Raw genomic sequence first — 72,089 nt, 5'->3', positions numbered from 1 at the left:
TTCATTTTTCGTCGTTATATTTTGCGATTAATATCATGGTTATTCTAAAGTATTTTCAAACATTATCATCGGCATTTTCGATTATAAATTTATTGAAAGAATTACGTTTTAAAATATCAAATTATATACTTTTATTTTATATTTGGTAATTTTATAAATTTATAATTTATATTTTTGTATTTTATAATTATATATACATACATATATATATATATATATATATTATATTTTATAAATTTTAATTTTAATTAGTTTTAAGAATAATTTTGTTAAATATAACAAATCCTTTATAGAGATTGTCGTTTAAAATTTTGCGAACTTAGGTCTCGCAAAACTTCTTATCCAACTTACATTGTGCAGAGTAATTGAGTTTATATATTTTTTTACAATTATCAAATTAGATATTTATAAATATATATAGGATTAAATATTATTTTGGTCATTATTTTCGTTAATTTTATTTAATGTGAGATTTTTAGATGTTAAATATGGTACCAGTTTTTATAATTTATGTTATTATTCTGACATAATCTAAATTATTAACGGAAATTTGTACAGTGTTTTATATGAACTGTCCAACACAATATGGGCTGGAATTAATTGATTTTTTATTGTATTTTGAAATTAAAATTAGGTTTTTTTTTATGGATGAAAAGTAATTTTGCAAACTCCTCCCCTAAAAGAAATCTTTTTGCAATAGTTAGGGGAGCCAATTTTTCCAATCGCTCAAGAACTTACCTTCTTCAACAATAGTTGTCTCCTTCAAATGCTCAAAATCAAAATAGTACCTGAAAATAAAAATCAAAGGAGCATTTAAGTCATACATATACTAGTACAGCCTCTAGAAATTGCATCCTAAATATTTATTTTTTGATACCTAAATCAAATACTATACGTAATACCAACTAGATGAAAATTACACAATATCAATCGCCAATTATAATAGAAGATGATGAGTCTTTTCAAGTCATTTACACTTCATATTCTTCGATTCATATCATAATAATTTTGGCTTAAAAGTAAACTATTATTATTATTTTTTAATAAAGGAGCCAGCTTTTGACTTATAGTTATGGAGTCGTTAATAGGGTGACCAACATGCTTTCGTGGAAAGTCGTTCTACCAGGTTCTTTTTAAATTTATTTTCTATTTTATATATATATATATATATATATATATATATATATATATATATATAATTTAAATTTATTTTCTATTATACATATCATTGTTCTTATGAGCCTTAGAACACACATGTAACTACAATTTTTTTAAATAATAACTAATTTTAATGGCTAAAAATAATTAGGCATTCACCAATTTAAATATTAATTTAAAAACTAAAAGTTATTGATAAATGTATTGTACCCAGTGGAGGCTGAACGGTTAACATTCAGCATCGTTCGGTCCATCCACTCAAGTCAAAGATTGGGCCGCAATTGGGCCAGCGCTTAAGCTATTGTTAGGCCAACAATCTAGTAAATGATAAAATAATTAAAGAATATCTAATTAAAGATATTGATAAGCAAGTTATAAACAATCAATCGGATTTTCAGGTAATCTGTTTATATCTTACTTTGTTTATATTTTATTGGGTTTGCATCAGCTCAGGATCCATGAGGTAAATTATAAATACAAAGCTAGGGCCGAAAGTCAGGTACGTTCCACTTAGGCATTATTCACTATACGCTACTCTCAAATACTCAAAACTGATAACCATTCACTAAATATTCAACCAAGAGCCGAGACTCTTCAAATCACATGTCTAACTTGAGCATCGGAGTATCTTTTGCAGGTACCTCCCCCCTGGAGCACAAAGGAAACCGATCGGTCAAGGCTGACGTGACCGAACGGCTCAGAAGGAAGAAAGGCGAACGACTCAAGCGACCCATCAAAGGACGAGCGTTCGGTCTATAATGCAGGAGAGCGAGCGGCAGAGTCATCCAGAAGCGGCAAAGTCACGTGTCTCGGTCCCACAACAAAATCTAGCGCCCACCGTGGGGCCGAGAGCAAGCAAAAGACACCTAGATGGTGACCATGAGGAGCATGGACGGACAACAGAATACCAGAGATTTGATAGCGTAGATACAAGCATAGACAAGAACCATAAAGGCGTAGGCGCAAGCACAGCAATAGATGCAACGAAAGCACGCAGAGGAGATTACGGCGCTAAGGGCGAAACGAGTCCATACCGAGCAGTCCGCCTCAACCATGAGAATGGAAACAAGGGAAGTAGTAATCGGCAACCATCCCAGCACACCAACCCGAACGGTCGAAGAAGGAGAGGACCTTCGCCCATCCAAACCGTTCGGCAAACCAGCTTAGTCCCTTTTACGGCAACTATCATGCAACTCCAATGCCAGAGAAGAATCCACTGGTATTAGAGAAGTATGATGGCTCAACGGATCCCGACAATCACCTTAGGATCTTCACCAATGCAATGGCGTTCTACACGGACAACGATCCGGTTATATGCAGAGCCTTCTCCTTATCGCTCAAGGACAAAGCATTGGAGCGGTATAACATTCTTCCCCCAAACACAGTGGATTGTTTCGTCACTGTAGAAACCCTCTTTAGAACGCCTTCAATCATAAACAGGAGATAACACTAGTGGAATTGGTAAATACTAAACAGGTGAAAGGGGAAACTTTGAAAGCCTTTATGAAAAGGTATAATGAAACCACACGGCGAGGTAAAGATGTTAATCAAACTTTTATCATCAGCAACCTGCCTTCATGTCTAAGGCCAAGATATATTGCTGAAAAACTATATGCGCGACCACCAAAAACAATTGATGAACTTCAGGAAAGGATAACTGAGTTTGTTCGTATGGAGGACATGAGGAGCTCACAATGAAAGCAACAAAAGGAAGCTGATCTAAGCGGAAAGAGAAAGGACAACAAACAAACGTTCGACAACTACGACAAGGGAGGGGGTTCTCGACCAAAGGACTTCCCCCGAATGCCAAAGTTTGATCATTACACATCTATCAATGTACCTAGGGTAAAAATCCTTAATGAAGCCCTTAGTGCGGAACTTCTTTCGGTCAGGAAGCTTCATTCACCTAATAATGCTGATGGAAGAAAGCACTGCCAATACCATAAAAAACTAGGACATACTACCGAAGAGTCTGTGACACTCAAAGATAAAATCGAAGAGCTCATTCGTGCCGGCCATCTCCATAAGTACATAAAGACGGATCGATCACGAATAAAAAGCTCATCAAGGTCTCCACAAAGAAATAGCGAACGACCTCATAGAAAGGAGGAGCGAAAACATAGGCGGAGTCGCAGCCGCAACCCTAGCTCTAACCGCACAATCCTGAGGCGCATCAACTAGAAGATATGATAAAAAGTCCTTCCTAACACTAAGAATGTGACTCATCTCAAGTTTACATTAGTTAAATTTTAATGTCATGTTTTATTTCAATTAAACTATTTCGACAAGGCATACATGTTTACACTCTTGGTATGAATAAAGTCAGAAAGTTCCTTTCAATTACATATGTTCAATCGTTCGGCTTTAGAAGTGTTGGCCATTCGGCTTCACGGTGCAGGTGACAAGACCATGCAGACCACTCGGCCAAGAGGAGTGCAAGATCTGAAGGTAAAATCCCTCTCGTTGGAGAAAAGACCGAGAGGTAAATCCCTCTCGCCAGAAAGTTGAAGTCAAAGACCGAGAGGTAAATTCCTCTCGCAAGAAAGTCAAAGTCAAAGACCGAGAGGTAAATTCCTTTCGGCCGAGAGGTAAATCCCTCTCGTTGAATACGAAGACCGAAGAGGTAAATCCCTCTTAGAAGTAAGCCATCATTGGCATCAACAAAACCCAAGGAACGCTCTCCGAGAATCCCTGGTCCTAAACCGAGCGGTGAGGTTCTATACGGCCTTACTCTCGTCCTAAACCGAGCGGTGAGGTTCTATACGACCTCACTCTCGTCCTAAACCGAGCGGTGAGGTTCTATACGGCCTCACTCTCATCCTAAACCGAGCGGTGAGGTTCTATACGGCCTCACTCTCATAATAAACCGAGTGGTGGGGAACGTTCTAAGTGAACGCTCACTCTCGTCCAGGCCGAACGGTAAAGTCCGTTCCCTAGGAAGAACTCCTAGGACAAAGTCAAAGCAAAGAGGTAAATCCCTCTCGCTAGAAAGTTCTCCAGGAACTCCTAGTGTAAAGCCGAACGACAAAGCTCGTCCTCTAGGAAGTTCCAAAACGAACTCCTACGCTGAAAAACCGAGCAGTGTTGAACGTCCCCAAGGACTAACTCTCTCGTCCTAAACCAAGCGGTGGGGAACGTTCTCAATGAACGCTCACTCTCGTCCACAGATGTTCGGCCACTCGGCTTCAGGTATTCGGCCTACACTTCTCGGCCTTCCATGGCCTCAGGTGGTAAGTTCATTTCACATCCATTACTTAAACCGTCTGACCCAAAGAAGAAGCAACGATGTGAAGCACATGGAAAGCAAGCTCCTCACTACAAGAAAAACAGCCTCCCTCAAACTCATAAGTCCTATAGTTAACCACGGTTAAAGTCAAACACTTAACTCGGACTTGGGGGGGCATAATGTATCGTACCCAGTGGAGACTGAACGGTTAACATTCAGCACCGTTCGGTCCATCCACTCAGGTCAAAGATTGGGCCATAATCGGGTCAACGCTTAAGCTATTGTTGGGCCAACAGCCGAGCAGATGATAAAATAATCAAAGAATATCTAATTAAAGATATTGATAACCAGGTTATAAACAACCAACTGGATTTTCAGGTAATTTGTTTATATCTTATTCTATTTATATTTTATTGGGCTTGTATCAGCTCAGGATCCTTGAGGTAAATTATAAATACAAAGACAGGGCCGAAAGCTAGGTACGTTCCACTTAGGCATTATTCACTCTACGGTACTCTCAGATACTCAATAGTGATAACCATTCACTAAATATTCAACCAAGAGCCGAGGCTCTTCAAATCACATGCCTAACTTGAGCGTCAGAGTATCTTTTGCAGGTACCTCCCCCCCTAGAGCACAAAGGCAACTGATCGGCCAAGGTTGACGTGACCGAATGGCCCAGAAGGAAGAAAAGCGAATGACTCAGGCGACCCATCAAAGGACGAGCGTTCGTTCTATATGGCAAGAGAGCGAACGATAGAGTCATCCAAAAGCGGCAAAGTCACGTGTCTCAATCCCAAAAAAAATCTACCGAAACAATAAGTAAAATAAATTTTATTATGAATAAAAAATTATAATTATATTTTAAATTAGTAATTAAAATAGTTTCTTTTATAAATTGGTATCTAAATTGATCACTAATTTAAGTACCAAGTTTTGGTGATCAAATAAATTAGTTACTAAATTAGTTTCTAATTAAAAAATTGGTCTCTAAATATATTTTTTGCCACTAAAATGGATTATTATTTAGGATTTTTTTTTGTAGTTTGTTTCTGTTTCTCTTCGATCACTATGTCATTAATGGATTGATCTAAATAAGTTTGATCTCATGACCTTTTAACAAAAAAACATGTAAAGTCACTCGAACATTCAAGTGAGCATCAATATGTAATAAATAATAGGTTTAATCATTCGGTTTCATTTTTGGGTGGAAATCTCAAATTGGTCCACTTCTTTTTCGAAGTCTCAATTAGATCCTTGTTTTATGAAAATTGCAACAATTAGACTCTTGCTGTTAAATTGGGTCCAACAATGTTAATTTATGGTTGACGTGACATGATCTTTATTTTTCAATGGTGTGCTCGTGTTATTTAGTAATAGGAAAGTCGGACATGGAATTTTATTTTTTTAAAATTGGAAAAATTGGAAAAAGTTAATTACACAGACTTGGAAATCAAGAGAAATAGCAAATTTGGTTTTAGGGTTCATTCAGATATCGCGATTTGGTTTCATTTTGATGGAGAAATTTGGTTTTATTTTGATGGAGGACATCCCGATAAAGGATTTTGAAATTTCAGGGTTTCTGTTTTTTGCGAATTTAGGGGGTTTTCCTGCTTCTTATTTGGGATTCTTTTTCTCTACAGGTTGCGATTATTGTTTGAAAGGGAACATTGAGGGTTGCAATTTTGGTTTGAACGTTTGCGAGGAAGGAGGTCGCGCGACATCACAATTCAAATGTGATTATTGGCCATGGAGAGCTCGAACGCGATTTAGGGTTTGGAAGGGTTTTTCGAATTGGGAACTTTTTAGGATTAGAGCTCCTCTACGTTTGATTTTGTAGGTGTAAAATGAAGTGCGAGGATGGTGGCGACGCGCGAACTAGTTTAGCGTGGAGGTTGCAACGGTGGTGGTCTAACAATCCTTTGCATGACTAGGGTTAGATGTTGGCTTTGGATGGTCTCTACAACGGCTGATGGTTGTCCGGTAAGGATGGTGGCGCTATTGTGCTACGCAAGGAGCCATGATTCTACGGCGGCGACAATTTGGCTAACGATGCTTGGTACCCTAAAATAAACTAAAACATATCTCCATCAAATATCCTTTTGATAAAGAGAAATGTAACACTACAACAATGCATATGGTGACCAGGGCAAAAAGTGTCTTTCCTTATATCTTCTTTAAGAAAATAATCTCAAAGACAGTTCCAACTGTTACGATTTTGTTGTATGTGTTAATTCCTTCAACCTTGTATTATGATTTCAGATACAATTCCTACATCATCTTCCTCTGAAGAAGAAAATAAAAAGATGATATTATCTGAACCAACATTAGAAGCTAAGTTGAAGGCAGAAACATCAATGAGACCAATTTCTGAAATTAATTCCCAATTTGTATGAACCCTAAAATCAAACTTGCTTTTTCCCAATCCCTAATTCGAACAAAGTATGCAGTTTAATATTTAATTCATTTTTACCAATTTCTTTTATTAGAAAAAAAATCAACAGACACATCAGAATCACATACATCAAATAAGATACACCACGTCATTTAAAAATGAAAATCAGCATGTCACGTCAATCATAGATTAACGTCGTTGGACTCAATTTAATGGCATGGGTCTAATTGCTACAATTTTTACAAAATAAGAACCCGAGACGCAGAAAAAGAAAATGACTAATTTGAGATTCCACCATGGTGGGACATGTTGAATGATTAAACCTAAACAATAAATATTGTAATTATTAAAACTTATAGACTTTTATCATCATGAATCTAAGTTTTGTAGGTGTCTCTTGTTTTGTGATTTCATTAATTACCTTTTTATTAGTTATTCTTAATGGGTTCTTCTACGTGAAAATTAATAAAGTAAAATTATTACTATATTTACACGTTAAATTATTCAATTATAATTAATATTTAAAAATTAATTTGCATATATTAATTTAAGTTAGAATATTATTTCATATTTACATCACTAAAATAATATAATAAAAAAGTAATTGAGGGATTAAAAACAATAATCCAACTTGTCAAATTGTGATGTACCAGCCCAAAAATCCATACTTAGTCATGCTTACTAGATAATGTTAATTAAATGATTTTGAATTTAAGAGAAAGAAAAGATATATAATGAAAAGTGACATTAAAATTTGGTTTAATACCTCTTTTGATCCTTCGAAAGTGGGATTCAAAGTGGTCCTATCTTTTCTAAAAAGTTTGAAGCGGTCACAACTTGTGAAAAACTGGGTCAAGTTAATCTTTTTTTGTTACAGCGTCAAACTTTTAACGGTGCAGTTGCCTCCTTGACCAAAACTTAATGAGTTGTCCTCTTTTTCTCATATGTGGCACACTGAGCCAATATAACGTGGCAATTTTGAATTTTAAAAAAATAAATTGCTTGCCACATCAGCTTCATCTTCTACCTCCAGAAATGTTAGAGCCATAAATCGTCGTCATCAACACCTCAGACCACCGCTAAGGCTACCAACTTCTTCCCAACAACCAGATCACATTTTCCTCCTTCATGTGCCACTTTAATCAAACCAAAAAACCATCATCATCTTCTCTGCCAGACTTTCGAAAAAACTCAGAAACAAAAAGGTGAAACCCAAATCGTAGAGACCTAAAGAAACCCAAGTCGCAGAGACCTAAAGAAACCCAAATCTCCTCCTTCGAAACCTGCAAGAAACCGCAGAGACCTAAAAAAACTCAAATCGAGCCTCATCCATAGTCATTGAAAACCTCCGAAAACCAAATTCGAGAAAACTTTAAACAAAACTTTGGATGACTTACCTAAGCACACATTTTCCTATTTTCTACGCTCCCCAAAGACTACTTCTAATGAACCACGAATGTGGCTGTTATTTGCTACAGTATATGCATTGTGAATTAATTATAAAATTAACAAGGCCATAAGAAATGTTATCGATACAGTAAGGATGGTCAATAAATGGCAATCACGACCAATTTAAGTGTCTTGTTGCATCCTCACTCAAGTTCCAAGCTCTTTCTGCCATCTCATCATATAATTGTTTCCGTTTCCAACTTGAATATCCCAAGAAAAACCAGTAATCCCCAACTGGTTTATTTGTCGACTTCAACTCTTCGATTTTACGAATTGTCGTTACTTGATCAAGTAAGTAAATTTCAGGCATGATTGCAGGTAAATGATTTCCGAAAACCGTTCTAGTTAAGGATAAAAGAGGCATTCCAGTTTCCATTACTAGACCTCCCAGGGAGAGAGGAGCCTCTTTCAATTTTTCCAATTCTTCTTCCAACCCTAATCGCAGGACAAGAAACCCCAAATTAGGAACCTTAATCCCTCTCTTTTTTAACCTCTCTCATAGTTCATTGCCACGTAGTCAATTTATTTTCTTCCAACTTTAATTTTACACATCAATAAACCTATTACTGCCACGCAATCACATAACATTGACACGTCATTAAGTTTTATCCAGAGGTGCAGCTACACCGTTTAATTTTTAACGTCGTAAGCAAAGAGGATTAACTTGAACCATTTTTTCAAAAGTTGGGATCAATTGTTACATTTTAATAAAGGTAGGACTATTTTGAATACAATCCCTCTTTCTAGGGACCAAAAGAGGTATTAAGCCTTAAAATTTTATCAATTTCTAATTTCAAAAACTAAATTGAGATTCAGTAACAAAATTTAAACTCTAATAAATATAAGAATATGAGCCAAGAGTCATCTCTATTCCTCCTTCCTTTCCTTTATTCTTCTTTCATAAAAAATAAAGTATCTATGCATGCTTTTCTTTTTGAGTTTCTCTTCATGAATTTCTTCTTTCAATTTCGTTTCAGTTTCTATGTTTTCTTTTCACAATCAGATCACATAATTTAGACCACTAAAGAATAAAGGGTATTTTTATTCTATTAGATTTGATATTAAATAAGTTAATATCGTTTTATAATTTCACTCTGCCTGTAATCAATTCAAATTTTGTTGGTTCTCTTAAATATAGAATTTTGATTATCTCAACCGATTTTTCTTTTAATTTGTGTATTGGATGTTTTTATATTATAGAACTCATTGAAAACTAGATTTTTGAAGTTTTCAGATAGTTTTGTGTAATATATAGTAATATATGCAACAAGATAAGCACATAAAATAAGCACCGAGACCGAATGCACCAGGAAAACCATTGGTTAAGGGTTTGTGCTTGCCTTTTAATTGAAAATAGCACAAGGTACAACGTGTTTCCTCTGCAAATAGTCAGCAACAGAAAGAATACATCGAGAGAAAGAGAGAAGACTATTCAATCATTGCCTACCTCTCTCCTACCCCACCTTCTGCTATATAACTAATTTCATTCCCAAAGATACCATTTCAAACGTTCATTTGGTTGCCTCACACGTTTCCCCTTTCCTTCAATGTCATCTTCATGAGGTGGTGCCACTTGTCCTTGGTTGTGTCTGTTGGCCTCAATATTTTCTTCAGTTTCTTGACTCTTTTGTCCTTGCATTTTTCCCTTAAATTTCCTCGTATGACCCTCCTCATCATTTGCTATTGTTACAATCCCCCCCCCCCCACCCTTTTAAAACAAACCTTGTCCGGTTAAACTCTGGATAACCTGCAACTATGTCTACCTTGTCTTCCCAAGTTGCTTCATGTTCCCCTAAGCCTTCCCACTAGACCAGTATTTGAGGGATTGTGGCTGCACCTCTCATAATTTCCCTCTGCTTGAGCACTTTGAATGGTGTTAAAATAAGACCTTCTATAGTTGTCGTTAGAGGCAAGGGAATATAAACAACATCAGTCGCTCCCTTAAATAGGATGTATTTTTGATTGATGAGGCAAAAGAAATTTGTAAGCAATTGTGCCAATTTTCTGCATAATAGGAAAATGTCCAAAATATCGGAGGCCTAACTTCTGATTCTTGTGCAAAGCCACCGAGTGTTGTCTATATAGTTGTAACTTAACCAACACCGAATCACCAACCTCAAATTCCCGATGAACTCTTTTCTGATCTGCATATTTCTTCATCCTTTCTTAGGCCTTAAGCAAATTCAACTTTAATTAAGCCAAAACATTATCTCTTTGATGCAGCATTTCTTTGATTGAAGGGGGATTTATTTATGAGTACTAATACTTAAGAAGTGCTGGTGGATCTCTACCATAAACTATCCTGAAAGGTGTCATTTGAGTACTGTGATGATATGAGGTATTGTACCAAAATTTCGCCCAAGGTAGAAATTTGAGCCAAGCTTTGGGATTTTCATAAGTAAAACATCTCAAGTACATTTCTAAGCATTTGTTTACCACCTCATATTGGCCATCAGATTAAGAGTGGTAAGTAGTGCTAAGGTTCAATTTGGTTCCACTAAGCTTAAGAAGATGTTTCCAAAAGGAGCTAGTGAAGACCTTGTCTCTATCGGACACAATTGAATTTGGAAACCCATGAAGTTTGACCACTACAGAGAGAAACACTTCTGCTACTCTTTTTGCTATTGAAATCAGACTTGAGTGGTGCAAAATATGCATACTTAGATAATCTATCGACAATCACAAGGATGACTGTAAATCCCTTAGATGGTGACAACCCAACTATGAAGTCCATGATGATGTCTTCCCAAATTTGGTAAGGGCTCCAATAATCCCGCAGGTAAGGTTGTTGAAGTTTTGGCTTGATGGTAGACCATGCACTGTTGGACAAAAGCAGTAATGTCTTTCTGCATATTCTTCTAAAAGAATTGAGCTGAAACTCTCGTCATTGTTCTCGCAATACTAGAGTGACCGCCAATTGGAGATGAGTGGTATTCATTGAGAATTTGGTCTTTGATTGCTGGCTCATTTGGAACTACAATTCGTTATTTCCAATATAATACTCCACCTAGCCAAGAGTAATGAGGATGAACCAGTTGCCCTTGAGAACAAACAGCAATAATGGAGTGCAGCTTTGGATCTGAAGGCAAGGCAACTTTAATCTTTGGTATTAGATCATTATTGAACTAAGAACAAGCCATGAAGAATGATCTTGAAAGTGCATCAGCAACTAAATTTTTCTTCCTTAGTTTGTATTCAATAGTGAAGTCATATCCTAGAAATTTATGCAACCAAGCCTGTTGCTCGAGGGTCTGTAAGGATTGGTCCATGAGTGATTTCAAACTCTTTTGATCAGTTCGAATTATGAACTTGTGACCCAACAGATAATGCCTAAACTTAGCAATGGCTTCGATTATAGCATAAAATTCACGTGTATAGGCTGACTGTGTGGATAATCTGGTGGACAATTTCTTTGAAAAGAAAGCAATAGGGTGTTTGTCTTGGCTCAAGACTGCACCAACTCCTGACCCGGATGCGTCAGTCTCAAGCACAAATGGTTTAGAAAAGTCAGGCAAGGACAACATTGGTGCGGTGATAATGGCCTGTTTCAAGGACAAAAAAGCATTAGATGATTCATTTGACCATTTAAAGTTATCCTTCTTTAATAAGTTTGTTAAAGGATTATCAATGGTTGTAGATCCTCTAATAAACCGTCTATAATATCCTATGAGACCTAAGAACCCTCTGAGTTGTTTAATAGTTTTTGGCACAGGCCACTGCAACACAGCTTGAACCTTGTTGGCTTCCATTTGCACTCCACTGCTAGAAACAATATGTCCCAAATAGTCTATTTGTTCTAGCCCAAATGAACACTTTGACAGTTTTGCATACAACACATGATCCTAAAGAATCTGCAAGACCTGTTGTAAATGATGTAAGTGGGTTGACCAAGATGGACTATAGACCAATATATCATCAAAGAACACCAAAACTGATTTCCTCAATAGCCCTTGGAATATGTCATTCATTAGGTTCTGAAATGTTGCAGGATCTTTTATTAACCCGAATGACATAACTAACCATTCATAATGGCCTTGATGAGTTCTAAAGGTTAATCAAGCATAGAAAAATACGTAGCTTTGAACAATTCATCAAAAAGCTCTTCTATAATGGGAATTGGGAAGTTATCCTTCACTGTGATGGCACTCAAGGCCTTATAATCAGTACAAAATCTCCATGTCGCATCTTTTTTCTTAACCAAAATTATTGGAGAAAAAAAAGGACTTGAACTTGGAACAATTATCCCTTCATCAAGCATCTCTTTCACCATGATTTTTATTTGTTGTTTCTAACTGTGTGGGTATTTATAGGTTTGACTTTCACTGCATCACTACCATGGATTAAGGGAATTTTATGATCTTGAGATCTTGGAGATGGCAATCCAATAGGTTTAGCAAATATTTCTCTATAAGTATATAGTAAGAGTGCTATCTCCGGATCCATATCCTGAAGACAGTTTGGCCACTGGTCTTGGACAATAAAAGTGGAGCATAGTTGCAGAGTAAATATCTCAGCAATACTCTGAGTGTGGCTCAAGCGCTTCAACTGATTGAACTGTGTTAACCCAATAGGTTTTTGTGTTTCACCAACTAATGTCACCATCTTTTTATCTTTGTAAAATTTAATGGTCAATGAGATATAATCAACAATGTGTGGCCCCAAGGTAGCGAGCCAGGCTTCCCCTAAAACCAAATTAGCAGCAGAAACTAATAGTAAATACATAGGTAGGCTGAGAATTTGACCCTGCACCTGTACTTGCAGCTCGGAAATCTTACCCTCCGTTGATAAGGTGTTTCCATTACCAACTAACACTTGAAGACCTGAAGCAGGTTCCACCGATAACTTAAGAAACTTGACTAGTTTAGGTTGCAAGAAATTATCACTATTGCCACTGTTAAGCAGTATCTGAACCTCCTTTCCTGCAATCCTTCTAGTGAACATCATTGTACCCTCACTAGTTGATCCTTTTAAGGAATTAAAAGATAAATGGTGTGTCAATTCTGCTTCCAAGTTAACCATATCCTCCTCAAGTCCTTATTCGTCCTTCTCATCCTCCTCCTCATCAAGCTGCATAAGCAAGTACTATCTATTTGGACAACGATGTGTGGTAGAGAATTTTTCATCGCATGTGAAGCATAAGCCTCTTTCTCTTCGATATTGCATTTCAGTATGATACATTTTCTTAATAGTAATGTTTCTAAATGGTGCAGCATTTGTTTTGGTGTTTGGTGTGGGCAAAATGGGTTGTTGCACAGGATTAATGTATGATTGATTGAAGGTATTTGTATGAGTCTATCTATTGTAACTCCCAAACGGATATCGGTTTTTGACAATATATTTTTCTTCAAATAAGCGAGCTAAGGAGATGGCTTTTAATATAGAGTTAGGTGCTTGTGCAATAACCTCACGCTTAATGTCAGGTTTAAGACCACTTACAAAACAGTCCAAGAGAGCTTCTGCGCTGACACTATAAATATGATTAGCAATGCTAGTAAATTCTACTTAATAATCATTTACTGAGCCTGTTTGTATGTGTTTAAAAAGTGTTGATCAAGGTGAATCAAAAGAAGAAGGACCAAATTCCAGTTCGAGTGACTTGACCAGAGTGTTCCAAGAAATGATTGGACTGGTTCTCTGCATCATTTGGTACCACGACACTACATTCTTCTCAAAGTGGACTGTTGAAATCACAATGTGTTGTTCATCCGGGGTGTTATAATACTCAAAGAATTGCTCCGCACGGAAAATCCATTGAAGGACCTCCGAGCCGTCGAATTTAGGGAAATCAAGCTTCACATTTCGCACTTGTAAGGATGTGTAAAACCTCTTGAGTTCTGCCCCCAACCTTGAAGATTTTCTTTGAAATCTTCAATTTCATTTCTCAGCTCTGACATCTCACGGGCATGGTCATGATCGTGTTTCTCAAGGATTTCTAGGATTTGGGCAAGCTTAGGTGAAGAAGTACTCGCAGCCATAGTGGAGGTAATGAAAGCACCAATATAATATATATAAATATATGCAATAGGATAAGCACAAAAAATAAGCACTGAGACCGAATGCACCAGGAAAACCATCGGCTAAGGGTCGGTGCTTGCCTTTTAATTGAAAATAGAACAAGGTACAATGTGTTACCTCTGCCAATAGTCAGCAACAAAAAGAATACATCCAGAGAAAGAGAGAAGATTATTCAATCATTGCCTACCTCTCTCCTACCCCACCCTCTGCTATATAACTAATTTTATTCCCAAAGATACCATTTCAAACGTGCATTTGGTTGCCTCACACGTTTCCCCTTTCCTTCAACGTCATCTTCATGAGGTGGTGCCACCTGTCCTTGGTTGTGTCTGCTGGCCTCAATATTTTCTTCAGCTTCTTGACTCTTTTGTCCTTGCATTCTGCCTTTAAATTTCCTCATATGACCCTCCTCATCATCTGTTATTGTTACACTTTGGATGTTGTTTGAACTCCAAGTAAATTTCAAGGAAGGACAAATATTTTAAAACATTTGTGAAATGACAAATCTATTATGAATTAGGGATTATGTAAATGGAACGATATTTTTTTTATAGTTGAAATATATGTTTAAATATTTTTTAATCTTAATATTGATAAGTTCAATTATCAGTATTGGATGATGAAATTTGATTTGAGTTGATATATTTTATTTGGTTAGCTTAAATTTTGGTAGAAGGTTTAAAAATGGTTGTTTTAAGAATTTGTGAGATTGATTTTGAAGTATTAATTTTACACTAAATTTGGACTTTGTATGTGCAAATAAAAAATATTGTCACATTAAAATTAAAAATTTCTAAAAATTTGTAATAAACAATGTAATATAATTATATTAGTTGCAAATTAAATAAATAATTTATTATTTCTTTAAAATATTTTAATATGTTAATTTATGAGTTCTTGAAGTTGAGCACTAACATTGTGTAGAACTAAATATATACCTAAATTTTACAATATTTTATCATAAATTTTATTAGCGAACATAATTGAAACACATGTATTTAATAAATATTCATTTCCGTTATAGAAAAGTTACATTAAATACTAATATACTTATTTTATAATGTTGTCTTGCATTGATTTCAATGAAATCCTTAAAAAAGAAATAATTTTAGAAGAATTAGATGTGTTAAACGGAAACTAAATTAAATTAATATTAAATGTGTAAGAAGCATGAAAAATATTTACCTGTAGTAATAAATTTCTTTGTGAATTGAAAATATAATTAATAAGCTTATATAAATAAAATGTGATAAGTTAAACAAAAATTTACAGTAGCTCAGATGGTAAACATTTTGTAAACACTTGGGACATGGGTTCAAACCTAGTAAAATAGATTTCTCCAACAAAATAGCTTTAGGTGAATAAAATTCAAATTGAACAAATTAAGTATTGTTAAACTATTATGCAATATACTCAATTGATATAAAATATATGATGGATTCATTTTTCTGGAAGGATAAGAAGATGTTTAACCGGCTATGCCAAATTCAACTTCCAGAACGTTTATATTAAGGTTATATTTGTGATGGTAGGATAGAGGAATCTATCTTAAAAACCGGAGTTGGTACATCCCTGTTTATATTAAGGTTATATTTGTGATGGTAGGATAGAGGAATCTTAAAAACCGGAGTTGGTACATCCCTGATCATAGAGCAGTCCTGGTCAAATCCATTAAGTTGTGACAAGTCATATGTACTCGCGTTTATAGTGAGTTTGATTCGTCAAACATTTGATTCTTTTCCGGTGACCATTTATAGTGATATTTTAGTATTGTTAATTTATTTTGTGATATATTCATTTTGTATGATTTCTGTGATGATTGTATTTTATTATATTGGATTTGAATTTATGCATCTGAACATGATATGAGTATTATGGGGAGATTTTGTAAGGGTATACTGTGAGTTGAGGAATATGAGTATGGTATGAGTCTCGCGGAGAGATTCAGTAATGATATGGTATTCGTGTATATGTTGATGTTGAGGGTCCTGTAGTTGGAGGTTATCCTGATACTCTAATAATCATCCAGTCTCAAGTAGAGTATGATGAATTATGTGGTGAGAGGGGCAAGAGGTCCTGGTCTATGTGCCGGTTTTGGACATAGTGTTGAGGACTAACCTTGTGAATGGTATGGAGTATTTTGAAAGTGTATTTGTAAGAGGAAGTAGAAGGCATCACAAGTGCATAACCTCCCGTGACCGCTCATCAACATATCATCAGAATGAGTGTCTATTGGGTATTGTGGAATGAGTGTCTATTGGGTATTGTGGAATGAGTGTCTATTGAGTATTGTGGGATGAGTGTTTATTGGGTATTGTGGGATGATTGTCTATTAGGAATTGTGGTATGATGGGATGAGTATCTATGGTGCGATTGTTGTATGATGGTATGAAGGAATGTCGTCTGATTCAGTGCCAATGAAGAAAGAGATAGAAGAATAAATTAGAAGAATTCAAGTTATATTTATAAGTTTGTAGTTAAAATCTGAGTTTAAAACATATATACATATCAACTATGAATTATCAAGTATAAATTTAAACTTCACAATAAATAAAAATAATAAAACTCATAAATTTACTGTTTTATTGGATTAAAAACTATATAATTCATTAATTCCTTATATATGTTAGACTAATGTGATATCTATATAATTTATTTTTACTAAACTTTTAGAAAAAATAAATTCATCCATAATAATAGAGTCAAAATTCGTTTTGATGATTGACAATTATAACAAGAATAATAACATAGAAAAAAATATCACAATCACAATAATAATATTGATATAAGTAACAAAACAATATCGCAATCACAAGAATAATATTGATATAAGTAACAAAACAATATCACAATTACAACAATATTAATATAAGTAAAAGTCATATACACTTCGAAATATATTCATATAAAAAGAACTCACTCTTAAAAAGAATATTATTAAAAATAATTCAAGAATAAATCTAATCTTACATTGAATAGAAATAACAAACTTAAATATTATATATATAAAAGAAATCATAAATATATTGTTTTATATTGTTTTTGTAAAGTTCTTGTTTAAAAATAATATAATTCGTTATGTTGAATTGGGTTAAAATCAAATTTATATAATATCTTCGCATTGAATCTATCGAAAAACCTATTTCTTATATTTAGTCGACCCTAACCTAACAATATCTTAGTGACTATAAAAAAACTCGTATTTTCTAATGTGTTGATGTAAACTAATTGTAGAATAGTTTAGCATTAAAAAAATTGTACATTGTACATAATAAGTATTTTGTTTTTGTAGTAAGAAAATTCAACTAATATTTTCCTATGTAGCCGTCTGTACACAACAGAAAAACCCTAAATTACTTTAACTTAATTATGTAATCTCCCCTGAAAGCTAAAACTTAAAATTATTCGATGGTCATTGATGCACGTTTTACTCATAAAGAAAGCTAAAGAGGAAAATTGTTGCAAAGAACATTAATTTTAGGTTGTACGTTGTTCTTCTGCATGTCTGAAAATGAAAAATAGATGCATCCAAATTTGACCATATACAAGTTCACATTTTGGTGAGAACAAAACTTGTTTAGAAAGTGATGCTAAAGTAAACGTTGTATAGTATACATTTCAACTGCGTACATTTTCAGCTTCCTCATTATCCAATCAAATCGATCCCTAGTCAATTCAATTATGAACGAGTCTTTGTCTAATTTTATGGAATTTTAATTATTCCTATTTTATTTATTTCTTTTTCTGTTTGGTAAACTAAACTACTACTACAAAAGAAAATTGGAAAGAAAAAAAAAATTCAAATCTTAAACGAGGAATTGTTCGTATGTTTTAGTTTAAACTTTTATTATGTGGATTTTTAATATTATTTTTGTTGATAATATCATTTTTGTTGATAATTATATTTTTCACAATATCTTTGATATATCTAAAATAGTTTTGAAAATAAGAAACATAATTATGAAAATTTTCTCTTTACAGGAATATTCCCACTTAGTTATAAAAATCATATAACTAATTTTGAAGTCAAGTGTAATGCTGAAAGGGCTAAGGTTACTTTTACTTTTAACCTCGATTAAGGATCTGAAGTTAAAGGTATTTATTTATAAACAAGTTCTTCCTTTAATACATCATCTCATCGTAAATTGTGACGAAATCATCCAACAACATTTAGATATTATAATCTAATGCAACATATATTTGAAGTTGAAACAGTTTCCTTTAGATAGAAAATTATAACAAAATAAAAAATATTTTTATTCTTAAGAAAATTATGTAAAGGCCCATGTTAACAAAGATTTTATTCTCAACCCCATTATGCTTTTTGTTATGATTATTTTAAAGAATATTGCTAAATAAACTAACATGTTTTTTGGATACTTATTTCTAGAAACACAATTTTTAAAAAGTGTAATATATCATAATAGAACAGTCCTGAAATTCTTCCAAAATGTAGGTGCCAAATTGCAAGCCATGGTCGAAAATAAAAGGTACAGAATATTGATTATATATAGTCATTGAGAATTTCTAATAATAAAAATGATAGTTGTCAAGTTTTTAGCATTCGGCAACCATTCACCACACGTAGCTTGAGAGTTCTTGGAAGTTGGAATAATAAAAAACCTTCTATATATATTAATATACTTTTATATAAGAGTGGTAAATTCCATGATTTTTTTTAAAACAATTGCTGAACAATCAACTTATATATCCGCAACAAAATACATCCTCTAAAACATTTTTGTAATATTTTTTTTTTAATTTACACCTATTCTTTTATTACAAGTCTCCCGATAAATGTTACATTTATATTATTTAATTATTGATATTAAAAATTTAGAAAAATATGGGTTGTTGATTCTGATAATAATTGTTCAGGATGACCTATGTATCCAAACATGAAATATCAAATATGTATCCAAAATGAAAATATATGACCAATGTTCAGAACTCAGTGATTCAAATAATTATATAATCTTATTATATAAGTCAATAGCAGTGACTAAAAAGTGTTGAAGGAAGAACAAATTTGATACTATAATGTGGCGATCCTGTTCACACCCTATTCAATTTTTGTCATTTATAGTTTACAAATGAATTGAAGTATTATTATTTTTAATTGAAAACCTCATCTTAAACTTTAGACATTATTATGTTTTTCAACCTTCGTCATCAAATAAAAACTAAAATTAAAAATGAAGAAATAAAGAAATAAACAATTATAGCGAAACCAAACCCATGATCAAATAATGACACTTTTAAACCATTATCCAATATAAAAGTTGATATTTATTATTAAACAAACAATCCAAACTAATACTGCAAAGTAAAACAAAAATATTATTTAAAATTTTCTTTATTTACCAAACCAAAATTAATTAACTTATCAATACAATATCTAAAAATATCTTAAACTTTAAACTCCATTTCCCTACAAAGAAATAGACATTTCTTTTATTTTTTTCTAAACATCCAAGAAACTAAATTTTTGTTTTCAATGTGAGAACATTTCCTTCCAAACATACTCCATAGCATAAATAACTATCATGAGTTTTACATAAAGAGAATTTTGCAAGTCCAAAAAAAAGAAAGCATAAAAACTACCAATATAATTCACCTTTATTACCTTTAAAAATATCACTATAAAGAGTCAAGTCCTATCGTATGTTATTTTAAACTTTTGATGTATTTTAAAAGTCCAACGTCATAACGACAAACGTTAAATTGTCTTTTAATAGACATCAATTAATGTATGTTGCATCTATAATAAATATTATTTGATATCTGTTGCAAGAAAAAAGAAACATCAAATTGTAGGTTTGTTTTTTTTTTTTTCTAATATTTTTCTCCACTAAAATCATGAAAAATCAATATACAACACAAAAATACATCATAAAAATTTATAAAATTTTAGAAGTACTATGAGTATCTAATATAAAAGTGTAAAATATAGAAAATAGATTAAAATACTAATAAAAAAAACATATCTTAAACTATGGATTTTTGAAAATTGAAAAACATTTCAAGAAAAAATACCTCTAACAATTTCGTCGTCCTATTTTCAATAAGTAATAAAGGTCATTTATTATTTTACATTATCATTTTTATACAAACTACAAAAATATCATATTTCTTAACATTGTAATCCGGGAAAAAAATTATATAACAAGATAATAATCACATTACTCGCTTAAAGAAAAATTAAACGGAAGGACTCAAATGAATAGTATAAAATTTTTGAATACTTAATAGACCTAAAAAATTTTAATAGTGACTCAATTAAAAATACTCTAATTTATCAAAAGTTAAAACTTAATTGAGTCTAGATTAAATTAAGTTTAACAAAATATTTAATCCAATTAAAATTAACATTTTTCTATTTAATTGAGTTTATATAATTTCTTTTATAATTATTAAACTGGTTAGTTATTACTAGTAGACCTTCTGGACATATATAAAGTAATACTAACTTTATAATTAAAACAGAGTGATAATACTTGAATTGGCATGCAGTCACACCATATTAATTACTACTTAAATAGATTTTAAGATGAAATTATTGCATGCTAAGAAGGTGTCTACAATTACGCGTTAAAAAGAAGACAATTCATTTATTTAAAGTAGGTTTTAATTAATATATTGCATTGCTTGTGTAGCTTATCAAAGGTTTAATAAAGGAAAATGCAATGCTTAGTGATAACTATTTTTGAACCATCTGACATATCCAAGTATAAATTAAAAAGTTATGTGACCAAGTAAGACTTATGAAGACATGGCCATTATAATTGTTAATTAAAAGGAGAATTAAAAGGGGAGACTAATGAATTTTTATCATCACAAATACATGAAAGTTTATGAATACCATATAGAGAATCATGCGTGTACTTGAAGTCATCCATACCTTATATTCCTCAATTCAAATGAGAACTGGATTTGTGTTCAATTCATTTTTCATTTTCAATTCAAGTGAAAACTTTGTTTTTGCTGACTGGGCTCTTTTTTTTTTCTTTTTTACCTTGGAGAAATAACTTTTTAAACAATTACAAAAATAAATAGATTTAAAAAATGTAAGTTATAGTAATGTTCTCGTATTAGTATGATAATAGAAATTTGCTCGGATGAAAATTGTATATCTATCATATATTCTAATATAAATGACTAGAAAAATGCTATAGTATGAATAAATATTATGATATACTAAACAACTAGATAAACGATAAGAATGATAAAGTAGTTATGATTAATTTGTCTAATTTGATCAATTCTTAAATACTTTAATATATTAAACAAGTAACATGATAAAATTACTATGATTGTTTGACCAATATTTATCTTACTTTTTTATACCTATTTCGTGTTTGTATAACTATTTGTTAAACATAGAAAAGTGAGAGATTGTTAAAACAAGATTGTCTAGGGACCCTTATTTTGAAGTTTAACAACAGCATTTAAACGAAATAGCGTCTATAAAATGAACCGTCTAGGATAACCATTAAATGCAATATATGTGTTAACAAATCATAAACGATATACGTTAGTCTAAACAGACTTCACATAAATGCTAGTACACGTACTGTGCAAAACGCTAAAGAACGTCTAACGTTTTAAATGCAATTATGAATAATACTTCTTTGTTTGTTCTGTTGTTTCTCTTTGTCTGTGTAGATCATAAATGACAATATTCTAAAGTTCTGCGTTAGTTTAAAGGAATGATAGCAGATAAGAAGATATTCTGGAAATGTTTTCTCAATGCCTTTTTGTTTGCTCAATCCGTACAAATAACACAGTGGTCTCGACAAAAGTAACATAGCATTTGACTTCTCACAAAAGGTTATACAGCTACGTCAAAGTCAATACCTTTAAGTAACAAATATTTCTCGAAGATGTTTATATAAAAAGACTACATGAAGAGAAGATAATAAGAATAATAACTAGAATTTGCATATACTCTTACGTTGTCAAAACTATCTTTCATATGCATCATCTAAGCTCTTTGAAAGAGGAAAACCTTTGTAACAAGTTTTTCAAATAAATTTTGTATTGTTCAAATATCATCTCTGATAGAATTCTTATATGTACTTGTTTTCATAAAAATACTTTGTTGTTTTTTATAATCAGGAGTGATTAAAAATATTTACTCAGGAGAGTTAAACAATATAATCAGTTGGATTATTTGATATCAAGAGTGGTTATACTCATTGAAAATCATAAGTGATTAAACTCGTTGTAATCTTTTCAAAGATTACTTGAACCCTTTAAGAGTACTTAAAAAATAACTAAATGTAGCTTAGCTGGGGTGAATCAGTATAAAAACAAGTTTGCTTTCTTGTTCTCTGTTTACTTGTTTTTCTAAACGCATTACAAAAATATTTATTAAGTGTTCAACATTGTGTGCAGACCATCTAACCCAAACAATATCTAACACTTCATTGCGAAAATTTTTTTAACTCTATTCAAACCCTTTTTTTCTAGAGTTTATATGTTATTTTAAATTAAATAAAAAACTTTTACAATACATTTTCTTTAAAGAAAATTTGTTTCTAAGATTTTATATTTTAAAAAGTAATTGAAGTTGTATTATAAAATCTAGTACTTTTTTTAAAAGAAACTTAAATCATGACTTATTTACCAGTGTAATTTTAAAAATGGTTTTTGTAAGTCCTCAAATATTAATTTTTTAATATATATATATATATATATATATATATATATATATATATATATATATATAAAGTGGAGTTTAAATCTTATTTTATATATTCTAATATTAAGTTTTTAAGTTGTTTAACTTTCGGTTCTTTTAATATGGTATGATATTTGTCACGCCCCAATAATTACTCCGTTGAGTCACCTCTGTGCTCTCATTAATGCACCGTGACACGCGCACCCTTCCATTAAAACGCACTCACGCTCACGCTGCATGCATGCTGACAAGTGTCACTAGGGAACGTTCTAAATGATAGTGGGATCCAAGTGGCAGCATGTGGATGGACATTTGTCCTACGTGGGAAGAGAAATTAATTTCTCTGGAAAACTCTTCCCATTCCTCTGAACGCTTCATCTTCTTCCCCAAATTTCTGATCTCCTAAATTCTCCATCTTCTCTCTAAAACCGTTCTTCTTCTCTCTTCTGTAACTCACCATCCTTTGCTCCGTTCACGTTTCAGCACCGTGAGAAACCTCCCTGCACCGTGAGCTTTCCATCAAACCGAACAGTTTTGGATTCTGAAACGGGTAAGTTTCACGTCCTTAACTGCTCTTCATTATCCTCATGCAAGCCTCGTTTTGAACTACATGCACCTTCTCTGAACCAATGTTGATTTTCTGTAGTTTTAGTTTAAGGAGTTTGGGTTGGAACGTTAATGGTAGAAGAGTATACTGGAATATTGTTTTCTTTCTGAAGAACGAACGCGCGCTGCTTAATCCGGGTAAGGGAAGCTTATTGGTTTAATTCATGCAATTTCTGTACTGCATGTGCGTTATGTGATGCTTGAAAGATGATTTATGATATTGGACTTTGGAGTTTATGAATATGATTCTGAGATGATATGAGAAAACGATGCATGTATGTACTGGAAATTATATGCTGAGTGTATGAATGTTCTGTAACGTTGTATGTGGATGATTTTGATATTTGAATGTTAGTATATGATGTTGATTAAAAGCATGAGAAGCATGGAAAAATACTATGGTATGATTGATTTAATGCATGAAAGTGTATACTGGAAAATATGGTTACTGTATGTGGAATGTAAATATGAAAATCCTATGAAAATGAACGTTCGTATCGATACGGTCATTGACCGTTCGGTATTATCAGTAAATTCTTGTAGTAGTCGGACCCTTTCATTTGGAAAGGACTCCCTTTGAGGACGAACGCCCTCTTAAATAGCTTTACGTTTGAGCATTTGGCCAGACGTACACTTCATGAGTGTTGCGTGAGAATTGAGAAACTTGATAACATCCTTTTGAACTCTTAGTCAATTTGTAAGACAAAAATTTTAAGTATCTTATCTTATAGAAATCCCAAACTTCTTTGATTTTGAATCAGTGAAAGTTCCCTACCTAAAAACGTACGTCCTGAAGTGGCGTTCGGTCTTAGACCGAACGCTCGTCCTAAAAAGAGTGAATGATAAGTAGCGCTCGGTCTGATACCGAATGCTCGTCCAAAATGCGTATGCGATAAAGAACGCTCGGTCCTATACCGAACGTTCGTTCCTTCCTAAATTATCAACGAGCGGTAATAGCGTTCGTCCCAAATTTGAAATAACGTTCGTCCTTAAAATCTAAATAGCGTTCGTCCAATAATCCTAGTAACGTTCGTCCAATATTTCAGTGACGTTCGTCCAAAAGTTTCATTTAGTGCTCGGTCATTGACTGGCGGCTGTCTCTTGAATTAAATCATGCTCGTATTCTTTATCTAAATAAGTTGTGATATATCTATCCATTTGATTCGTTCCAGAGTTATTGAATTTAAATTATTCTAAGTAAATTTCAGATCATTCTAGATTCAGTTCATCTAACTGATTCAAGTTCGTGAACAGGCCTTCTTGGTATTGCATTAACGTTCGTCCTCTATTACAAAGAGGGTTGGACGTTCGTTCTTTTATGGAAGTGAAACTAATAATGAAAGTGTTAATAAGATGAAATATTAAGATGTGCGAACACCATGAGAAATGAAATTGTGATTGTTGGTTTTGAACGAGCGTTCCAGGGAGGAACGACTCTTGGTTGGAAATTGAGATTTGTAAGTATGAACGTGGTAAGCTTAGATGGTGGTTCATCCTGATATTCCGTGAGTGCTCGTTCTCAAGTAGAGATGAGCATGTCATGCGTGGGAATGGCAGGAGGTCTAGTCCATAACTATAACTTGGACAGAAAAGACTAACCTCAGGTGGCTACTGATGAGTATTCCAGTCACTCACCTGGGTGCACGGACGCCTTAGCTACACAGGTTTCATACAGTCCGGACGGTCGGTCTAGTATCAGGATTTTGGTTGAGTTAATGTATGATTTGAATGCATGTGTTACGAAGAAATTGATATGTTTGATATGTATGAACTGTATGTTTGACTTGAATTAAATTCAATAAGCTTACCCTTGCAATTCCATTGTGTTGTCTTGTCTATGTATATCCGTCTTGTCAAATGCAATGATCATCCGTGTGGATGTGAGCAGAGGGAGATGCTTCTCTGGAGCAAACGCTTGAAGTAGGATTCCTTGCTGAAGAAAATCTGGTAGAAGTTAAAGTGAAGGCCGAACAGTGAGCGTTCGGTTCTAGTTAGTGTATTTAGAGTAGCGAGCGGCTGTGAGCGAGCGCTCTTTTGATTGTAAATAGTTGGACGTGCGGTCATTATTTTGTACACCGTTCGTCCTTGCCTTTTTGTAAACGCTCGTTAATTTATATATATGAAAGGCCGTTCGGCCATTTGTTTAATCTGTTTCCTTTACTTTTAAAACTGTTTTGAATTATTAATATATGTGATTATTCTAAGTATATAGTTGATGACTGTATAATTTTGGGATGTTACAATATTAAATCAAATAACAATATAAATTACAAATCTAATAATGTAATAGATACTAGTACGAAATAGGTTTTTATAAAAATATTTTATATTGGTTAAAATCACCAAGTATATAGGAAGTGACATGGTAGCAGTTTCATAAATATGATAAGCTTTTTTATACCAGTTAGATCCAAAACTAGTATAGAAAGTAGCGTGACGGCTAAACTATAATAAATTAAAAAATTCTTTTATAGCTATTAGACCTAAAATCGACATGGTGATAAAATTGTAATAAATTATAAAGATTTTCTATGTAGTACACTAAGATATGGTATAGAAAGTGACACGGTGATAGAACTGTAATAAATTACAAAGTTTTTCTATATTGATTAGATCTTAAATCAGTATAGAAAGTGATATTTTTTTATACTAGTTAAAGTCTTAACATGTGTAAAAAGTGAAGCTTATTATATTGGTTAGCATTCCAACCAATATGGAATGTCAAACTTTTTATAATGATTAGTTAACAAACTAGTATAAAAAGTCTGAATCATATACAAATTTATATTTTTTCCTAGCGAACTTTCTAGGTTGTAGAATCAATATAAAAAATCAAATACTTTTTATACATGTGTATCTTTAATCAAATACTGAATCAATATAAATAATCAATATAAAATATTTTTTTTAACCGGTATAAAAAGGTTTTTATGTAATAACGAGAAAACAAAAGATAAGTTAGAAATAACACGTTTAAATCAAAATAATTACATAGAAAGTATTTTGTCGTCCAAGGAAAAACAATTTCAATCCGCAACTTCAACACAAAGGGTTTTCTAATTCAAATCATATAAATCTTTAAGTATTTCTAAAGAATTTCTCAAAACTTCAACCTATAAAATAAACACCTCCATTTATTTAAATTAGTAAACAAAAAAGTCGTATTTCTTAATTCAAATATGCAAAATATAAAACTCTTACATTTATTATTATTAGTTTTGTAACATCCCAAAATATAGTGATTACCATAAATCAGAATTAATTACAATTAACAGTGAAGTGAACAGTCTTTGTATACCTAAAAGAAATTTAAGAGCCGAACGGCTCCAGTACAAAATAACGAGCGTATCATAATTACAGGAATTAAATCAGACGAACGACTTTTACAAAAGAAAAGAAAACCGAACGTCCTCATAAGTTAATATTTACAATCTAAACATCTACGAGCGCTCTAAACAAAAATGAAAGACGGACGTCCTACTGCTCCGCTTTCACTTCCACTTCAACTAAGTTTTCTTCTCCCTCGATCGCGTCCTCTAGAGTGACTTCTCCTTCTGCTCACATCCACACGGATGATCATTGCAAGACAGGACGAACGTACAAATACAATGGACAACACAAGGAAAAACGGAAAGGGTAAGCTTATAATATTTAATTCATACATTCAACATATACGTTCAACATTCCAACTCACACATACAACATACAAGTTAACACAATGTAACATAGAAAAATATATATATATATATATATATATATATAAGACCGACCGTCCGGACTGTATGAACCGTGTAGCTACAGGCGTCCTTGCACCCGAGTGGTGTAGTAGCCGGGATATACCTAATCAACTGCCACTCGAGGTTAGTCCGTACTTACGTCGCCCATGTTAACTTATGGACTAAGGACCTCCTGCCATTCCCACACATGAACTACTCTCCTCTACTTGAAGATGAGTATCACGGAATATCAGGATGGACCAAGCCAGCATTAGCATGCCCACAGTCATACTTTACCAATCCAATATTCAACATATATGAGACGTTCCTCCCTGGAACGCTCGTCCAAAATCCAATATCATAATATCATTCCATATAGTGTTCACACTTTAAGTTATCATAACTCATAATCATTTACATCTTTAGATTTAAGAGCATAAAATGACGAACGTTCAATCCTCTGGAAGAATTAGAACGAACGTCTAGATGAAGGTACGGAATAATCAGGGAAGTGTACAACGAACGTTACTATCGAATTCGACCAGTTAAATGAACTGACTCGTTTGGACGTACCGTGGTACTTGAAGAAAATTTCGTTATGAAGACCTTAGACCAGATCCAATGTAAAAAGAATAGTCAAGAATATTTAGAACTATCTTGGTAGTAATTCGCATACAGAAGACCGATGCCAATAATTGAACGAACGTGAGAGAAAATGAATATTATAGTCCTTTGAACGAACACTATTTATCAATGTGGGTATCTAATAATACGAACGAGCACCACTTATGACGAACGCTAGGTAGACGACCGAGCATCAATTATGACGAACGCATTGGTATAAGACCGGACGCTATTTAGGACGAACGCTTGGTATAAAACCGAACGCTATTTAGGTCGAACGCTTGGTATAAAACCGAACGCTATTTAGGACGAACGCTGGGTATAAGACCGAACGCTATTTAGGACGAACGCTTGGTATAGAACCGAACGCTATTTAGGACGAACGCTGGGTATAAGACCGAACGCTATTTAGGACGAACGCTTGGTATAGAACCGAACGCTATTTAGGACGAACGCTGGGTATAAGACCGAACGTTACGTATTTTAAAGTTAAGGTATTTATATACAGCTGCGCTGAACCGAACGCTCAGACATTATAAATGGGGACGCTCGTTCTCGAACAGAATTCTTTCCAAATGAAAGAATTTCATTCTAAGTTATTTCCAGGGAAACCGAACGGTATAAGACCGTACGGTGACGAGCGTAATTTATCACAGGGGATGATTTACGTTTCAGATTTTCCAACCATACAGATTTCCAGATTTCAACATCTCAATTTATACTTTATGATTCATATGATTTTAAATTTATAAACTTCATAACTTCACAACCAATATACATTTACAGACTTTATAAAATTCATCACATTAACAACTCATACAGTACAAGAAATCACCCATTTTTCATACGTATCAAAACCAGCATACAGTTCAACCAAATCAGAAATCATACACAATATCAGAGATCATTCATAACAGCTCAAACAGCATACTGATCATACATGAAAATCAGATCACAGACATGCAAGTATAATTTAAACATATAAGCTTCCCTTACCCGGATCCGTACTGCAACTCCTCCTAACTTAAGATTTGTGGCTTCGTCAAACTAACGTTTTTCTACCTTCAATGGTTCCTTATCTCTTCCAAATCAAATCAGCTTCAGCTTCTGAAACCGAACGGTTCTTCTTGAAGCCCTTGTCACCAGGAGTCCTTCTATGGTGTCGGAATCGTGATCGGAGGAGATGAGACGGTGGTGATCTTAGAGAAAAGGTGGGGAAGTCATAGAGAGAAGGAGGAGAGAAAAGAATTTCCCAGAATTATGAAAGGAGTGTGCGTGTATAGCGAGAGATGAGTTTTTCTGAGAATGCATGCCTTGTTTCCAGTGCCGAACGAACGTCCGCTCCTCGTCAGCCACGTGCATTCCACTAACGCTTTCCAGACTCCTCTCGTCGTGACACCTGGCGTTTGTTAGTGAACTGTCGCGCTCTCCGAGTGACACGCAAACTGCACTGCGTTTCCCCACTACAGACTCCATGCAGCGTGACACCTGGCGTCCGCTGTTGGAATGCTCCTTCCTGCTGCTGCCACGTACGCTGTTGAGGTGTCTCGTTCTCCAGCTGCCACGCGTACTCCAACGTACGTTATTTTCCAGGGTCTTACATTCCCTCCAACTACAAAAATTTTCGTCCTCGAAAATCCAGGTATACTAAAGGGTAGACGGAGTACTTTGTCCCTGCTTGCAAATCCTCAACTTCTCTCGTAATGTCGTCATTCTTCTCGTTCCAGACCACTTTCACCCATTTGATGGATTTTCACTTGAACACTAGATGGGGTATCTCCAATACCTACTGGTTGGATCTATACAAATCGGTATCCTTAAATACGAACGTGTTCTAGTCCTAGCACATCAGACGAGTTTCCAATATACTTCCAGAGTGGCGATGCGTGAAAACTAAATGATGATTAGCCAATTGAGAAGACAATGATATCTTCATACGCTACCGTCCCAATGCGTCTACAATCCAAGAACATTCGGCAGCAGCTTCCTAGGACAAGTGACTTCGTCCCACACGCACGTCTTTAGCAATTGCTCAATGTTGACTGGTTTCAACTATAATGAACGGTTATTTTTGGGTAATAGCTGACTGGTCATGGGTAGAGAGTAACTTCAGGAGAATTCTGAAGTAAGGAAACAATTGATAACATTTAAATAAAGAGATAAAGGTTTCGAAGGGTTAACCGATCGGTAACATAAGTACCGAATAGGAGAAATTACTATTTGGAAGAGTTACAAGTCTTCCAAGCGGAAAAATTTTAATATGGAAGTTTCTCACTTATTTGATTAGAGTGTGACACAGAGAAACAGAAGAAATCAGAAAAATAGAGGAGAGAAAACACATAACGAGTAATATGAATATCAAGGAAATATTATTATTGAAAACTAAGACAGTTACAATATTTATATAGCTAATCCAAGTGAAGGACAAAAATGACGAACGTTAGATAAATAATAAAAAAATAAAGAACAAACGATAAAGAATGAACGAAATGAAAAGAGCGAATGATAAGGAACAAATCAATAAGGAACGAACGAAAAGGGTCAAACGATAAGGAACGAATGAATCCGAGCAGTCAAAAGACACGAACGTTCGTTCATAATCGAACGATAAAGAACTACCGAAACCTAGTAGCCCAAAAGATTTGAACGTTCGTTCATAACCGAACGCTCAAAGGGAGAGAATGTTTGGCCACAAATGATCAAACAAAACCAAACGATTTACAACAAGAAACTGAATAAATATAATTTGAAGTAGAGTATCAAATATTTTAAGTTTAGAGTAGGTAATGAATTTCTTGGTTAGCGTAGAAAAAGAAGGATTCTTAGAGATCGTTTACTAGGACTTTCTTCTTTATCTATACTAAAGATAATTCTTATCTCTGACCCCTAATTGATTCAAAGCAGACGTTCGTACAAATATGCGAACGTCAGAATCGATCTACTCGTCGAGCCATTCCTTCAGAATGATAACTGGATAATTCTTCAACCGGATACCCAACTTACTCTTCAATGGTTGCACGGAACCTAGAGATGAATTAAAAAAATTCTACCAGAATTGCTACCAGTTTGTATTCTAAGAAATCAATCTGCTTACCTACTGTGGAGTTAAACCATCATTATCGTTAAGTCCTCAAACCGATACTCATAAAGCAAAAATTCTTGGTCAGTATACCCTCAGTAACTCTAATAGTACCTCGACCTTATGACCGATCGATAAAGGTAATTGGCTTAAGTTCTAGGTAACCCTATCCTGTTGTCGTGCGATCTCGAAAGTTCTACTTTTACATTTTGACATGTTACACTATAATACATAAACCTAGTTACTTCTGCTTATAAACCCAGCTACTAAAATTGCTCGCGATGACCATACAAAAATCCATCTCCCAAATCACTATAAAGGACAAAAATCTTTTAGTTGAATTTTCAACACACCGTCCATTCGTAACTCAAAATCTGCTCATTACTCACTTTCGATCTGTCCTACCGAACGCTTCACTTCCTACTCCCAACCTAAGCCCCTAATAACGTTCGCATCATCACTTATAATGTTAAGTGCCTGAAATTCTCAACTAACCCAACTCTCGGTTTATCACTGTTTACACACGCCCTAGTATTTGTACTTTGCTCATCCAGTAATTCACGCTTTGAACAATTCCACACACAATTCTTCTTATCCTTAACATTCCTAGCAATGCTCTCAAATGTTTCATTCTGATTTATCATTCTTGTACGCTAGTAAAACGTGCGTACTACATAACGAACGTTCAACTCATACAACTGGTTCTTGGGTTCCATCCATTATGTAAAGGCTATTTTGTAAAAAGTTACTGATGTTAATCTAACACCTAGCATAAGTGTGAAAGAGACTGAATTCTTATTCTGAGTAGATAGCTGTGGTGCCGCTTTAGGAAGACTCATCAGTCCAAGCATCTACTATTACCGTTCGGTTACCTTCTTGCTGCCGAACTGTCTAATTTAAAAGAAACCGAACGTCGACTCACCGTTCTCGTGAAGTATTCTCCTAAGTTAGTCAATCCTAGAAAATTACACTCTCACTAATATAATAATAAGCATCTATCTCACTGTCGGATATTAAAACTAATCCAATTGTTGGTGTATACATTATCAGACCGAATAGCCTTCTTATCAAAATAATTAAACAGTGTACAGTAGGGTAGTTCATACCGCCAGAAAGTGCAGGTGATGAGCGTACCTGAGCTCGTTGCTTCAGCGTCCGTTAAGACATAGACTCATCCCACTTGTGCTCGGCCACCTCTTCCTGGTTGACCTCTTCCAGCATTTGGTGGCCCCAACACTGCTCGTTCTCCCATGTTGCACTCGTTCTTGACATGTCCGCTTCCCCCACATTGAAGGCAATATTTTGCTTCCACTAGTTGAGGACACGATGATCGGAAGTGTGGTCCTCCACACTTAAAACACTTTATGGTTCTTTGCTCTTCAGACCGATTGGCAGCAACCAAAGGTTGTGCCTGAGAATCACTAGAAATATATGGTAATCCAGTACGGGCGTAAGGCGTCCTCCTTGTTCTCCTTGGATTAGTATTATTCCTTGAAGATGTGGTTCCTCTTATTCCCTGCTGTTGCTGATTCATGTGTTGCTCCACTTCTGTCACGTTCTTATCTAATACGTTAGCTCTCTCCACCTCATCAGGGGAACACTTCTCATTGAACCCAGATGGATGATGTTGGAGGAAACTCTCCAAGTTCCACTCGGTTTCTTTATTCCCAGAGGAAATGGATGCTCCTGAAATATTCTTAGTGATTTCTAGGATCTCCACCAGCTGTCTTTGGGTCGCTTCAGAATTGGCACGTGCGGCTTCCAAACTTTGTAAAACGATCGTAATCTACTGCACTAATGCAGCGTTCTGTTGTTGAAGTACTCCTATTACTGATTTCAATAGCCTATTGTGATCAGATGCATCACGTTCGGTTGGTTGAGAAGGAGGTGTTGGTGCCATTAGTTCTCTGAGAAGTAGAGAAAACAAGTATTAGCAGATTTTAAGGAGTTTGAATCATTCATCAAACGGACGTTGAGCACACAGCAAAAGCATAGTATGTTCACAACCTACAGTGTTCCTTTAAGGAACAAAACTGCTCTGATACCACTAATGTAACATCCCAAAATATAGTGATTACCATAAATCAGAATTAATTACAATTAACAGTGAAGTGAATAGTCTTTGTATACCTAAAAGAAATTTAAGAGCCGAACGACTCTAGTACAAAATAACGAGCGTATCATAATTACAGGAATTAAATCAGACGAACGACTTTTACAAAAGAAAAGAAAACCGAACGTCCTCATAAGTTAATATTTACAATCTAAACATCTACGAGCGCTCTAAACAAAAATGAAAGACGGACGTCCTACTGCTCCGCTTTCACTTCCACTTCAACTAAGTTTTCTTCTCCCTCGATCGCGTCCTCTAGAGTGACTTCTCCTTCTGCTCACATCCACACGGATGATCATTGCAAGACAGGACGAACGTACAGATACAATGGACAACACAAGGAAAAACGGAAAGGGTAAGCTTATAATATTTAATTCATACATTCAACATATACGTTCAACATTCCAACTCACACATACAACATACAAGTTAACACAATGTAACATAGAAAAAAAAAATATATATATATATATATATATAAGACCGACCGTCCGGACTGTATGAACCGTGTAGCTACAGGCGTCCTTGCACCCGAGTGGTGTAGTAGCCGGGATATACCTAATCAGCTGCCACTCGAGGTTAGTCCGTTCTTACGTCGCCCATGTTAACTTATGGACTAAGGACCTCCTGCCATTCCCACACATGAACTACTCTCCTCTACTTGAAGATGAGTATCACAGAATATCAGGATGGACCAAGCCAGCATTAGCATGCCCACAGTCATACTTTACCAATCCAATATTCAACATATATGAGACGTTCCTCCCTGGAACGCTCGTCCAAAATCCAATATCATAATATCATTCCATATAGTGTTCACACTTTAAGTTATCATAACTCATAATCATTTACATCTTTAGATTTAAGAGCATAAAATGACGAACGTTCAATCCTCTGGAAGAATTAGAACGAACGTCTAGATGAAGGTACGGAATAATCAGGGAAGTGTACAACGAACGTTACTATCGAATTCGACCAGTTAAATGAACTGACTCGTTTGGACGTACCGTGGTACTTGAAGAAAATTTCGTTATGAAGACCTTAGACCAGATCCAATGTAAAAAGAATAGTCAAGAATATTTAGAACTATCTTGGTAGTAATTCGCATACAGAAGACCGATGCCAATAATTGAACGAACGTGAGAGAAAATGAATATTATAGTCCTTTGAACGAACACTATTTATCAATGTGGGTATCTAATAATACGAACGAGCACCACTTATGACGAACGCTAGGTAGACGACCGAGCATCAATTATGACGAACGCATTGGTATAAGACCGGACGCTATTTAGGACGAACGCTTGGTATAAAACCGAACGCTATTTAGGTCGAACGCTTGGTATAAAACCGAACGCTATTTAGGACGAACGCTGGGTATAAGACCGAACGCTATTTATGACGAACGCTTGGTATAGAACCGAACGCTATTTAGGACGAACGCTGGGTATAAGACCGAACGCTATTTAGGACGAACGCTTGGTATAAGACCGAACGCTATTTAGGACGAACGTTCGGTATAATACCGAACGTTACGTATTTTAAAGTTAAGGTATTTATATACAGCTGCGCTGAACCGAACGCTCAGACATTATAAATGGGGACGCTCGTTCTCGAACAGAATTCTTTCCAAATGAAAGAATTTCATTCTAAGTTATTTCCAGGGAAACCGAACGGTATAAGACCGTACGGTGACGAGCGTAATTTATCACAGGGGATGATTTACGTTTCAGATTTTCCAACCATACAGATTTCCAGATTTCAACATCTCAATTTATACTTTATGATTCATATGATTTTAAATTTATAAACTTCATAACTTCACAACCAATATACATTTACAGACTTTATAAAATTCATCACATTAACAACTCATACAGTACAAGAAATCACCCATTTTTCATACGTATCAAAAACAACATATAGTTCAACCAAATCAGAAATCATACACAATATCAGAGATCATTCATAACAGCTCAAACAGCATACTGATCATACATGAAAATCAGATCACAGACATGCAAGTATAATTTAAACATATAAGCTTCCCTTACCCGGATCCGTACTGCAACTCCTCCTAACTTAAGATTTGTGGCTTCGTCAAACTAACGTTTTTCTACCTTCAATGGTTCCTTATCTCTTCCAAATCAAATCAGCTTCAGCTTCTGAAACCGAACGGTTCTTCTTGAAGCCCTTGTCACCAGGAGTCCTTCTATGGTGTCGGAATCGTGATCGGAGGAGATGAGACGGTGGTGATCTTAGAGAAAAGGTGGGGAAGTCATAGAGAGAAGGAGGAGAGAAAAGAATTTCCCAGAATTATGAAAGGAGTGTGCGTGTATAGCGAGAGATGAGTTTTTCTAAGAATGCATGCCTTGTTTCCAGTGCCGAACGAACGTCCGCTCCTCGTCAGCCACGTGCATTCCACTAACGCTTTCCAGACTCCTCTCGTCGTGACACCTGGCGTTCGTTAGTGAACTGTCGCGCTCTCCGAGTGACACGCAAACTGCACTGCGTTTCCCCACTCCAGACTCCATGCAGCGTGACACCTGGCGTCCGCTGTTGGAATGCTCCTTCCTGCTGCTGCCACGTACGTTGTTGAGGTGTCTCGTTATCCAGCTGCCACGCGTACTCCAACGTACGTTGTTTTCCAGGGTCTTACAAGTTTTCTCTCAATAATAAACAAACTTAAGAAAATCGAGAGAGAATTTAGGTTTTAAGAGAAATAAAATGTACCAATCAATTATTTTAAATATATTTACAATCTTTTTCAAAGAAACGTCTTCATTCTTCATTTAATGTAAACTCTATTACCTAAACTTAAATAAATTAAGTATATTTTGTTTACACAAAATTTAATGTTTTAAACGATTAAAAACACAAGCATTTAATAATAATCAATTTTAGAAACAAAAAATAATTAATCATTAATTACTAATTTAGATCCTAATTTAAAAATTAAAAATTATTGGTATATAAAATAATTTCTATTATTAATACAAAATTATGATTGGTTTATGAGTTCGAGTTTAAATTGCTCTCTAACATTATCTATCAAGAAATTAGTGTTTAAATTAGTTTCTAATTTTAAATAATTAATTAGTGTAAAGACTAATTTAGATCTTAATTCTTAGTAGATAAAACCCTGGAAGCTAATGTTAGGGAAAATTTTAAACCCTAACTCACAAACCAATTATAAATTTGTATTTATAATAGAAACTAGTTTAGATATTGTTAGTGAAAAACGACAACTGCACCGGTTAGACATAGTAAGTAATAAATATTGTTATCTTCATATGGACTTATGCAACACATGATAACTCTCACAATTCACAATTCAGTTAGACAACAAAACTCACAAAAACATAAAGAAACTATTTTTTTTTTGTTTTATCAACCAGTTGGTATGCAACATAAATTTAACACAGAGTATATACAATTGTCAATGTTAGATTTTATCTACTTCATTCTCATGCATTCACTCAATTCCAATTTCAAGTCAAAATCAAGTCGCAAGATTACTCAAATTCTATCCCTAGTGACTTTAAGTCTACGATAACTCATCAAAGTCCAATATGTTTGATCATCAACCAAAAATCACGCATTAAGTTTAAAAGTCTTAAGATTACTAATGATCCATATTTTATCCCTAGATACAAGCTCCATTACATATTTAATTTCAGTTCTAAGCTCAAAAGGCATTTTCAACACATCAAAAACAACAAATCAAGTCATGGGTAATCAATCCACAATAATTATTAAGCATAAAAATCAAATACTAACATAGAAATTGAAAAGCATATGTATTAACATCAATAAATACACAAGATTCAGTTTATTACATCTAATCTCAACAAAAAGTTTAGGTCTCCAGGGTAGAGAACCTGGGACTTACAAATTGAATAGATAAAAAAGAAATTAAAACCATAAAGAAGATGAAGGCTCTTTTCCTAAGGCACCTAGCAGTTCCAAGCTTCCATCGCACCTTTGCTTCACATTTCTACCTTCAATTTGCAACTCATCTTCCTCTATAACTGCAAAAGAGGGAAAATCACCATGGGGAAAGAGGAAACCCAGGAGGAGAAGAAGACTTTTCCAACACCACAAACAACCTCCCAAGGCCTATCCTAAGCACCTAAGGTAGAGAAAATTCGTGAAAATGAAGAATGCTCTAAAACCCTTGCGAGAAGCGTGAATAAATACTCATTTTTTATATGTCAGTGACGTCATCGCTCAACATCATCTCAACATTGCTCAATGTCATTGAATAAAATGCAAAAACAGTAGTTCTCTATTGAATTGGCGCTCAACACCGCTTTTCCACTGCTCAGCACTACCTGTGCAAGGGTGGTTAGCGTTCAGCCCCACAAATATGGCACTATCAATAAGCATTATACGATATCAATAATTTTTAGCTTATAAATTAATATATAAATTAGTCATTGTAGTGAAGTGTTAATTTTTCTTTTACATAAAATCGCATTTCTTTTCTAATAAAATTTTTCAACAAGCATTTTCTTAAGGCTACAATCCTATTTTGGCCTTCCCATTCTTATAAAAAATTTAATTAAATCTCTAATTTTTATTTAGTTCAATTTAGTTTTTCTAAATGATACAGTTAGCTAATTTATGTTATCTTGATATTCGCTAGTGCAGTAAAGGAAAATGACACCGATTATTTTCGTCTATACGCAACGGTTCCTAAACCGAGGTATATACATGCTTGCCTCGGTTCTGAACCAAGGCAGTATGTGGGGGTCTTTTGCCTAGGTTAGTTTCGAACCGAGGCGGTAGATGTCTTTTTTCTATTTTTTATTTTTTCAGAAAATGGGGACTTTTGCCTTTCAAAATGATTTTTTTGCTTTTTTATCTAGGACAACGGAGGTGGCGAAGAAACAACCAAAGGCGGAGATAAACGACCGAAGGCAACGACGAACGGTCGAAGGCGGGGATGAACGGTCGAAGGCGGCGACGACCGGCTGAAGACGGTGACGAATAGTCGATGAGGACGACGTACGACCAATGGCGACAACGAACAACTTAGTTCGCACGAGAGAAGTAGAGGCAGTAACGTGGAACAAAAGGTTAAAAAGTTTTATGATGTCGACCAGTGGTAGAGGTAGCGGCGGCGACCAATGGTGGATGACGACTGGTGGTGGAGGCAGCGACGACCAGTTGTGGAGGTAGCCATGATGGAGCGAGTTGAATATGGTGAGTCTGAGGTTGAGTTTGTTTGGTGCGAGTTGAGGATGGTGGTGGTGAGAAGGTTGTGGAAGGGGAGAATGAAAGGTCTGAAATTTAAAAATCAAAGAAGCTATTACCTCGATTAAGTAAATAATCGAGGCAATAAGACTCTACTACCTCGGTTCTAAAGACAACTGATGTGTAAACCTTTAAGAAAAAATTAAAAAAAAAATATAAATGGCAAAATTTAAAGATATTTTCTAACTATAGGTAACGGTTCACGATTAAACGGAGGCATAAAGGCCTTATGACATCTATTCAAATGGAACTGAGGCAGTAGAGGTTGACAAAATTGATTTGAAACGTTCAGATATAGAGGTTGTCAGCTTTTGGCAAGGCATACTACCTCGGTTTTGCACAGAACCGAGGCAGTAGGCCTATTTTAAAAAAGCTGACAAGTGAAAAGGCTAATTTGTAGAGAAAAAGCAGGATTTTTTTTGCCTCGGTTGGTCAAAAAACCGAGACAGTATAATCCTTAGGCATGGGTTCCAATTAAACCGAGACATATAGTTTCGCAAAAATTACGAAATTACCACAACATTTTGATAGCTTCGGTTTCTTTTAAAACGAAGCGTAATGTGTGAATTAAAAATCTCGTGATTAGATTTTCTTTAGGATTTATACAACAAATAACTCCACATAAAAAGTCTATATATTTAAATTAATTTTAGTGTTTAGATGTAGTAATTTAATATATAAATTCTAACATCAATATAACATAAGGACTTAATTGGATATTTATAAAAACTAAATAATTAAATTGAACCAAAGAAAAATTAAATATTTAATTGAATTTTTTATAAGAATTAAATGATAAAATAGGATTTTCACCATGTGTCCTTCAATACTCTCAGAAAAATCCAAAAACAAAAAAGTATGTAGATTGTGCAATATCTAAGACTTGAAATTTCCATGGTCATTAATGTTTTTTACTTATATAAAGAAAATTGAAGTGGAAAATTGATCCAATTTTAGGTTTGCACGTTCGTACTGCAACATATGTATGAAAGTGTGTAATGCATGCATTTGACCATTTTGTTGCGGAGAAATATTCTATAAAAATTGATGTTAGAGTAAACGTTGTTAGTATAAATTTCAAATTGCGTACACTTTTGAGCTTCCTACACCATTCAACATTTGTCTAATATGAACAAATTTCAATAAAAATGTTTGATTTATTTCTTTGTTTGGTAAACTACTACTCCAATTAATCAACATCCTCAAAAAATTAAAAAGAGGTATTTTTACATAACCCAGATAATTCAAAAAAATTCTTTAAATGAATGGATTTTAAAATAAATTATGAAAATGAATACTTAAATAAAAATTATGAAGTTCCACTTCATGATTCATATATTGTGTTATCGGGAAAAGAAAATCGTGTATTTAAACCCAATTTTTATAATTTTTTATTTTACTTTATATTTAAAGAAATTGTCTTTTAAAGGAAAAAAAATGCGTTTACCAAAACAGTTTACGTTTTGATTTTCATTTGTGTTAAAACACCACTTCCATAAAATGGTGTTGACATTATGTTTTAATTCATGGTTTTAATTTAATGTCATTAATTGCAATGTTACTTCGGGAAAAATTAAAAATTAAATTGTAATTAAAAATAAAATTCTTATAGTTAAACTTAGATTTTAGTTTTTAAGTTTATATAATATAAAATAAGTTATTTTAATTCTGGTTCTTATTAAAGGAGTAATTTAATCTGATAAAATTAAAAATAATTGTAAAAACAAATAAAATATACAATAAGATAGAACCAATTATGTGTTTAAAACTTTTTTTAATTTTTGTAAAATCATCTTATGAAAACCGCTAGACGAAATTCTAACTTGTTAGATGCACTCTAGAGGTTTACATATAAATCAACGTTAGATAAAGTTAGTTAGATGAAAGTTTGACAATGTTACACATTCTCAAAATATTTTTTCAAACTTTATTTTAGAAAACTCCCTTTTCTTTGGATAGTTGTAATTTTATAATATTTCATTTAAAAAGTTTGAGAAGAAATATTTACATTTTTTTATATTAGTTCATTTATAAATTTAAACTATTTTTTTTATTAACAATAATCAAGTTTTATTATGTAAACTATAACGCAAAATATATGTAACTATTTTTTGAACTTCATTCATTCTTGAATAAAATGAAATATTATTTAAAATACAATCAGTTTTGGCTAAGATTAGATATTATTGAAATACCAACTTCTAGCTAAACCAATTATTATTTGAAATACAATAACCATTTACTAAATATCTCTGTTTCTATCAAGAATGTGATGTAAATAACTACAAGTTTACTAACTAAAAGATGATAATGTCCTAAGCTAATACATGGTCAAGGGTTTTGACAAAGCATATATTTAATGTTGATTGTTGTCAATCATTTATTTTTCAATAAATCTTTTTATATACAGGTTGAGAAGAAAGAAACATCATAAATCCTTTTTAGTCGTTGAGATCTCTAAATAAGATTTTTTTTTTCATGTTGTGTTTATCCACACTCAAATCTAGATATATATTGAATATTCTTCAAACAAGTGTCAATTGTGAATGTCAAATGAACGTAAAAGGTAAACTGTTTATCAAAATATTATTTTCATTTAATATAAACATGTTTTCATAAAATCCTATTAAAAGACAAAGTGAAGAAACTTTCTCTACAAATGTAAAATAAACATTTACAATATTATAAATATATCATGAAATATTCAAAACTATTATTCTTATGTCTATCCAAACCTTAATCTATCATAAAAGATACATATACTTGTATTTTTTTATAAAACATTATACCATATCATTTTTCAATAAATATTTTATATCATAGTATATGGATTATTTTTATGCTTTTAATATCATTAGTTAGAACCACCACTTTAATAACTAAGGTTATTGAAGCTTAGAGTGGGAAGTTACAACAACATGTCTTGAATTCGAACTTTAGGGTTGTAGGAAGTGCCATGTGAACAGGTAAGCTGATAACGGTATGTCATCGTCGGAAAGAAGAAAAAGAGCTTCAACACTTTAAGTCATTCACAAAGAGAAAGCAAATATAATTGGAACAAGTCAAGCTTCCTAAAATGCCAAAAATAATTATTCTAATTTTACTTACAAATTTTATGTTTTTCACTAAATTTATATCTATTTCGGTTGAATTTGTCTGAGGGTCGGTCGTCCTTCCTTGCTCTCTTTTGATCATCCAATCCTCTCCGAGAACGCAATCCAGTCTGATGGATTGTTGACCTGCATAAGACACTCTGACACTCAAGTCAGATATCTTTTTCAAAGAGGTCTTTATTTTATTAGATAGATCAAGGTTATTTTACCTGCACATCAATCGTGTATTTATAGGGCTTGTGGTAGCCAAACACATTGATTAACCATTAAAGCAGTATATTTTTAGGCAATCAAACCCAATAACACCTACTGTTTCGGTTGAATTTGTCCGAGGGTCAGTCGTCCTTCCTTGCTCTACTCTCTTTCGATCGTCCAATCCTCTCCAAGAATGCAATCCCCTCTTATGGGTTGTTAACCTGCTGCATAAGACACTTCGACGCTCAAGTCAGATATTTTTTTCAAAGAGGTCTTTATTTTATTAGGATAGATCAAAGTTATTTTACCTGCACATCAATCATGTATTTATAAGGCTTGTGGTAGCCAAACACATTGATTAACCATTAACGCAATATATTTTTAGGCAATCAAACCCAATAATACCTGTTAATATACCTGCTAACTGTCCATAAATGACCATTAACTCTAATTGGTATATTTCATATAATACATAAGTCCCCCCAGCCCAAGCAAACTCTTTATTGAAAGAGGTGCACATGGATTATTATGAGCTTAAGATAGGTCGTTCACGTTATATTTAGGGAGTCTATTTTTTATGCGTTTTAAGTCTTCATTTCTCTCTGCACCGAGTGACGGACTCTAAGAGTTCTCTTTGGAACTTTTTCCTACGTTGAGTAGTAGACGCTAGGAGTTCTTTTTGGAACTTTTTCTCTAGGCTGAGCGGCGACTGATAGGAGTTCTTTTTCTGGAACTTTTTCCTATGTTGAACAGAGGACGTTGGGAGTTCTCTTTGGAACTTTTTCCTGTGTTGAGTAGTAGACGCTAGGAGTTCTCTTTGGAACTTTTTCCTATGCAAGAAATTTCACTCACAAAAATATACGCTAAACAAAATAAAGTAAACGCTTCAATATTTTATAATTTATTTTTTTAAAGAAGAGCTATTAGAACCTGACAAGGTTTCCTAGGTTGAGCAGTAGGCGCTAGGAGTTCTCTTCGGAACTTTTTCCTAGGTTGAGTAGTAGAAGCTAGGAGTTCTTTTTTGAACTTTTTCCTAGGTTGAGCAGTAGATGCTAGGAGTTCTTTTTTGAACTTTTTCCTAGGTTGAACAGTAGACGCTAGGAGTTCTTTTTTGAACTTTTTCCTAGGTTGAGCAGTAGACGTTAGGAGTTCTTTTTTGAACTTTTTCCTAGGTTGAGCAGTAGATGCTAGGAGTTCTTTTTTGAACTTTTTCCTAGGTTGAGCGGTAGAAGCTAGGAGTTATTTTTTGAACTTTTTCATGGGTTGACCAGTAGACGCTAGGAGTTCTTTTTTGAACTTTTTTCTGTGCAAGACATTTCCACTCACAAAAATACGTGTTAAATAAAATATTGAATATTTTATTTTTATAATGAGAAGTCATTAGAACCTGACAAGGTTGAACGTTAGGGATCCAACTGCCTAAACAGTAAGGGATTGAACCTTCCTATGCAGGACATTTTTACTCACAAAAATATGCGTTAAATAAAATATTCAATATTTTATTTTCATAATGAGAAGTCATTAGAACCTTACAAGGTTGAACTTCAGTGGTCCAACTAACCAAGCGGTAACGGATTGAACCTTCTTGTGCAGGATATTTTTACTTACAAAAATATGCCTTAAATAATATATTCCATATTTTATTTTTATAATTAGAAGTCATTAGAATTGACAAAGTTGAACATTGGTGGTCCAACTGCCCAAGAGGTAAGGGATTGAACCTTCCTATGCAGGATATTTTTACTCACAAAAATATGCGTCAAATAAAATATTCAATATTTTATTTTTATAATGAGAGGTTATTAGAGTTGAACTTCGGTGGTCCAACTGACCAAGCGGTAAGGGATTGAACCTTCTTGTGCACTCACGAAAATATGCGTTAAATAAAATATTCAATATTTCATTTTTATATTGAGAATTCATTAGAACCTAGTGTTGTCAAAATGGGTTGTAACCCGCGAGCCAACCCGGCTTACTACGGGTTTGAGTCGGGTTGGATTTGAAAAAATGTAATTTTTTTATGCATGTTAATTTTCAACCCAGCTCACTTAGAACCCGGCTCACCAGGTTGAATCCGTGGTGGGCCGGGTTGGTTCATCAATCCACCTAATTTAATTTAATTATTTGTTATTTTGTATTTTAATATTATTAGTTAGCATTTTTTTTATTATATTGTAGATGGTGATAAAGAAGAAGATGTTTCAAGAGAAAAATATTATAGTTTTATCTATTCAAGACTCTAATATTATAAATGGACAAGTGATACAAAAATTATCAATATTAAAAACTTATTTGTTCGCCTTTTGTACATGTTTTTTTAATACGTTTGGGTTGTATGATACTTTTATTTATTTATTTTGAATTGTCTTTGAAGTTTGTCTTTGAAGTTTAACATCATTTTAGTATGAAATTTATTTATATTTGAATTAAAAAAATTTGTAATTTTTTTATTTTAAAAAGCCTTATAATTAAATGAGCCAATGAGCTAACTCGTTTAACCCACCAACCTGAGTTGGTCGGGTCGAGCTCAAATTTTTCAACTCGCTAATAAGTGAGCCGGGTTGGGTTGGCTCACTAAATGACCATCCCTGGTGGGCCGGACCGGGTCGAGCTGGGTTACCCGTTTTGACAACTCTATTAGAACTTGACAAGGTTGAACTTTGGTGGTCCAACTGACCAAGCGGTAAGGGATTGAACCTTCCTATGCAGGAATCAAACCCAATAATACCTGCTGTTTCAGTTGAATTTGTCCGAGGGTCGGTCGTCCTTCGTTGCTCTCTTTCAATCGTCCAATCCTCTCCGAGAACACAATCCAGTTCGATGGGTTGTTGACCTACATAAAACACTATGACGCTCAAGTAAGATATCTTTCTCAAAGATGTCTTTATTTTATTATAATAGATCAAGGTTATTTTACTTGCACATCAATCGTGTATTTATAGAACTTGTGGTAACCAAACACATTGATTAATCATTAACGTAATATATTTTTGAGCAATTAAACCCAATAATATATGCTAACATATCAGTTAACTGTCCATAAATGACCATTAACTCTGATTGGTATATTTCATATAATACAATATCCATTGGAAATGTTATATTATTATCCATGGATATTCAATAATATTTCCCATCCTTCATTATTACTATTTTAATAATATAAATCATTATATTTATAAACTTCTGTTAACAATTCTTTATTAACTATAAATTACTTGAAAATTAAATATTCTTTGTAAATTTCTTTTGCATTTTTTATTTTTAGAAATTGTGAGATTTTAACATGTTTCTTACCTCAACTAGTAGATCGAAGTACACTATATAAATCTTGAAAAACCAATTAAATAATGAGTTGTTTCAAAAACGGCTTAAAATTCGTTTTCGATGCGTAATTATTATTACAATAGAATCTGAAAAATGTAAAAAAAATTTCGAATGTATCATTGACTACTTTTATTTAGTAATTAATAAATTTTATTATTATTTATACATTTTTAGAATAAAACATATGATATTTTATTAATATATGCATAAATAGTATTATTTATCATAAATTGGCGAAATTTTTTATTGCATTTGAAATTGATGAAGTGGTTATTTTATGAAAATATTAAATTTATAAATTTAAATGTGACTTTTTATTAATATTTTAAAACCCATTAATAAAATTTAAATCATTTTAAAAGTTTGTATAAAATTTTACATATATAAAATTATTACCAAAAATTGGTCCTCCTAACCTAATGAACTGATTCTATTTTTTCATTGTAATGACACTTAAAAAAGTTTTTAAAACTTTGAAAATAAATGTTTGTTCTGTATCTTAAAATAAATATTAGAGAATAAAAATATTGATTCGAAATTTTGGAGGGATACAATTTATAAAAGTATTGAGACTGAAATAAAATTAACGCAAATAAATAACCGTGATTTTAAATTTTATAAAAATGAAAAATTAATAAGAATTACAAAAAACGAAACTAGTTAATTTTACATAACTAAAAAATATTTAATTATGAAATTTAGTAAAGTGTTTTAAAACTATATTTTCTTTTCAATTACGTGTTTTATATAAACGACTTACTTATCACTATATTTTAAAATCCATCAATTTCGTAATTTTTTAAAAATATCTTTACGTAAATTTCTCAAACAAAGTTATAATCTTACATGAATTTCATTACAATTGTTGGTAATGTTTCATTACAATTTTTCTTACGTGAATGTCGTTTTCTCAAACTTTAGATGCTTATAGTCCCTAAGTCTCATTAAATTATTTTATATATTTCAAAAACTAGTTTTTAGAATGTTAAAGAAACAGCAGGGTGTGAAAAAATTGTATAAATTTTAATTATTTTACTAATTTCATATACCCTAACATATCCTGTTATTTTACTTGTTGTAAATGGACTGGCCCAATTAACAATCCTATTTTCGTTTTGCACTCCCATGGTTTACTTCTGCACCTCCATGGGGTATTAAAAGACAACAATACCCCTTACTTGTTCAAATGTGATGTTGTGTACTCATGAAAGAATCATCCCAAGATTCTTAGTAAAAAAAGTTACTGGATTGTGAAATCTACCAAATCTTACAATCTAGAAAAAAATTTCCATAAAAACAATTCAGGATCATACTATTTAGAAATCGTTTTTTTCATAAAAAAATATTTTTCGAATGGTGTAATTCAAAAGATTTTTAAATTTCACGTTCTAAAAGTTAAAATTGTAATTTGAATTACAAAATCTAAAAATTAAAATTAACTTTTAAATTACTGTTATATGTTATAAGTTTCAGATTGTACAACATCTCAGATATTTTCAAATTGCACAATTCAAGAAATAACGCTTTAAACCGAAAGGTAAAATAAAGATTTTAATATTTATGGAGGCTGTAGAAGAAAAGGGGTAAAAAAGATCCCTTAGAAATAACTGTGATGTGAAGAAAGCCAGCAAGGCCTAATGGCTTCGTCTTTGGACGATTGAAAAGTTTATAGCAGAACCATAGATAGAGAACAAAAAGTAACAATTTATAAATTGCATTACAAATTCAGAAAAACTTGCAGATAGAAGTGAATGTAAGAATATTTCAGAAAGGTACAGATTTTGCAAGATATCAAACGGTACTGTAACGTAGGTAAGGTTAAAAATAGGATGGCAACAGAGTTTGTGAGTTGAGCATAGTGCATATGATCCTGCAAGTTTTTAACTAGCACTAGAGGTTAAGCAATGGTTGTGAACTGCAAGCTTTTTCCTTTTTAGAGAAGGTCAAGAGAAAAGTTTGATCCCTACATATGATTGAAGGGTTGGATCCGAAAGCGAAACATTTGTCCAATGGGGAACTCATCTGTGGAGTTGGCAAGACAAGAAGAAACAACTAAGACAAACAACAAACACAGTGCAATGCACCCTATAAGGGTCCCCGCATGACAAACATACACCCCTGCCATCTGATATTAAAATCACTTTCTAAAATATTTCCCATTTTTATAATTTTGGATTGAAAAGTTGAAATGACGAATCAAAGTTAACCAACCAGCAAATGATGAGCCAGAAGGACTTGATTGCAGCCTTTGAACTGCACATTCATGGAAGGGGACCATGCCTGAGTTTGTGGCAGACGGGTACCAAGTTGTGTTTTTGCTAGGTGTGTAGCTCCCCCATTGCTGATTTGCATTAATTAAAAGGCACAAATACAGGTAAACATGTAGAAACAGAGCTGTATAGGGAACCCACCTATGAGCACCACATGTATTGGAAAAGTACCCCACCTTTGAAACAATTGCAGAGGCATGTAAAAGGATGACCCCATCAAAATATGCAGGTTTTCTATAAATCCAATTGCCCCCCTTCTCGTTAAAAAAGAATAATGATAATTATGAAAAGGATAACATAATATTTTTTTTTTCATTATTGCATAGGAAATAATACAATAATCCACAACACGGAATACATGTACTTGGCTATTTCTGTATATTTGAAACGATGAAATGCAAGAAGCAATGTTTCACATAATTATATAAATATAACCCACTATCGGTACCCTACCTACTACCATTATGCTTCCCTTGCATTCTACCTTGGGTCCTAAAGGAATATAACAACTTTGTTTCATCTGAGTCTTGCTCAATCATTCTTTTACTGCAATTTCTTCTAAAGGCATATGATGAACTGAATTCAAGACAATTTTTTCAAATATACATTCAGTATACTTAGAGGTTCTGCAGAGAAATGGAAAATCTTTTTTGCTTTATACCATACAGGTTAAGTCATGTTGTAATAAACTAAACCTTAGTTCATTTCTGACTGTAACATTGGGAAGAAAGCCCAGCTGTTGGCTGATCTACCTTCCCTCCCGGCAACCCTCCTGTTAGTCCACCACTCAGAGCCACTGCCACCGGTACCAGAAACAACTCCTTTACTGCTGTCAAAATTGAATTCTTTAGAAGAATTTACAGAATTCTGCTTATGGAAACATTGCTCTCCTTCTCCAACAGGATTGTATGGCTTGTCATCTGTTTTCTCTGTACACACATTACAGCTAGTATCGGTGTCTCTTTGCACCCTTTCTCTGTCAACAGGGTCTTTGGCCAGTATACCTTGAGAGGACCCTGACATATTTCGATGCAATACCCCAGTTTTATTAGCAAGACACCGAGCAACGTCTTCCCCAGTTAATTCAAATGAAACTCTGTGATCAACCAATGTTGCATTACTTGGATGTCCACTGTCCGAGTTAGCAAGAGTTGCTTCCTTAGAAATCTGGTTTTCCACAGAGATGTTTTGATTGGTTGGCCCGGCACCATCAGGTGTCAAGCAGCCAGAACCTAATCTGGATTCCTGCCCCAGACCATCAGGTGTCACACACCCAGAACCTAACCGTGAAGCCAGCCCAACACCATCAGGAGTCACGGATCCTGAGCCAAGTCTTGAACCTTGCCCGGCACCATCTGGTGTTAATGATCCAGATCCTAGTCTGGAACTCCATCTTTGGGTGGAGAAGTGTTCAACACCCAAGATCTTTGGTGTTTCCCCTTTGCGGAACTCAAGAGTAGGGGGTCTATCAGGAAATGGGGTAGAAGTGCCAGAAGTTGAAAATGCTGAGCCAGGTGATATGAGTTGGCCACCTGGGCTTCCAGGATATTGTTGGTAAGGCTGAAAATCATAATTGTATAATGCAAACTTTTGATTCCCACTATTTTTCCGAGCCCTGTCCAGAGAAGATGCCAACAATTGAGCAAATGGAACGTCCGGGGATGAAGGTGTTGTTTGATGCACAGATTCGGGTGGGGGAGTAAAAGGAGCAGTGGATGGTTCAGTTGTGAAGTTGGAAAATACGGGCGGAGAAACTAGTTGAGTCTCATAGGCATATGGACCAATGGTGAACATGGATGCTGGACCACCAGAAGAGTAAGCATTGGCCGCAAGAGAAGAGAGTGAAAGTAATCCAGGCGGTGATTGAATAGCAGATGGGGGATCAGATTGGATTAAAGATGCAGGAGAAGATGGAGGGGCAATGAAGGGCATTACAATGGCAGTTGAAGGATTTGGTGGTGCAGTAGCAGCAGCAGCAGCAGCTGGACCTGTTGGTGCAACAGGTTCAGGAACAAGGACAGCATGGCCTATTCGCTTGCTGCTTTTACTGCTTTTACAAGATCCAAAGCACCAATATTGGCTCCAGCAGCCTCCCCAACGTTTTGTCTGCAGTTAGTGAAGAATACATTATTCATTCAAAGTTGGACAGAATCAAAACATACTCAGTCACCAACAATATCAAAGCATTTGCAGAGAAAGAAAACTTTTAGGATAAACCAAAATAATGCTGGATTTCTAAATTCAAATATGATCTATAACTATTATTATGTTGGCAATTTTCTTACACATTATCCAATTCACAAGTTTAAGTTACACATGGTTCAATATTGCAGGACAGAGAGAGCTTTGGTCAAAAAATTTATATTACACAGATTTGGAATATCCGTTACAATTTTAATTTCCATAGTAAGCACGTTTAATTTTCTGAGACCTAATCAACATACAAACACATTCGAAATTACTTCAAAATTCATTCACAGCCTTCTAATGCGTAGATATGATTTGCATATCGATACAGGGTAATACTAAGGCATAGATTCATCACTCTGCAATGTGGCTTGCTGCAATTCAAGTTATAATGTCCTCTTCATGGTGCATGTTTAATCAAGAAATAATTTCATGGGAGAAAATTGAGTAAACCTGACATGGTGATGATTCCATAAACTTTCTTTACATGCCAATAATGAAATTTTTTTCAATTGAAAGCATTGTGCTCTGATATGTGATTCTAATTCAAATGTGAATTAAAACTGGTGATTATATAGTCATGGGAGACTGACTTCAATGATTTCACCATGAAAACAACAATGCCACAAACTGCCACTTTTCATGTTGCAAACCTTTGATTGTGCTTTTAAGCTCTCCAGGTTTAATGTTTCAAAAACATTATATTAATAAGCCTGGAAGTATTTGCCAAAGTCTGAAATTGAAGGCACCAATAAACAAACTTGTCTTGCAGAGTAGCAACAACGTAATTTACTTATTGAACACCATTTGTAAATAGGATAAGTTTGAAAATAGATAGTGGTGGCCATAAATACCCTATGATTTTTGTGTGCAGTGGCAATAATTGATCTATCAATGCAATCACATTGGCGAAGTTTTCCTTCTATTAGAGAAATAAAGTCATGTTTTCTGTGTCGCCATTCCAAATCCTTACATGTCAACCAATGTCTGTTCATGTAATTCTTCCGTGTTCTAAAAAAATAATTATGCACACATTTGAATTTAAATGCATGTTGATTTGATTACTAGGTGTAGTTAGCTAATATATCAAACATTTAACAGACCTAGAAAAGTTAGGTTTGTCTTTTTAACTTTACAACGGGTAGGTTGATGAATCTATGCATTAGTAACACCCTGTCCTCACTTTCAGACCACCAAAATCAGAATCCCATTGACAAAACAAACATTGTCATCACAATTCACTTTCAAACTCATCTTATTTGTCAATGGGGATAAATGATAAGTAAATTTCACTGTCACTGCTTAGTAGAACAACTTTGTTTCCTGGCGCTGCCAATTTCAGACTTTTAACCAAGTTCTCTTCATTTGAATTGATATGGTTTTAAAACGTAAGTTTGAGAGACCAGCCAAAAGTACCTAGCCATAATAAAACTTACAGTGCTCATTAAAAGCACTATCAAAAGTCTACAACATGAAAAATTAGCAATTTGTCGGATAGCAGACACATGTGTAGATAACTAAAGTCAGTTCCCCGTGATTATACAACACCAGTTTTAATTCACATAGAAATAGAACTACATACCAAGTCAACTCAGAAAACAACGCTCTCAGTTTAATCTAAATGTTCACAATTGAGGAGAAAGAAAGTTTATGGAATCATCTTGTCAAGTTGTTGACTCAAAATTTTCCACCAAAAGATTGTTTCTCAATTAACCGAGCACAAAGTGAACATTATAACTTGAATTGAATAACGTCAAACAGCAGATTAAAAAGCTCGAGCGCAAAATTAACACGAATACTTTGTACTAAAAATAAAATGAAACCTCCGATAGCTATTAGGTATACCAATCAAAGCTCACACAGTAGACAACAAAATTTACAAATATGGAAATTCAAGGTTGCACGTGGTTCTTCACTTGCAAATCCCTGTCTCTGCTTAATTATACAACACAAATTCACAAAATAAAAAGCTCAAGAGTTTACATTAACACAAATACCATGTACCAACAATAAAAAAACGAAACCTCTGAAAGATAGGTATATGAATCAAAGCACACAAGGAAGGCAGAAAACACGACAATTTATAAAATCAAAAAATAAAAATTCAAGGCTGACTCTGTTTCAGATCAACTATTCAACACAAAATTCAGAAACTAAGAAAAAGAAAGAGGGATACACCCCAGGATTCACACTCCAAAGTTCTCTTCTTTTTACACCTTTTAAAGCCACAGACGAAACAGTTTCAGATGTTGAAAACGAAACGAAAAGAGAAAAAGAAAAAGTGATTCAAATTTTCAAACCTTTCGACGCCAGCACCATCCAGTCAAACAAGACTAGACCAGACCTTCACCATGAAAATAAATAAAAAAATAAAATAAAATACAGAAAACAGAGAAACATTAGACACAAAACACGAAAAAGAAAATACAGAACACAAGATCCCATTTCCCCCCTCCTTGGCACGTTGTTTTCTCGGTACACAACAAGGCCTCCAATTTCGAAAATCGAAAAGAGAAAAGAAAAAAAAAAGCGAAAAAACAGGCGCACGTACATACTACAAGCAAAACAAACATTTACAGAGAGAGACAGAGAGAGAGGAGAGAAGAGAGAAACTCACCGGCGCGGCGGTCGGCTGGACTCTGGATTCGGCGGTGACGATGGCTGTGGCAGCAGCGCTGACCGTCTCCAGGGTGGTGTTGTTGCGGCTTCCCATGGCAGGACTGGAGCTGAACATAGAATCTCTTTCCGGTCACCGGAGATCGGGAATCGTGGGCGGCCTAAGCAGCTCGCGGGCAGATGCAATCATGAATTTGGGAAACGGAGAATTGAAAAACGAAGAAAAGGAATAATAAAAAAAAAGCTCAGATAATGAAATAAAAAAGTGTGCGTGAGAGAGAGAGAATGGAAAGTGCGTGAATGATTGATCACTCAACGGAACAGAGAACAGAAGTGAAGTGAAGATGGAAATGGAATTGACAATGAAGAGAGAATTATTAAATTATTATTATTATATATTATATTTATTATTATATTATATGGTTGATAGTTATGTTATGTAGAAGAATAGAGAAACATTATTATTGTTGATTCTCTCTCTAAGTTTGTGTATTCCTTCACTTCCCCTGCAGTCTATATCCTCCAGTTACCTCCATTTTTGCGCCAAACTATTGCCACGTCACCTAAAACCATGTTGGCCCCACTCTATTTATTATATTAATAATAATTATTTTACCTTCCTTCTATATTATCTACACTTTAAACTTTATACCAATATATATCATTTTAATACACTTTTATTACAATAATCTATTTCCAATAAACATATTAGATTTCTTTACTTATTCATTAATGATTTTAATGAAGACGACTTTTTAAAAATTAATTGTAATATGAAAAACAAATTATTTTGGAACTTGTCACCAAGTTTCTTAAAAGTCCATGTAATTTTTCCTGAGCTAGTAGAAGTTGAGGATCACTTTATAACATTAGTAAATGTAATTTAAGATAAATGCTTGTATGATTGAATTTAGGGTTAAATATGTTTTTAGTCCCTAAATTATTGGTCATTTTTGGTTTTCGTCCCTCTTCCAAAGTAAGGTACACTTTAGTCCTCATTCTTTAGAAAAACGTTCGTTTTAGTCTTCAAAATTTTGTTTTTAATCCTCGTTTTAGTCCTCAAAACGTTCGTTTTTTCGACTAAAACGAACGTTTTTTAAAGATTGAGGACTAAAGTGTACCTTACTTTGGAAGAGGGACGAAAACCAGAAATGGCCAATAGTTTAGGGACTAAAAACATATTTAACCCTTGAATTTATGTTAGGAAATTGATTATGTAAAAAAGTAATTTTATGTTAGTTTAAAACTTTATTCATTATTTACTTTATTATTTGTAATAAAACACGTGTTACTTTATAATAATTTTAATAGTCATATTTGACTTGCGAAATCATTTTTATTTAAAAATTATTTTTCTAACACTTATTAAATATTCAATAAATTTGGAGCGAAATATACTAATACTTTATGAGATTATTCTGATTGCATTTAATATTTCTTTTTTTTACTCTTTATAGCAGTAAGGTAATACTTTCAAATGTTACTATAATGTATGAAAGTATTAAATTTCTAAAATAGAAAAGATAGTGGAAAAATTGAATGTAATTAAAATATCCTGTGATGTTTGAATGTGAAAATTTATTTCAATAATTAAATACTTTTCCAATTTTTTTTAATTTAATTAATCTATTTCAATAAATACTTATTTATGAGTCTTGTCTTTTTAGCTATATAATTTTTAAAAATATTTTTGTCCTTATAGTATCTTTATTTCATGGTTTACATAATGCATGAAAACTTTTTACTATTCTGAAACTAATGAGAGTGTTCCATGTGAGACAAATATCACTTTTATTTATTAAAGTTTAATGATAAAAAAAACTGTATCTGATTATGTATATACAAAAATCAAGGTTTTTTTTAGGGAGCTTTTGAAAGTTAGAGTGAAATATACCATTTTTATCATTAAATTTAGTGATATTGGAATAGAAGCTATTGACGGTTTTAGAAAACATGATTATTATTTTTCTTCTCTTTTTATAGTTGCATAAGTAGTCAATTTTTCACTTTTTTTCTGCTTTTTTTCCAAGGATGTAAACACACATGGCTAGATATCTTTTTCATAATGAAACTAAACTATAGGATGAATATAGCATTGTTAAGATGTTCATTGGTATGTATGACTAGTTATCATCTTGTCCTATGTTGGAAAAGATAGCATTAATTAAAAGCAATTGCATATAGCTAGATGACCATATAGATAGAGGCTATTAACGAATATACCAAAAATGTCATGGTTATTCAACAATTATACTTCAAAATTTTGAATAATATTATCAAAACTCATATCATAAGGTTGAGATATTTCATAAATTTAAATATTTAAATATTTCTATTTATATTATGTCTATAAATTGAAATGGGTTGCTTAATCAAACTTCAAAATGAAAAGAAAATAAAAAATTTATTTAAGGTGAAGCCACACTTGTGGTTGTACATCCTCACGTGGCTCTAATAATATACTAATTAGATCTTAGTTAGCATGAAATAAAAAAGATTGGTCTAAATTGCAAGTGGAAGTTGAAAAGAGGTTTAAGAAAAAGCTAGGTTGTGCCATATATTAATAATTTAATATTAATAATATTATTAATATTGACAACTAACTATTACATAGTTTCATGCAATGGAAACTAAGATTTCTTAATAATTAAGATCTAGGAGTAACAGAGTTAGGGATAAAATAGTAATGATGACAGCTCACAATGTTGGTATTAAACTACGCAGCTGCCCTTGTCTTTGACATGAAATTACTTTTTTGCCACTGGGTGAAAAAGGCACGATTTTAAGGGTGATGTGAGATACTCGTGATTCACTGCATCAGTTGTTCTTGTTGTTTTGCTGTTGCTTTTTTCTGAGCATTCACGTGACACTTGTGATTGTTACTCTGCTGTCGGGACCACGTGCGTTTCTCCTGAACTTCTCTCATCGTGCCAATCAAGAACGTTTGTTTTGACTACTTCGTGTCTGATGAGCGATTGACTGGATCACACTCGTCATCAGATAACTGTCAAGGTGGAGAGAAAGCGTTGCAAAACCCAGCCATTTTCCGAAAATATTTTACTTATTTATATTATAAATATCGGTTTTATTGTAATTTTGTCCATCTTTATTTTTTCATTATCTGTGATTTTAGTTTTTACATTTTAAAACAATGCATGGTTTTTTTATCTTATGTTTAACCTACCATATTTCATGTTATTTATTTTGTTATAATTAAACCTTAAATTAACGTGTTTATTTAAGGTATTATTAATCATAGCCTGTTAAAAATAATTAATCAATTTCTTCTGTAAAGATTAATGATAGTAAAAACTTTATCATAATTGTAACATAAGTAGTTAAATATAATTAACATGCAATCATCCCAAAAAGGTTCTATTTACGGAAAAGTTTAGTTTAATAATTGCAGAACAATGTTTACATTCCAATGTCTCTCTTATTCAAATTTTTAATTATTTTATCCATAGGCACTGTGTATATTGTTATTATTGAAGACAAATGAAACAATCAAATATTAGAATTTATAAAAGATTCCTTTGTCTGAGTGTTTGTGCAAAGAAAACCTTCCAACACTTACATGTTTCATGTTTGTGAAATGACAATATATTTTGTTTAACTTAAAATTGCCAAATTACTGTTTATGCAAAACATTCAAAGTCCTTTTAATTTGTCTAAATTTGTTGACCTATAACCTTATATGTTACTACTATGTCATGTGAAATTATAAGCTTATTTGTTAATTGACACATTTTAACATTGTCAACAAAAGACACGTGGTATTTATGTCTTCTTGCTAATAAGTGACCATATACAAACAAAGGTCACACAAATAAAGATTTCTAGAAAAAAAAAAGTAAATTATTTGCTGTGTTAACCTCAAAACAAACAAGAAAAGAAAAAGAAAAAAACATATATATTACTTTCATGCTTTTATATGTTTGAAATAATATAATTTTGAAATATAGAGAATTAAAAAGCTCTAATATTGTAGGTTGGTATGGGGGCTACCAAACTATTTTTTCAATATTTAGCATGTGAGAAATACTTTATAAGTGAAATATAATGACAACAAAAACATATTCGACAACGTTTAGATTTTGATTTACAATGAATTTAAGTCTTGCTGAATAAGAGGATATAATTTACATCTTGTATTTATAAATGTTTACTATTTTTTATACACAAGCATTTTAGATTGGAACACCCTGGTCGTTTCACTAGTATATTTTTTTATTATTGATAAAAAAATTCAAACATAATGCATAGCATAGCTACAATATGTATACCCAATGTCGTCACAAACAAATCAGAATGGGAAAGGCAACAAACAAAATTTCATCCTAAATTTAAGATTTAAGAAAAACTAAAAATTAATGATTTACTATATATTAATTATAATTGAATAAGAAAATAGATGATAGAAAATTATGGGATTTTTATTTTTTTTCTTTTGAGGGGAGTAATTTATTAGGAAAAATTATATAAATATGATATAAGTTCAACCCACAAGAAATTGATATTACTTTTAATTCAAAATATCGAGACATTCAATTTATGAGTTTTTTTCTTATATAATGTTTAACTTTGTCATTTTTACCTAATGTGAGACTTAGATTCACACTTCGATTATTTTCAACAATTTTCCAACAAGAATGAATCTTTTTTTTATCATATATTTTTTTATTACGGTGACATTTACTTATATTGTTATTATTGTTGTTGTAGTCATTATCGTCTAAGTGTAAGAGTTGTGAATAAACAATAGTCACTATTGTGATTTCCGTGCATACAAATTAACCCTTTTGTAATCTCGTTCATAGATAGTGGTCACAATAATTGCAACTCTTCAATGACACACTCAATTATCATGTACAACCAGTACTCTTGTAACATCCAAAAATATAGTCCAAACTATATGTTTAACAATTCATTACACCATAATATTGTAGAACAGTTTTTAGAAATAAAGTTAACTTACAGTAATCCACAAAATAACTATAAATTTAAACTTTACAAAAATCTACCCTAACTACAAAACTATATACATGACCGAACGGTTTATACATACTATATTTTTATGACCGAACGGTTTATACATACTATATTTTTATGACCGAACGGTCATAGACTACACCACTGGGTCTTCATCGTCCAGTGCTTCCTCCAACGAACACTCGCCTCCCTCTGCTTACACCCACGAGGTGATCATTGCAATTAAAGAGTACCGAACGGAAACATGAACAAGATAGAAAAGAAGGGTAAGCTACAGTAATTTAATTGATTAAGTTATCATGCAAGTTCAACAAATACATAATTATGTAACATCCAAATTAAGTAAGTTCATGCAATGACCGATCACTCAAACATACCAAAATCGAACACATTAATTCATGCAAGGACCGACTACTAGACTTGACCATCCGGATTGTATGAATATGTAGCTTGGGTCATTCGTGCACACGGGGGTGTAGTAACTAGAAAACCATCAGCTGCCACCCGGGGTTAATCCGTTATAACTCACCTAAGACCCTATAGGCTAGGATCTCCTGTTATTCTGACGACATGACTTACCCATCTCTACTTGAGACTTGGTAATCATTAGAATGCCAAGATGAACCCGTGGATTTCGCTGTCCATATTCATACTTTACAACCACCTTGATACCAAATTACTGAGACATTCCTCCTTGGAATTCTCTTTCACATCCATATTACAATTATCATATCATACTTTTCCTTTTTACACCATTATGATAATACATACATAAGCCATCAAAGCAATTGAATCGTTTAATTAAAACAACACATTGGAATAACTATGAATAAAAACCAAACAGAAATCACCAACATAGAATAACAAAACCGAACATCCTGTGAATGTTGGAGACCGAATGATCAACAATAGATATAGCTGAAGAGAAAACCGAGCACTATTAATGACCGACAACTAGAGGATTCCGAGTACCACATCATGACCGAATACTACCACTAGTCCAAATACTAAGTTTAGACCGAACGCTTATGGCTTAGGTCGAACACCTATAACTTAGGCTGAACGCATTTATGACCGAATGCAAGTACGAGGTCGAGCACTAATATAAAAACGAGCGCTACTAAGAGACCACACAATCCACTAAGATCGAACGCTACTAAGAGATCCCATAACCCACTAAGATCGATCGCTACTTAAGAGACCACACACCTCACTAAGAACGATCGCTATAACTAAGAGATCCCACAACCCACTAAGACCGATCGCTACTTAAGATATCACACACCTCACTAAGAACGATCATTATAACTAAAATAGAATACTAGTACAAGACTGATCGGTAATTAACTGAAAAGCTCTACAGAAGTAGAACTCAGTTAAGACCGAACCCAAGAAGAAAGTCGAACAATCAACGAAGGAGCCTCAGCGAACTGCATAATTTTGTAGAATGACTACAAAATTATGATCAACACCAAATCTTTACCAATTTCCTTCGTTCTTCCCAACTTCTAATTCTCCCAATTTATATTATAAAGACCAAACTCACTCTTAACACAAATTCTCCATCTTCACTATCACACTTCCTCCCAATATCTCTCGGCCCTTGAACAAGAATTATGCAGAATTACAATCAACATGAATACAACACTTAAGAGTCTTCATTAATAATACTAAACACAAAATCATTCAGTTTCACACACATGCAAAAGCCATCAAACATCATTTTCATACATCATCAATCAAACACTTAAATTAACTAGCTTCCCTTACCTCTTGATCGAACAAAAAGCTTTTACAACTTCAGGAAATTGTTTGAACTTCAAGAAAATCTAAAAACACCTAAAGATAATCAATTTAAAAGGAAAGGATCAACCAAAAGACTAAGAACATGATCAGAATTGAGAAGAAGAAGCTAATGAACACATGCAACGAAAATTCCTTTGGATGCACCAGAAAACCGAAACATTAAGAAGAGAAGATGAAACTTACTGACTCAAATTACTGAATTAACTAGTTGACAAGAAATCCTTCCGCTCAAGGATCACTTAAACTCCTCTTGAACGAAGAACAGTTGATTAACTGATGAAGATTTTTAGAGAGAAGGAGGAGAAAAGAGAAGATCAGAAAGTTGGAGAGAGAGTGTCTATGCAGAGAATGAGACGAAATTTGAAACTTTCATTTATATACTACTCTCAAAACCGGACGGTCCAATCCAGTGCATACACTTGTCCCACTCCAATTTCCTTTAAATCTCTTGACTCTCACAACTCTCCCTTAATTTTTTTCTATCAAATTCATCATCCTTATACTCTTCCATTCCAAATTTCAAAACCTTCCTTTTCATCTTAGAATTCATTACAACGTACATACCACATCATCACACATTCTTCCATTACTATCACCGTTATCCTTCACAAATAGATTCAATTTCATGCTTTAGCTCTCAGATGCCAGCAAGATTTTGACCACATTTTGATGAGTTTCAATCATAAACAAAGAATAAAGTTTCATCGTGACTAGTGTTAATGAGGTTTTTCTTCTTTACCAATAACTCAATTTTGTTCATAGACATTTCACAAGTAGTAATGAGGAACGTCAACAAGTTTGTGATGTTGTAAATAAGAATTGATGCAAGTATATATTTATGTGCTTATGTATTCGACAATGTCTCCTTATTAATAAGAAATGTTTTTATTGTTACAAACAAATATTTGAAATTTTGGAGGACCGTGAATATGCATTATATAGATTTACACTTTTGTACTGAATATTATTACTATTAATGACCTAAATTGGATTGCTACAACAATGGTATCAAAGTAGTTTGAACATTAAGCGAGAAGTGGATTATATGTTCATTTAGTCATAGTTATATAAGAGATAAGTGTAGTTCAAGGATTGACTTAATGGTTTTAGGTTTACTATAATTCTTTTGTATTGAGAATTCTTGAGTATATAGGTGTAGAAGGAGACTTGTGAAAATGAGAGTATTAAGATAGAAAAAGTCTTGATATAGTGATGATGGTGCATACTCATAACTAAATCATAACTAAATCAGAGGTAATTTTTTATCTTAATTATGAAGTTTTCAACTTGTTAGAAATTGTTAAAGGATATAAGATTTTGTTATGCAATATAGTTTAACTTATTATAAAAGTACTACACATGGTAGGTTAATGTTGAATGTTTTAAATGATTTTAAGTCGACACATTCTTTTATGTGAAGTGAATGTAGGAAAGAGTTAAGTTTACTAATGAGAGAGTTTTCATTTAACATAGTCATATCAACCCCAACCTTTAGTCAAATATTGACATAAATTGTTTGTTCTACATGTCCAAATAGTTGTAGAGGAACATCGATTCAAAGTAAACTTGACTTGTTTGCCTCTAAGCATTGTGTGGGATACTATGGATGAATTAGCTATTTACCAATGACATTGTTATTGAATGTAAATAGAAGAAATTGGAGTTTTCAAACTCATAAGAGATGGAGTTATCGCTGACACAAGAATCAATGAGTGAGTGGAAATAAGGGGATCAATGTAATGTAATTTTAACACATGTGGAAGTTGATAATGTTAAATAAAAAGAGAATATACTTGTGGAAAATGAGATTATGGATGTATTTCCAAAGGAATTGTTAAGGTTACATTTTGGGATCAAAAGTAGAAATTTCTTTTAATTTGGGTTTCGAATGAAGCTTTAGTTATTTACATCCTACAGGGTAACTCTAGTTAAGAAGTAAAGTCTAAAGAGGATTTAAAATTTAACCGAAGAAACTATTTCTATTAGGTGTGTAAAATTGAGAAAAAAAAATCAACGTAATTAGTAAAGAAGATAGATAGAAAACCTAATAGGAGGGTAAATTGTTGAGAATTAAACAAAATTATTGACGATCACTGGTCTAAATGTGCAAAGGTAAAATAAATAACTTGGTGAAAGTGTTGTGGCATTTTTAATCTGATGACACTAAATAGGAATTGGAGGAGGATATGTAAAAGAAGTACCCTTATTTATTTTTAATAAATTAATTTTTGAGGATGGAAATTTGTGTTGTTAAGGAGTATTACAAGAACCATTAATAAATAGAAGTGATAATGGTTGAAAATATCGTTATTTGATACTTAATTTTGATACTAAAAACACCCTTTATGACTTAGAAACTAGCTTGAAATCATGCTTTTGTTTTAGTTATGAGAATAAGAGAGTTGAAGGTGGAATTATTGGTTTTACGCTTGGTTTTCCTTGTTTTAAAAGGAATTGGGATGATTTGGAAGAAGAGTTGAAGTATCAAGGAGTTGGAACTCAAGAAGAGCTGGAAAATCATCAGAGAGAAGGACCGCAGGTGACGCCTCAGTGCCCTTTTGGAGACCTTCAGCGCTGAAGTCTCGCCTTGGCGCCTGAGCGCCCTTTTTGTGCCGCTGAGTGCCAGTTAGTACCGCAACTCATGCTTGGGCGCCTTTCTAGGGGCGTTGAGCGCATATGCTTTCGTAGTCACACTTGGGCGCCCTAAGTTGGGGCGCTGAGCGCCAGTCTCGTGGGCTTGGAATTTTTCTGTGCTCTATTTAAGGATTTGTACATCCTAGGCTTGGTATCTTTTGACATAAGAGGCGCAGAAACACTCTCTTGAAGGTGGATTTGGAGGCGGAAGCACCTATCTTCAACTTTTAGGATTTTTCTATTTCATTCTTTTCCATTATTCATCTAGTTTCACCATGTCTATGGTGAACTAAACTTCAATTGTTGTTGGGGAAACGATGTAATCCTTTGAAACTCTCATGTATTGAATTAATTCTTATTTTAAATGCTTTGTTCATTAATTGTTAGGGTTTTTCCTCTATAATCTATGCTTGCTTTGTTTAACTCATTCATAGCATGATAATTGATTTTGTCGATATGGACACATACGGGGAAATCTAGATCTGGGGAATCTCTCTCAAAAGCAGTATTTCCTAGACATAGGGATATGAGGGTTGGTTACCTTTAAGCTTCTGTGCATTTATAATGCAGAATTAATTGCTAGGGAGACAAGACATTGTAAACTAGTAATTAAGGATAGGCTTTCTTCGTTGAGACATCGGGTCTAAAGTAAATTAGAAAGTGGCATTAACATTAATGAAGGAGACGAATTCATAAATACATGAGAGTAGATAGGATAAGTCAAACCCCCAACAACATAATCATTCCATATTTTACAAACCAATCACCTGGGCATTCTTATTGTCAATTGATCAACACTTGCATTCATGTTTATTTTTTGCAATTTAAACCAAAAGATTTTGTTCTCAAGTCATATTTAATCAAGAAATCACATAACTGTTTAGGTCGTGAGTCTCTTGGGAAATGATACTTGGTCTTACCATATTTATTACTTAATACAATTCGGTACACTTGCCGAGGTCTTAACAAGTTTTTGGCGCCGTTGCCAGAGACTCGTGGTTTAACTATTCTATTTGTGTGATTATTTATTAGCTTTGACTTGATTTTTTTATTTTTTTATTTTTATCTTTTTGTTTTGTTCTAACAAAGTTTTCTAGGGTTTTGTTTTCTTGTGTATGCAGGATACAATTAGAACTAGAAGTAAGAAAACTTCAGAACCTCTTCTTGAAGGATTGGACGAGAGTAGAAGGAGAAGGAGAATTCGAACATCTAGAGAATTATTCCCTTCTCCAGAGATACTTTTACAACCTTCACCACAAAGATTTGATCAAAGAACTGAAGAGATGGCTGGCGAAAATAATGGTAGACGTACTCTGGCAGATTACACAACAGTAGTTGGCCCTCATCATTTTAATAGCATTGCGAGGCCGAGGGTCAATGCTGCAAACATGGAAGTAAAGCTTGCGTTGATACAATTGGTGAAGAGCAACCAATTTAATGGATTGTCTCATGAATATCCATATGAGCATTTGACAACTTTCAATGAGATTTGTAACACTGTAAAGATCAATGGAGTGTCGAATGATGCTATAAAGCTTAGTTTGTTTCCTTTCTCATTGGGAGGCAATGCTAAGTTATGGTTGAATTCTTTCCCGGAAGATAGCTTTACCGAATGGGAAGATGTGGTTGCAAAGTTCTTGAACAAACACTTCCCACAATCTAAAATCAACAAAGGTAAGCAGGACATTTCTTCTTTTAGGCAAGGCATGAAGGAGACGTTAGGTCAAGCGTGGGATAAATATAAAAGCTTGTTGAGAAAGACGCCCACACATGGCTTTGATGAAGCCACAGTAGTCATTCTTTTCCTTGGAGGTCTTGGCTCACAAACCAAATTGATGCTAGATGCCTCAGTTGAAAGTAATATCAAGTGCAAGACTTCATAGGAAGCTTATGAATTAATTGACAATATGGCTACTAATTATAATGAGATGCATAGTGAAAGAGGAGCTCCGCCTCAGCAGAAGGGAGTTCTACAGTTACAATCTCATGACGCTTTGCTGGCACAACATAAAATTATCACTCAACAGTTGGAGAATTTGACAAAGAAACTCTCTCAAATGTAGAATGTTTCACAGGTTCAATAGAAACTTTGTGAATTATGTGGTGGTGATCATATCAATGTGCTTTTCCAGTGGAGACCAAAGAAGATGTCAACTATATGGGTAATCAATTCCGCCAAGGTAATTTCAACCAAGGGTGGAAACCTCACCCAAGTATGGGTCAAGGTCAATTTGTGAAATCTGGGCAAGCAGGACAATTTAATAGACCACTGCAACAACAATCACAATGGCAACAAATATCTGCATTATCTGACAGAACTTCAAAGCTTGAAGAAACTTTTCAACAATTTATGCAGGTAACTATCTTCAAGCATAAGAGCACTGAAGCTGCTATAAGGAATTTGGAGATGCAGGTGAGCCAACTGGCTAAGAAGTTGGAGGATAAAGTTGAGAAGCAATTTGGGGCTAATATTGAGGTTAACCCTAAGGAAGAATGCAAATCTATTGTGAGCATAAGTGATGAGAGAGTAGAGGAGAGAAAAGAAAGAGTTGAGTTGAAAGAAGAAAAAGAAGAGAGAATAGGTGAGGTTGAGAGAAAAGAGAAAGAAAAGAAGAGGGGAGAGAAAAAAATTGAGAAAATTGAAAAGATTCTTCCTAACCTTAAGGAGTGTGAAAAAATTGATAAAGAAAAGCAATATGAGCGTTTTAAGGAGATCTTCAAGCAATTGGAGATTATTGTGCCCTTGACCGAAGCACTACAGCAAATTCCTACTTATGCGAAGCACTTGAAGAAAGTCCTCAAAAAGAAGAGATATTTAGATGAGGAAACTATTGATGTACAGGGCAATTGCAGTTTTATCTTGCAGAAGACACTTCCTCCAAAAGTTAAAGATCCAGAAAGTTTTAATATTCCTTGCGTCATAGGGAATGTTGAGATAGGGAAAGCCCTAATTGATTTAGGGTCAAGCATTAATTTGATGTTCTTATCTGTGCTTGAAAGGATTGGTGGTCTTAAAATGAAGCCTACTAAGGTTAGTTTGCAATTGGTGGATGGATATACCAAAGAGCCTTATGGTGTAGCGGAGGATGTTGTGGTTTGCATAGACAAACTTAGATTCTTGGTTGACTTTGTGGTAATGGAAATGGAGGAAGACTTATAGATTCCTATTATTCTTGGAAGGCCATTCATGAAAACGGCCAAGGTAATCATCAATATGGATGATGGGACGATAACACTTAAAGACCGGGAAGAGGAGGTACTCTTTAATGTCTTCAATGTTGAGCAGCAGATTCAAGTTAAGAAGAATAGTCATAAAGTTGCATATGAAGATGCACTATTGACTAGGCCTGAAGATGCTAAGCCGGTCAACAAAGGTAAAAATTGTTTCTTGTCACAAGTTAAGGAGGAAGAAAAAGATGGTAAAGGGAAGATAGTTCATCATGACTCGGTGAATGAACAACTCAAACTTGGCACACCGGTAAGATTCAAGAACAAGTTGTGGGTTGTGAAAAAGTTTAAAGAGAATGGAGTAATAGAGATTGAAGCTCCGTATTCTAGAAGAGTCAAAAAGGTGGACAGGAAGTTGTTGATGAGTTGGTGTGATGAAAGCAAAAGGAACACCAACATAGAAGATTGGACTTGAGCTTTATTGGGTCAAGCTAGTAACGTTAAAAGAGTGGTTGCTGGGAGGCACCCTGGTGATTTAAAAACTTTGATTTTTTTTTTTTGGTGATGTAATTTAAATTTTAAGTATAATTTGTTATATGGTTATGAGCCTACTATGGCACAACATCTACTGATGGATGCTCTACAACATCTACTAATGGATGTTATGTGATTAAACACCTACTAATGAGTGTTGATTAGAAGAGGTGCACCTACTGATGGATGCTGGAAGATGCATATGTCAGGCTCGTGACGTTAAACAAATGCTAATTGGGAGGCAACCGAGATCTCTAAACCTTTATCTTTATGTGTGTTTTGTTTCTGCCTATTGTGCATTGTTTGAACTAAATTGATGTGTGTGTGAGGTGAGAAACACGTAAAATTTCGAAATTGTGGAGTTGGAGCTGGGGGCCCTTGATTAAGAGCGCCTAGGGTGATCTAGAAAGAGAGGAAAGTGAATCGCGCAGGCCGCTCAACGCCAGTTTGGGGGCACTGAGCGCGACTTCTGGCAGATTAGGGTTATGTTAAATTGAGCTCAGCGTAAGTTTGGCCCATTGCACACTTTTGTTACCCTAGGTCTCGCCCTAGCAGCCATTTTCAGTTTTCACTCATTTTAGCCTTTCCACACACTCTTCTAAAGTGTTCTCTTCACTTTCCCTTTCATCCTCCCATCTAAAAACCCTTTTCTCCACCCATTGTGCATCATTGTTCCATTCAAGTTTGGGGTTTCTTTGAGTCTTGTTGCTAGGGTTTGGTTCATCAATTTCATTGAGCATTCTCCATTGTATTGTGCATCTTCAATCAAGTAAGTTCATGCATTTTATGTTTAAAGCATTTGAAAGCATGACTCTTGATTAATGTTGTTGTCTAAGCATGATTCTTGAGGAACTTTGATGTTTATGCATGATTTGTTGAATTTGGTGAGGTTTGAACCGATTAAAATGTTGTATTGAGGGTTGAAACTGTGAAAAATGCATTTGAATGGTACTTGAGGCCAACTAGGGCCATGTTTTGAGAATGAACTATCTAGCGCTGAGGGCCCTTCCGAGGAGCGCTCAACACGATTCTGCAGAAAGAATTTTTTTGTTTTGGTGTGCTGGTGGCTGGTTAAATAAGTGCAGAAGACGCTGAGGGTCCCCTGTTTTGCCCTCAGCGTGAATGAGAAGCATCTGTTTTGATTGGTTTTGTTATTCGAATACCAATGCTTGATAACGTTTTTGGGTTGTTCTATGAATCTTTGTAATGCAGGAATGGCTTCATCATCAGGAAAGAGGATCAAAATCGTGGGACATAAGAGGAAGGAGTCAGAGCGTTTTTATTCAAAATAGTTCCTATCCTATTTGAATGAGCAACATTTCGAAACGGTTCAGAACCGACGTCTTTTGATGAAAAGAAAAGTAGGGATGATACCAACCACGGCCCCGCAATTTGGAAGGAAATTGGAAAGAAGAGAATGGGAGAATCTAGCTTCTTATATATCACCAGCAAATATAGCTGTGGTCAAAGAATTTTATGCGAATGCAAGGGTATTTGGCAACAGTCGGAGAGAATCCTACACTAGCTATGTGAGAGGAAAGATCATTCAGTATGATTCTGTCACTATAAACATGTTTCTAAGCACTGAGTGGGTTGGTGAACAGTGTAAGTTTGCTGGAGGAAGGAGCTAACTATGATGAGATAGAGAGAATATTGTGTGTGTCTGGAGGAGGTTTTATTTGACTCCTTTGGCAAAGTATTGGAGGGCATTTACGCATGCCAATATTCAGCCATGCTCCCATGTGTCAGATATTACTACCAGCCGGGCCATTTTCCTTTATTTTGTGCTCAAAGGATTGAATGTGAATATTAGGCAAGTCATAGCAGATGAGATTCGATCATGTGCTAGTGTTGTGAATACCAAAGCACCTTTGGGACACCCATCTTTGATCACACGTCTTTGTGAGCTAGCTGGAGTGATACCTCCACACCATCAATGGAGCGACCTAGAAAGGAGATAGATGCCTCCTATTACACCCAGTATTGTATGCTGGATGAGGCGGGTCAGCCTATGCCACCACCACAAAATCCTAGGGTGCATAGGAGAGCACCACCACCAGAGTAGGGACAACCTCAAAATTCTGAGCCTTTCCAGATGAGGGACTTGTATATGTCCCTGATGGAGGATAGGCTGCAAGCATTGCATAGAGGGTAGGTGGCCACTGCAGAGATGATTATAGGGTTGTATGATACACCTCCTAGACGACAATGGACGATGGAGGAGTTTAACACTTGTGTGAGGTGGCCAGAGGATCAAGCATAGGCTAGTGGAGCTGGAGTAGCTGACGCTTCAGCCATGGAGGAGGATAATGAAGATGATGATGATGAAGATGATCAAGAAGAGGAAGAGGAAGATGATGAAGAAGAGGAGGAAGACTCAAATGACAGTCAAGGATGAGGATAACATTTACTGATGAATGGTATTAACAGTAGAGCAGGATTTTTCTTATATTTGTTTTGTTGAACTATATTTGCTTCTATTTTTAGAGCAGGATTTTTCTTATTTTTGCTCGAAGTAGATTGTACTTTCTTTCATACACTTCTTCTTATGAAGAGAACATTCCGTGAATGTCTTCTTTGTCTCTAATATCCACTTCTAATATATTTCAAATAAAGCAGCGGATGCATGTAGTACGTTATCTACATAGAACATAGTAGATTGTGCATGCACCATATGTCTTATCTCTTATCAGTTTTGTTGTTTTTGAACGTTAAGCATTTAATGACATTTAATGTTTGTTCAGAACAACAAAGTGCTTTTTACATTTTTTATCATTGAGGTAGCATTTATCATTTAAGTTTTTCCTAAAGATATTATTCGTTGAGTAATAAATTCATCGTTGGACGAAGTAAAGATTTTAGCTCATGCTACCGTTTAGTCTGTTATAAACGCTTTTTGGAATATTTTCTTTTAGAGCTTGAGCATTTAGCATGTTTCTTATTTTATAGGTTTTCGATCTTTGTTTAAGGCTTTTAGAGGGTTTGGTCAAAGACATTGTCTCGACACATTTTTGCTTCTTGAGATTTTAACTGAATATTATTGGGTACAATATAGCTTACACATTTAGCATGACTCTTTAAACACTTTGACTTATAAGTCGTTTAGCTTGCGTCTGGAACCTTTAACCTAGTTTTTTCCTACGTGTTTTCTTAAGGTTTTTCTATGTTGATGGATGATTTTGAATTTGTTTCTAGCCTTTATGTTTCTACCTATATCCTATTATTTAGGTTTAGGTGTTTTCGGATTTTTGTCTCGTTTAATATTATTTGATTACACTTCAAAATATGAGAGCGTTTAGACATATAAGTTTTATGAACGGTTTTATCTTAATACGATAGAGTTTTTAAGGAGGATATATGAAACTAGGATTTTGAATTATTATATGTATTTAGTAATGTATACATCCTCCAATGATGGAACATTTGAACTTCTTTGTCTTTTGAAAAATTTATATACATAAAGGAGTACTATATATATGTAAAATGTATACATACATTCTCGTGTGATATTTTAAATTGTTTTATATTATCTACATAATGATTTGATTAACTATAATGATTTTACTTGGAAGATGAAAAAAAAGATGCAAAAAATGGATGATGGAGATGAAAAAAAAGATGCAAAAAATGGATGATGGAGAAGATGAATATGAAAATAGAAATTATATCCTGTGATGAAGGGGTTTGGTATAGAAAATGTAGAGGCAAAGATTTGATGAAAGAGATGGAATTATAGGAAGATGATAGAAAGGTGAGTGTGAGAGAGAAAATTTGTATGTTGGAATAGAATGATATTTTATTGAAGAGAAAGATATGTAGGTATTTATAAGGTGATGGGTAGAGAAGGTGGGTTGAGAAAAATAATTAAAAAAAGATGGATTGAGAAATTAGATGGACATAGTGAGTGAAGAAAAATAATTAAAACTGGTATATGAAAAAGTTAGATGGAGAAAATGGGTGAAGAAAAATAATTAAAATGATGGGTGGAGAAAAATAATTAAAAATGACAAGATTAGATAAAGAACATGGGTGGAGAAAAATAATTAAAAATGATTGGTGGATAAATTGGATGCAGAGATTGGGTGGAGAAAAATAATAATAATAAAAATGGATGGGGTAGGTAGGGGTGTTAATAGAAATTAAAGGAGAAATGTGGTTGTTAGAAATGAACTTGGGTTGTTAGACCAATCAAAAAACAAAAATGGTGTTGATAGAAAATGAGGTGTAAAAAGAAAAGTAGTGGTTAAAGGTATTAAGAAAAAGGATAATATTAAATTTTTATATGTTACATATTGTAGATACTTAAATGTCACATTTCTCTTTAATAAGAAAATTTTTGTACTTGAAAATTGATTAATCAATAAAAAGATTAGAATAAAATTCTTACATCTTCTATTTACAAAGTGGAATCACCAAAGTTGATCAAACCATACATAGATAATATAAGGAATTTAAAATACCACACTAAAATGTATGTATACAAAGTACATATATAGTCTTCCTCTGTATAAATCAGTTTTTCAAAAGACAAGGAAGTTCAAATGTTCCACGAGTAAAGGATTTATACATTACAAAATACATATATTAATCCAAAATACTAGTTTCATATCTCCTAAAAACATCTAATGTTGAGTCTCGTTGTTTTATACACTATTATTTACTCACATGTATCACACGATTATCGAAAAAATCACAAACAAAAGGAATGCAATGGTGAACTAGTGATACTTAACAAGTTAAAACTAAAACCAGACATGCAATATCTATGAATCAATGCACCACAAAAGATCATTCATATAGACCTAATCATTTGTTAAGACACTGACATGATCTAAACTCAATTTCCGAAATACTTGTGCATTAAGTTGAATTTGCGTGCAAGTCTTGCACCTATTATGTAATCTCACAATGGATTATAACAAAAGATGGCTTTGGCTACACTTAGCCTAGTAGATTGTAGTAAAACACAGTCATGGATACACTTAGCCTAGTAGATTACGACAAAAATAAAATGTTTGCTCTACTTAAGCCTAACTTACCATGATACGGTTAACTCCTACCAATATTTTAGGTCACGATACTATTTCATATTGATTCCCCTAACAAGGAACCACATTCAACTCTCACTCTTAAACTTCATCCTGTACATGAATTCGTAAGTTTAGTAGAATTAGAATGATTTCACTATTTGGATTCAAACCCAATACAAACATACCCTATTTAATATGACATTTGTCCTTAGAAATTACCATATATACACCATTCATACATCATTATACCATTCAATTTATTGTCTTAGTATATCTCAACATTCTGAACTCATAACCATTCACTCATATTTATCATAATACATAAGCAATGTAAGTAAATGAAATAAAAGCATATAAAGAAGACTAGATTTATACTATGGTAGTCCGGACAATACTAGTTAGAGAGAGAGAGAGATATAAAAACGTATCAATTTAGAAATCTCTAACACAACAGACCATATAACCAAACATAAACATATACAAAATAATTTTACTGGTTTCCCTTACCTAAGAAGTTATAAAAGATGTAAGAAATGGATGATGGAGAAAATGAATATGAAAATAGAAATTGAGTCTTATGATGAAGGGGTTTGGTGGTCAAAAGATAGTGCAAAAGACAATAAGGCTCAAAAGTAGTTTTAAGTACGAGATATAAGACTAGTATTTTATGTTACTATATGTACTTGGTAATGTATAAATCACCTATTCATATAATATTTGAACTTCTTTGTCTTTTGAAAAACTTATTTATATAAAGGAAAACTATGTGTATTGTATACATATACATTCTCGTGTGATATTTTAAATTACTTTATAATATTAGTAATAGTTTGATTAATATGAGAATTAATTGTGTTGTTACGAGGTATGGGTTTAATTACCTCTCCTAGCATTTGAGAGTTATAACCTCTACTAGCATACTAATAATTAACATTTGATAATAAAAAAAAAATTAAGTACCTTGTAGGTTATCATTAAAATTAAACAACAATAACTTATAAATTCTTCATCAACCAAAATAATATTTTAATTAATATCTACAAACATTAATTTTTTTAATTGGAAAAAATTCTTATATAAATAGATTTTTTAATGTTAGAAACTTATATTTATAAAATTTGAGTTAAAATAATGTTTTATCAGTGAAAAATGTCGTGAACCATTTTCGTAAATGCTTTAAGAAAAACAATTAGAAAAGTCTATTAAGTAAGACGGAGATGATATTTATTTATAAACTCAACCTGAATTAATGTAACTAAGTGTTATCTTAATGATAAAAGATGGCATATTTCTTAAGCATTTTAGTGTTAAAAATGTGAATGCTAAAATATATCAATTACTATATTTAAATACAAAAACATGTAAATAAATATAAAAGGATCGTATGTGTTTATCAAACAAGTTTTGAAAGCAAAACATCGTTTTAACATTTTTGAAAACATTATTTTCATTGAAATTTATATAAATGCTCCAATTCTCAAGTAATATTAATTGTGTAGATGAATATAACTAAGAAACTCAAACAAAAAATTTCCCACAAAAGTAAATCTAAAAAGGAGCTTTATTGTTGTGATGTAAAACCCTAAATTTATAAAAAGAAAAAAGAAAAAGGAAGGAAGAGATAGAGAAAGTTGTTTGCATACTTTAATTTTTGTATGGTTGAGAGGTTAATGTTGGTATGCACGTGTGCTGATCCACTTGCAATTTGGTGACATATGTGAATGGGTTTTCGTGCATTGCCCTCGTGTGTCTGTGTGTGAATGTGACATTCCCTAAAGGCTAAAGCATCTCTTTTTTTTATACTCTTTCTTTAAAATCTTACATAGCTTTCATTCCATTCATATTTCAAAATACCCTATTTTATTATTTTTAAAGTTAAATATGTTTTTTTTTT

At 33.6% G+C, this 72,089-nt stretch overlaps 2 protein-coding genes across 2 annotated transcripts; one reads left to right on the top strand and one right to left on the bottom strand.

Annotated features, from left to right (window-relative positions):
• Positions 1-47,627: 47,627 nt before the first annotated feature.
• On the bottom strand, positions 47,628-52,483 carry LOC108345904 (uncharacterized). Its single transcript, XM_017584750.2, has 2 exons — positions 52,033-52,483; positions 47,628-49,334 (listed from the first exon to the last, which is right to left on the bottom strand). The coding sequence occupies exons 1-2, from the start codon at positions 52,147-52,149 to the stop codon at positions 47,925-47,927; spliced, it is 1,527 nt and encodes a 508-aa protein (XP_017440239.1). The 5' UTR covers positions 52,150-52,483; the 3' UTR covers positions 47,628-47,924.
• Positions 52,484-63,678: 11,195 nt separating this feature from the next.
• LOC108344176 (uncharacterized) lies at positions 63,679-64,623 on the top strand. The gene is made up of 2 exons (XM_017582640.1): positions 63,679-63,969; positions 64,129-64,623. The coding sequence occupies exons 1-2, from the start codon at positions 63,679-63,681 to the stop codon at positions 64,621-64,623; spliced, it is 786 nt and encodes a 261-aa protein (XP_017438129.1).
• Positions 64,624-72,089: the final 7,466 nt, after the last annotated feature.

Source organism: Vigna angularis, chromosome 8 (genome assembly GCF_016808095.1).
Source record: "Vigna angularis cultivar LongXiaoDou No.4 chromosome 8, ASM1680809v1, whole genome shotgun sequence".
NCBI lineage: Eukaryota > Viridiplantae > Streptophyta > Magnoliopsida > Fabales > Fabaceae > Vigna > Vigna angularis.
Note: the sequence above shows the minus strand (reverse complement) of the source record. Positions and strands in the feature narration are given on the sequence as shown.

Bases quoted from the DNA above. Each gene is read 5' to 3' on its own strand.
- LOC108344176 (XM_017582640.1), top strand. From the start codon at position 63,679: ATGGGTCAAGGTCAATTTGTGAAATCTGGGCAAGCAGGACAATTTAAT. The intron at 63,970-64,128 runs GTGAGCATAAGT...CCTAACCTTAAG, and splicing joins AGGAAGAATGCAAATCTATT to GAGTGTGAAAAAATTGATAA.
- LOC108345904 (XM_017584750.2), bottom strand. From the start codon at position 52,149: ATGTTCAGCTCCAGTCCTGCCATGGGAAGCCGCAACAACACCACCCTG. The intron at 49,335-52,032 runs GTGAGTTTCTCT...CACTAACTGCAG, and splicing joins TCCAGCCGACCGCCGCGCCG to ACAAAACGTTGGGGAGGCTG.